General features: G+C 34.8%; 2 protein-coding genes across 2 annotated transcripts; one reads left to right on the top strand and one right to left on the bottom strand.

Moving 5' to 3' along the window:
- Nucleotides 1-584: 584 nt before the first annotated feature.
- kri (uracil phosphoribosyltransferase krishah) lies at nucleotides 585-11864 on the top strand. Its single transcript, XM_089236216.1, has 7 exons — nucleotides 585-815; nucleotides 3288-3330; nucleotides 4347-4416; nucleotides 7029-7091; nucleotides 8744-8905; nucleotides 9490-9588; nucleotides 11677-11864. Exons 1-7 carry the CDS (start codon nucleotides 667-669, stop codon nucleotides 11781-11783), a joined length of 693 nt encoding a protein of 230 aa, XP_089092342.1. The 5' UTR covers nucleotides 585-666; the 3' UTR covers nucleotides 11784-11864.
- A 3156-nt stretch (nucleotides 11865-15020) lies between these two features.
- LOC149083081 (RNA polymerase II subunit A C-terminal domain phosphatase-like) lies at nucleotides 15021-32636 on the bottom strand. Its single transcript, XM_089236217.1, has 6 exons — nucleotides 32386-32636; nucleotides 28995-29078; nucleotides 28223-28274; nucleotides 24345-24440; nucleotides 23347-23567; nucleotides 15021-21036 (listed from the first exon to the last, which is right to left on the bottom strand). Exons 1-6 carry the CDS (start codon nucleotides 32607-32609, stop codon nucleotides 19767-19769), a joined length of 1947 nt encoding a protein of 648 aa, XP_089092343.1. The 5' UTR covers nucleotides 32610-32636; the 3' UTR covers nucleotides 15021-19766.
- Between the last annotated feature and the right edge of the window lie 29976 nt (nucleotides 32637-62612).

Below are 62612 nucleotides of genomic sequence, written 5' to 3' on the forward strand. Positions count from 1 at the left end.
GAGATAAAGCACATGTAAATTTCCCTGAACAAAGGATATTTTTGAAGTCTGTGGTGAAGTGGCTAACACTTTTTTTTCTTTTTTCTGGAAAATAATAATCTCATTTATGATAATAAAATAATTTTCCTCAATAATAATCATTTGTATAATAAAATAATTTCATCAATAATAATCATTTGTATAATAAAATAATTTCATCAATAATAATCATTTGTATAATAAAATAATAATCACCAATTATAATCATTTGTATAATAAAATAATTTCATCAGTAATAATCATTTGTATAATAAAATAATTTCATCAGTAATAATCATTTGTATAATAAAATAATAATCACCAATTATAATCATTTTACATTGATTCCTATCGTCCTATGGGAAAACTTGTATCGGTTTACGAACAGTTCGGGCTGCGATTAACTTCGGAAATTGATTATTTCGTAATGCTCATTAATGAGCACTTTTAAAATCTTGACTCTCTTCCTCTCTCCCCGTCTCGGGCAGCGCCATCTATGAGTATAAAAATCGAAGTATGTTTTTAGATGAGATTTTGTTTTTACCATAATTTTCTTTTCAAGGTTTGGCAACAGCTGGATATTTTGCTTTGTTTGTTTTGGTTTGATGAGGGAGATTTTGTTTTCATCTGTTGTAGTTGCAGACGGAAATGTTGTCGGAAACTCCGGACGTGTTGAAGTCGACTCCGTACAAAACTGTTGTCGGACCAATCACAAAGATCGACGACTTCGGTCCAAACTTCAAGCTGGTTCTGATAAATGATCAAATCAAGGAACTGCAAACAGTCATCCGTGACAAGTAAGGGCCAACCCATAATACTATTTATTATACGATCTATTTCGTTCATTGCGATACAACCACAAATTAATGGAAGGGGGATTCACTATTCATCGAAATAAATATCGATCCGAGAGACTGCAGGACATTTTTCAATATATCCGTATTCATTGAGCTGGTATATATACGAGGTCAATGACCAAAGCAATAATGCAATAGGGCTTACATGCTTAACCCATAGCCCCACGAAGACATCGGATGTGGCCCGTGCCCTCAAACCCTAGTTTTGTAGAAAATGAACTAAGCGGCACACTTCCAGATCAATTGAGTGACCCGCGGAACAGTTGCAGATCGCTTAAGTGACCGGTAGCACTGTTCCAGATCACTTAAGTGACTCACGGCACATTCCCAAATCATTTAAATTACCTGCGCCACCTTCACAAATCACTCAAGTGGCTCACTCCACATTTCTAGATCATTCAAGTAACCTGCAGCACGGGAACGATTCTAGATCATTTGATTGAGCGTCCCACGGCACATTTTCATTCAAATCATTGAGGTGGCTGGCATTCTCTGAAGGTTGGAGGATGTTGCAGTAGGCGTGAATTTTCATTGGGCCTATGGGTTCTTCGCTTTACATATTTGCCAACATCTCCATGAGCCTATGTGTAGTTGTATCTTTGAGACCAGTAGTTTTGTTTAGCTGCTCTATTGTAACACATTGTTTTGTATATAATCATGTTTGTTGCCCCGCCCAAGGGTTTCAGGCCCCAGGAGGTCTGGGGGAACACACACACTTCTGGCACAACTCAATCAGTAGTAAATTGCCTATGGCGATAGACAGAAGTTGTGCTTAGTTGGAATGAATAAATGTTTAATACAGTGAAACCTTACCACAATAATACTTGATATAATGATAATTCCCTCTACATTGATATTTTTTCAAGTCTTGTTTGGAAGTGCCTACACTCTAATTTTAAAAACTGCCATCTCTTGATATAGTGATAACCCGTGCAGAGTATCATTATATCAAAATTTCACTGTATTAATTAATTTTTTTGTTAATATTTAAAGTTATATGTTTTGCTCCTCCCATGAAAATAATAGGTTCAGGCCCACTCTCCTTCACTCCAATGTTCTCAACACCTTTACGACCAAGGGCGTAGCGAGGGGGAAGGACTTGGGGGTCTGGCCCCCCCCCGAAATGTAAGTGGTCCCCCCCCCCCGAATGAAATTTCTGGCTACGCCCCTGTTTACGACTATAGAAAGTGCAAAAGAGTACTACTACTACTTAACTGTACATGCATCTCGTAAACAATCCTCTGCAGAATTTGCAAGATATCAGTGCATGCAGAAAGGTATTGTGTATGTGCATATGTGTCACCCCTAATGAATTTATGTTGTTAGAGATGTGCTTGTTTTGTTCTCTTTCTGGTACTACCATCTGTCTTCCATATATTTAAGTGAAGATAGTAAATGCTTGAATTTCAATCGAAGGAAATTTTGTCTCTACAGGGAGAACAGTCATCAAATGACTGTTTATTTGCAATCCGAGCGAACATCTTTTCTTAGAGCAGAGGTTCTCAACCTGTGCTTTATAAAAAGCACAGAATGAGATGAGTTACATGTGAATGTAAAGGGGAAATGTCTACAGTTTTTGGATTATGAACAATTAATAATTCTAGTGTGTCATTTATAAAGCGCTCTGTGGCAAGATGTTTTAATGGGGAGATTGGCTTTTGTATTTTTGCCACGACGTTGGGAACCACTGAAAATCAACTTCAGGTGACCACCACTGCAGCAACATTGGGATCATAACATGCTGCAAATCACGTGTAATTGTGTGGTTATTGTTTGTTATACCAGACTATTATACTGTAAGAAGTTTAATTGCTATTTACTTATTGATATTTTGGGTATTGTATCTTATTAGTGTATCAAAATGTAATTGCTGCTATATGGGATTGAGTAAATTAACATCAGTCGCTTACTATTGCCTGGTGCTTGTGTCGCCAATAAATACCAGAAAAAGGTGTATGCATGTTATTGTACACTAAAAGGGCATAAAATTATTGAAAATATTTTCTGGAAACGCGTGTGACCAAAGCTGCCAACATTTAGTTTTGGTCCATTTTACAGTTTATTAGTAGAGCTTGAGATGAATTTGAGGTCATCTTGGTGAATAGAAAATTGATACTTTGGCGCCTAAAATTTTCTATGCTTGATTGCAAACTTGAGTCTGAAGGCAAAAGAAAGTTTTTTGAATATGTGTCTATCACCATGGAAAAAAATTAAGCCTACCAAGGCCTAGAGAAGCATAAAAAAGTTATTTTGGCAGTTTAGCTCAGATAAATATGCTTTGCTTCTAGAAAATTTGGTTGTTTCCTAGTTTTTTTTATCTGATTCGTGAAGCACTGGTTATTAGGTAGAATGTCCTATTTACTCTGGTGTTAGATAACTGTTAATTTTATTTCTCTTTTCTTTTTTGTTTAGAAACACGTCGAGAAGTGATTTTGTTTTTTATGCTGACCGTTTGGTAAGTTTATTTGTGTTCAAAAACTCAATTAAAAAATAGAACGAAAATAAAAACATAGTATATATATTTTGATAAATTACTATTTACTGAAACTTTTTCCCAAAAATACTTATTCCAGAACTTATACAGTTGAGTGCTACCATTTATTTCACAGAATTCTGGTGCTGTAAAGATTTTGAAATTATATTTAATCACTTAAATTTGTGTATATAGAAGGTTTGTTCATTGAAGCCTTCTGGCGCTAGGCAGAATTGATGCTAAATCGTGAAAAGGGATACTATAATGAGGTTTCGCTGTGTGTACCTACAAATATTTTTTGCACTAAATAAAGCACTGTATTCTGCTCTCATCTTCTTGGCAGAAATAAAAAGTGCTTTATTCATATACACAGCTTTCCATGTTCATTATGATCATGGTACCAACATAAAATCAGGATATGTATGAAATTTTTTTGCCCCTCTTCGTTTCAAAGTTTTTTTAATTAAGACAAAAAATTCTGTTTTTTTAAACAAGTTTTCATTTGAAAGACTCAGAGAACAGCAGTGCTACCAAGAAGAACAGCCATTCTCACCAACGACCCCTAAATTGGTTTACTATTGGCAATAAAACAATTTCGCCAAGCATTATGTGAATGAGATGATTCATGAAAAAAAGAGCTTGAATCACAAGCACAAATAGGAACACCATGCAATCTTTTCGTTGCCATTTTTAATGCTCATAGATGTAAAGAAAATATTTCAGTTCAAATTATTTGATGCAATTGATGCTCATGCAACATAGAAACAGAAGCCTAGGGGCTCTGGATAGTTGAGAACCTCAGGCAACCTTATGGATTGTCCCGCCTAATATTCTCTTTATGTCAGTGCCTCTGCCATCCAGCAGTGAACCAGTGGCTGACTTGTATTTGTGATTTGACTTGGTAATGTGGTTCCAGTGATTAAAACTTCACACATTTTTTGCTTTTCCTACAAGATGGAATACCTCTGAGTGAATGCTGGGATTTTTTTTTGTTACAGATACGCTTGGTTGTTGAAGAGGGATTGAATCAGCTTCCATACTCTAGGAGTAGTGTTACCACTCCCACTGGTTAGTGTATATATTATAAGCTATCTAAAATACAGTTGAATCCTGTTATAATGAAGAGACTGGAAAAGTCACTTCGTTATAACAAAACTTTGTTATAAAGGAATTTCAGGTTTCTGCATTGTTCCTATGTAAACTTATCCAGGGGGAATTAGAAAGTGATTGCTAAAACACGATTTTCACTATAACTGTATTCATTAAAACAGGATTTGACCGTACTTTGAATTTAATCACTTCATTTTATTTGCACATGAAATGTAATTGTGAGTATTTTGAACCAAGTAGAGGCGTAGCTTAGGTATTGCAAACGTTTCATGGAGCATATAAGTAAAATTTATATTATATAGATGTTGTCACTCTCCACTTGTTAATGCAAGATTTTTACAGACAGCTGGATGTTATATGTAGAGATGCTGCTTTAAATCAGTATCTCTACATACTGGATCTTTATACTCTACATGAAATCAAATTTTCTGTAAAAATCTTGCAAAACTCTTATTACATCACTTCAGTGCAGCAAAATCCAACACTTGTGTCCAGATGTGTGGGAGTTGTCATCAAAGTGATTTCTGTTGAACACAACAATGGAACAACCTATTGGGGTCCATATGCTATTCCACCCAGCACAAAATGTGTTACTACTACTACTAAACCACACATGTAACTCGTCCATATTCCTTTGCAGAATTTCTAACAAATTGATACATGTTCGGATGTGCATGTCTGTGTTATCAACCTAACGTGAAGCTTGTTTCTGTGTAATGCTTGTTGCAGTGCTGCCATCTGCCACATATTTTTTGAACTACGAGTGAAGTGTAATGTTTGAAGATTTTATCGTTGTAGGCCTGTTGCTCTCCGCGGCGAGGCTTTTTAATGGGGATATCGGCTTGCATTCGCATCTCGAAGTTGGGAACCGCACAAAATGTGTTAGGGCATGGTAGCCCAGGTCCCTAAGATACTCGCCTGAAGTACCAAAGGATGTTTAGAGGTGTCACGAGTTCGATACCCGATTCATCCTTGTCAGAAAACTTTCTTGACACAGGGGTACAACAAAAATGGTGACATGACTGCAAAAAAATTGCTACTGCAGGGAGGTCCCCATTGAGGGGTTAGCGCACCAACCTCTCGATGAGTATAAAAAAACAAGCCTGCCATTCGAAATCGGCAATGAATTGTAGGCCTCAGTGTGATTAGCAGACATGTGTGCAGAGAATGACCGTGGTGTGAATGATCAAAATGTGCTAACCCATGACGCAACCATCTGTTAAGGTAGCACATCATTAGTATAAGCTTCACATATTTCTTCCGAAATTTCCTGAACACTTTTGCTACAGGTCAAAAATTTATTTAAATCTACAATATCTGTTAAACTATTCTTGATATGTTTTAAAGCTGTTAAGATGACTCACTCTCTGTTTAAAATCACACATAACAACTACATTTCTTGCCTACTGACTGTTTTATGCACTCCACACTAGCTCTATCTAACATTGCCATTTTCATTTTTCGTGTGATGGTATTTTGAAGCTTTCTGGACTTCTGCTACTACTATTCAATGTTACATGCATCTCATACACATCCTCTGCGGGAATTTATGAGGGATTCATGCGTGCAGAAATGTGTTATGAGTGTGTATGGCTCCTAATGTGTTTATGTAACCAGAGTTGTGATTGTATCCTGTTCATGACTATATTGCAACTAATGTATTTTATTTACAACCCTCATTATTGTCCCTGAATCACTATTCCTGTTTTTTTAATTGTGTGTGCTTGAAAAATATAGCGTAACCAAAATATCTTGAAATGGGAGAAAAATCTACTTGTGTTGATAATACAGGGTGGTTATAAATAAACTGACACTACTCAAGACATATGTAGTGCCCATTCTGATGGAGATATTTTGATGAACCATGTGGAAAAAATTCAATAAAAAAAAATTAGTTCAATTTTCGACCACCATGTTTTTTATTGCAGTTATATTTTCCCCGTGGTCCAAATAACATATGTACCAAGTTTCTGTGAAATACGTCCATCACAACGGGTGCTACATAGGTCGGAGTAGTGCCAGTATAATTAAGCTGAATAATGCCATTTTTAATTATACTGACACTACTACTATAAACACTACTTCGACCTATGTTGCGCCCATTGTGATGGAAGTATTTCATTCAAACTTGGTGTTTACTTTATTTGGACCATAGGAAAAATTTAGCTGTGATAAAAATGCCACTTTTTCACCTGGTGGTCAAAAATTGAACTAATTTTTTTTATTGAATCTTTTCTTTTTTTTCCCCCATGGCCCTTATATCCTATATACCAAGTTTCATTAAAATATCTCCATCAGAAAATATGTGCTACATACATCTGAGTAGTGTCAGTTTATTTATAACCACCCTGTACATGATTACATAAACATGAAGAACAGTTGAGGGATGCAATCAACCAATTCTTTTGTTTATATTTAATATGATTCATTTTAGTGTGTTATTTCATTCTGCAATAATCATCTCCAACTTATAAGCATTTGAAAAAAAAAATTAAGCATAGTTTTATGGAAGAAAAAATATTACCGAAGTGCTGAAAGTAATATAAATTCATTTTTTATTTCTGAACAAGGTGGCGTTTATGAAGGATTGAAGTACCTGAAAGGAAATTGCGGAGTCAGCATTGTTCGAAGTGGTGAGACTTGAATCAATTTATAGACATTTTGCTCATTCAATAGACATTTTCACTCATTCGCATAGGAATTTTGCTCATTCATTTTTATGCATTACATGTTTTATAGCAAATGAATAAAAGAGACAGAGAGAGAAATATATAAAAAGTAATGAGCCTATTGAAAATGTATGATGCTTTGTTTTTGATAATATATTAGCATTGTTTTTGGTTTTGTACAGGGCTGTAGCAAGAGGGGGGGGGGGGGTGACTTGGGGGGGGGGGGGGCTTTGGTCAACCCCCAAAATGTGAGAAATTGATTGAAAAAGGGAGAAAAGATGGCAAAATCTATTGTTCTATCACTTTGTTCTCCCCCTGAAATACAAGTGGTACCCTCTGAATGAAATCTCTGACTATAGGTCTGGTTTTGAACATAAACCTTTATCACTCAATATGTAATGATGTAAATTTTTTGTGAGATTAGTAGTTTCTTCCCACATTACATTGAACATAGAATTTCATGAAAATCAGATTTGAAATGACTAAATTTTTGTTATCATTCTGCTATTAACATCTAAAAAAAATATTTATTTGCGTATGAATTGAAAATCACAATATGATACAGTCCAACTTTTATTTGGAATTTTCAATATCTCAATGCAATATATTTTATTACATCTTGTTCCATTTTTAGTAGTGACATAAATACATATGTTAGAAACATGCAAAGCCCGTTTCAGGAATCCCCCAGAGAAAATGACTCATATATGTAGCAAGGTAGGGCTTAACAAAAGAAAAAAAATTAGGCGCTAGTTATAAAATTTTTTTTGAGCCAATCATTTTTGAGAAAAATGTTCCAAATATTTTTCAACTTTTACCTGTTAATAGACACATTGACATAAATTGAGAAAATTTTGTGCACCTATGCCAATTTTTTAGTCGCTGTGGTAACCTGACACCTATAAAGATAATAGGATTTGTCAATGCCTGAATCAACATGATTGAGTTTACTGTCCTGTCAGTTTATTTCATTAGCAAAAGAAATTCATGACTGTAGCTTTGCACATGACCATATTTAAACCAATTTTTGTCATATCTCTGGTTGACAATCATTTCCAATTGCGTCATTTTGCTCATGGAAGCGGCAGTGTTGTATTCGGTCACTGTGGGTAAAACAAACATACATAAAACAAAAACACTTGCTTTTTAGGCACTCGATAACAGGGTTAGTTTTATTTACTGATGAAAACAAATAATGGAATTACAGTGAAACCTCGCTACATCAACATAATGATAAATCCCTTCAAAATTATATTTTTCCATGTCTTGTTTGGAAATGTCTACACTCTTTTATTGTTGAACTGATATCAGTGGCGATATTTCAGTTAGACTGGAATATGGACTAGGTTGCCACTCAATTAGTATGTCTCTTGAAATAATGATACTCTCTCTGCAACAATATTTTTGCTTTATCTGGAGTATAGTTTTGTTGAGATCTCATTGTAGTTGCTTAAGATAAAAAAATGAATTAAATAGGAAATTATAAAGAATTACAGCAAACAATATTTTCTCATAAATTATTCTATTTTTTATATATATATATAAAAAATTATATAAAATTGATTTTATTTTTTGTGATTTCTTTTCGTTTTCCTGCTAAGAAAGTAATTTTTCAGGTGAGGCCATGGAGCAAGGTTTGCGAGATTGTTGCAGATCTATACGGATAGGCAAGATTTTGATCCAGAGTGATGAAGATACACATGAAGCCCATGTTGTTTATGCTAAGTTTCCAGAGGATATAGCATCTAGGAAAGTGTTGCTGATGTATCCAATAATGAGTAAGATAAAATAATATATATATTCATTAATAACCTTTAAGGCAAAGTTTTGAGCATGCACTGGCATAAAAAAAGAAAGCGGTTTGATGAGAAAATCATAATATTAGTTATGATGAGGTACCTGCAGTTGAGAGTGTCATCCATTCGTGAAAGTTACACGTAGTGTTAAAACTCTTGAAACTAATTTTTCTACCTGCAATGGAAATTTTTTAGAGATACGTGTCATTTGAGATACTTGTAACTTGAAGCACTGCTGTATTAATAAAATACTGATAATAATCAAAATTATAAGTGGTATGATCATCAAACAATCTAGTTGATTTTGTTGTGTTAACTAAAGCCAAATAACAGAATGAAAGATGTATGGAAGGTTGATTTTAAAACTCTCATTTCATCATCATGAGAACCATATCTCTAATATGCAATGTAATATGAGACACCATATTTTTCTATCATTATTTATTGCGCGTGCAGTCAAAGAGGTATGTAGTTCTGTCATTTTATTTCCACATGTTCGATAAAATTTCTATTGCTTTCCTCCCTCCTCAAACATAAACTGATTTATATGGCAATACATTTTACAGGTACAGGCAATACAGTTAACAAGTCTATGAAAGTCCTCAAGGACCATGGAGTAAAAGAAGAAAATGTCATATTGTTGAATCTGTTTTGCACTCCTCATGGCAAGTTTTAAGCAATTTTTTCTTAAAATTGTTTGTCAGACCAAAAAAAAGTTGACCTTCAGCTTATTTAACAGAATATTTTGTTGATGATGTAAAATGTGTATGTTTATTTTTAAATGTTAAGTATTTAAATGGCTAGACAGTGTTCCCTTGATTGGTCTGCCTGCTCTTTATGGCAAACCTCTTTTAAATGTGAGACCATCTCACTCGACCCTCAAAGTTAGGAAAAACGACTTTAACTGACCACCATTTGAAGTAGTTGAACAAGCTTTAACCAGTCATCTGGCTATACCGGAATAGCGTGTCATACTGATTTCAGCATAATTTAGAAAATTAATTATTAATTACTTCAATTATTAATTTTTTTTGCTGATGATTTTGAAAAACAGTTAAGAATGGTGAACTCAGTTTCAATAAATTCATAAAAAATTTATTTTATTAGCTTCAAACTTCCAAAAAGGAAAAAGATATCAATTAGCCAGATGACTGGTTAAGCTAATTGTGGACACACAGCATTTTTACTTACTGACGTGAATTTCACTGTGTTTCTAAAAGGTTTTTAATCACTCTGTGAAAAACAGAAAATTTAAAGCAAAAAAATAAAATAAAAATAAAATATAGAAGCATAGTTTTTAGTTCAAAATTATTAGAAGTATGTGAATGTGAGTGAAAATTTCACAATCTTACATTGACACATAGAAAATTTGAACTTTGAGAGTAGGATTTCAGGCTGACTGGCTGTTGTGAATGAACAATAAAACTCTATGTTTTGCTCTCACGAGTGAAGAACATTCTCAGGAGACAGTGATCTAGTAAGTGAGAGTTAACAGTATTTGACTCTATCACAACAAAGCAATACAAGCCCAGCCAGACCTCCAGCTACATAAATACAGGCTTTGTCCTTGACTTCACATCTCTTGATCACTGCCTCCTGAAGATCCTCATTATTCATGTGAGCAAAACATCGAGTTTTACTATTCATTCATGATGGCCAAATGGCCCAGAATCATTCCATCATAGTTTCGCATCTGTATTTTATTTATTTATTTATACAATATTGTTTGGCCGAGGCCTACACAAGAGGATGCAGAATTATATATGGCAAAAGTGTCGATTGATGGTACGAGAAAATTCAGAAATCGTAGTGCAATCTACAATATTTGATGGTAGGTTGTTCCAGTCGATAATAGTTCTTGGGAAAAAGCTAAATTTGTGACAATCTGAAGAGGCAAAGATGGGCTGTAATTTTTTGGAATGATTGAGTCTAACAGAGAAATGTGAAGGTTGGATTAGAATATTGGATGTGTCAATATTAAAAACCCCATGGAGGAGTTTGTAAAGAAAAGTTAAACGAGAGATAAGTCGAAGAGAGGAGAGCGGTTGGATATTGAGTTGTCACTTGAGTTCCGTTATAAAGACATGTGAAGACCAACAGTTGAAAATGAAACGAGTGGACTTATTTTGGATAGATTCTAATTTGTCCATGTTGGTTTGGGTGTGGGGGTCCCAGGCTTCACAGGCATAGGAGAGGGCAGGGAGAATATATGTTTGGTAGCACAAGTGACGAACATGACGAGTGGAGTATTTTAGGTTACGGCAAAGGAAAAACTGTTTTTGGAGACATTTATTAAAGATATAATCAACGTGAAGGTTCCAGCGGAGATCGGAAGAGATTATAATGCCCAGGTATTTATATTGGGAAACCTCAGAGATCAAAGAGTCGTTTATAGAATAGGGGAATTCGTGAGGGATTCTTTTACGGGTCACTTTCATAAAAAAGTGTATACTTATACAGTATTGTGTATGAATTATACAGTGTTGTATGAATTTGATTAGAATAGCAGGTGCCCTACTGGTCCTTCAAAGGCATATTATTGAAAAAATTTAATAATGCAAGAATGTTCTTTTGGTTCCGACTCCTTTAACTGAACTATTATTTTGAAATCATTTTATGTCTTAATGCAAAAAATATTTTTGAAATGATCAATCAGTAGTTATCTCTTGCTTGTTTTTTGATCCATTTTAATTTCAATAGGTACAATTATTGTTGTGTTGAAAATTTTTACTGATCATCCTCTTTCTATGTAGCTGCAGATTCAGTGATGCGAGCCTTTCCTGACATGACTATACTCACATCAGAGGTGCATCCAGTTGCTCCTAACCACTTTGGACAGAAATACTTTGGAACAGATTGAAAATTTATTTGTAGTTTGGTATTTGTATCTAGTCCTGTTTACAATTTGTTATTTAATGGATAAAAAAAAGATTTCCACTGATTGTTTGTCTTTTTCTGCATCTACATCAGCGGTTCTCAACCGGAGCCCTAGAAAAATTAAAAAAAACAGTAAAATTTAAAAAAATAATTATAAATAGTAAAAATAAATAAGTAACTTTGATGAATAATTAAAAAATTGGCCTACAGGGCTCCACCATAGAATTTTTTTACTTAAAAGGGCTCTGAGAGTCAAAAAAAGTTCTAGTGCTAATTAACAATAAATACGAATGCCAGCCAAGTAAATTGCATTGAGTTTCAACCCCTTAGTGTTGAGCGGTCAACCACATATCTTTTATTTTTTTAATCCATTATATTGTTTCATTATCTCAGCCTGTTTGGTATCATTCGAAAGAGGGATAATAACTATTGGATTATTTTCATTTATACCATATTTTATTGTGCGGGATGAAAGTTTGTTGCTTAAATGCCGGGGGGGGGGGGAGGATCTGAGATATTGCAAAGAGCATGTTTATGTCAATTGAACTGAAACACCCTGTATAATTATTGATGTAAAGAGAGTGTTTAAGCCACTTTGAGCTAAAATGCCGGATAATTGAGTTAGTAGTTCTTTGTTACAGACAAGAGGCTGTGTAATAAATCAGACTTTTAGTAGCTGTAGAAGTGAAAAAAAAAATTTAACAACCAAAATATATACATTTTTAAGCAATATAAGCGATACTATATAATATTATAGACAAGACCTTATTGTATGAAAATAAAAAATTAATTCAATGATTAGTTTAAAGTTATAATTTTTTTACTTATATAAAACATCTGAAAAAACCTGCAATTCCATTTGAATCTCCTCTGGACTTGAGGGGTTAAATACAAATATCCAAATTTATTAATTAAAAATATCAAAAACGTGCTATAAAGTTATGGAATCAGGAATTTCACGTGGGCACATTAGAAATTTGTATTGATAGTCAAGATGTGGGCCAATTTAAATCAGCTTGATCTAAATCATGATTTTGATCAAAAAATCACTAAATTTAACAATATTTAAAATTTTGAAGTAAAATTGAAGTAATTGTATCCTAGTATGGTATGTATGTTTTTGAAATTTAAACAAATTCTTGATTAAGAAATATAGAAAAAATCTGGTAAATATAGACTTGAACCTATATACAGGGTGAATCCGACCTATTCTGTCAAACCTAAGGGGTGAAAGATGAGCTCAGTGGATCATGAAATACGCCACCAACTCTGTCCTGTCTGAATTTATGAAGTTAGTTCAGGCTCAACGACCTTTCATGTTGCATAAACACAGATTTTTGGTGTTCATATTTCCTGCTTGTAATTCATTAAGTTAGTTTATTCATCTATGCTGAATTAAATTTGAGAGATTAGGTGAAAAAATATGCATTCTTAATGATTAGTAAGATTTGTTTTAATTAATAAGCAGTCAGTTAATTTATGATTAAGCAGTCATGATTTTTCCATACCCTGTTGACACAGTTGGGGCTTACAAAACTGGCCTTAGCACCTAAACTTTTGTATGTGTGATTATTAGATTGGAGTCTCAGGTCAATACTGGGGTAATAATTGAAATAATGTCAGATAATGAAGATTTGGGAATAATGTCAGCATGTCTACCAACACAGAAATGGATCACCAAAACCTAGAAAAGAAGTAAAAAACCTATTATTTACATCATTTTTCTTGAAAAAATGTTTGGCTGCTAAATTATTTTTTGACTTATCAAACCCCAGATAGAATAGAACTGATAAAAACTGGAAAATAAAAGTACATTCGTATCTAGATATGTTACACCATTTGTACTAGTTACATATATTATTTGTTAAAATGTAAATATCTTAGCTTATGTCCAGAACTCGCTATCCCAGAACTAACTGTCCCAGAGCTACTCTCAGCATCTGGGGCTGGCTCATGATCGTATAAGTGTAATACCAATTAGTACCAATTTCTGCCAATGTATGAATCAATCATTACGTCCTCAGGTCAGATTAAAAGATTATTTATTTACAGCTGTTCAAACAATGTATATATGAGGATATATTTAAATTCCGCACTTACAAATTAGTACACCACTAATTAGTTGCAACTCCTCCTTGAGCAAGAGAGGAGTAGAGAAAACAATAGGTCAAGACTTACCCTAAGCTTTTGGTCATCTTCCGCTCCTCCTGCTGATCCATGTCTTCCCAACCAAAAACGGGACCACCACCACTAATCAAAACCTAGTTCCTTCTGCCTTCTTCAAACCACCTTTTTCTCATCCTATCTCTTCCTGTTCCCTCTCATTGGTTCCGGTCTCCCTAAACGTCACACCTCCCCCCTTTGGGTCCCAGTCTAGAATTTCCTACTGGAATCTCGCTGCCACCCTGATGTCTATATAACAATGATAAAATCCGTCGGGCACTCCTTCTCAAGATACCACTGCCCGAAGGGCAAGGTCAATTCTGAGAATCTGCACAAGGCGTTGGAAGTAACATCTGTGCATATAGGTGCCTCACCTATTTCTATACAAAGATTTGCTTATTTGTGAATAAAAGATACGACCCAATGTCCAGACGTAGTAAAAATAAACATATTTTCTAAAAAGCTTCATTAAAATTAAGTGATTAGGGTGGATTTAATATTAATTAATAGTTCTACAGATTTTTGTAACAAGCTATTCGCTAGCTTGTTACAAAACAACCTGCCTCTGAGGGCTTCCCTACTTATAAACAATGTTTCAGCTTGCCTAGAACTATTATTAACTATTTTTAACCATATCATGCACCTTCTAACCCTTTCTCTGCAGAATTTCCAATGAATTGCTACATGCAGGAATGTGTTGCGAGTGTGTGGCCCCCCTAAAGTACCTATTTATGTTGTCAAAAGTTTTGCTTGTTTCTCATGTTCTGCTCATACTGGTAATTGGTCTTATCAACATATTCTGAAGTGAAGATAGTTAAATGCTTGAATTTCCATATTATGTGGGTATCCTATTAATGATCTGCCTGCTCTCTGTGGAGAGACTTTTTCAAATATAGGCTTGCCTGGACTATTTATTATATGAGTTTGATACTTTTCATTAGATCTGGAATAAATTACCAATAAAATCCAACAAAAAAAAACCAATATTTATTAACTTAAATCATTAAAAAAATACTTGCATGATAGAATAAAACAGAACGAGAGAGTTGACATAGTCTGAGTGCATATATTTTCATTATTTATTGCGGCATTGCATGCTTATCTCTTTATAAATAAGAACACAGGTCAATGTACATAAATTCATTGATTAATTCATGACTGAAAATTTTCATCTTCAACAATTAAACACGAACAGTCACTGAAATTCATGCTGAAAAACAGTGTTATCAACCGGCATGTTAAATAAAATATATTATACAGTTGACACTAACTTTTACCAACTCACACGGACTTGAACAATTAGTTCGTAAAATTGAAAGTATGTAAATAGAAAAGTCATTTAAAGAAAAGAAATATTACTTGGGACCAGAAGACTAGTTCTTAAATCAAAGGTTCATAAAATTGAGCGCCAACTGTATTCATAAATTTATGGATTATGAAGTTTTTATGATATAAGAATTATTTCTTTTGCATGCATCATACAAATAGTTAACAATTTTTGTGTCTCTTGGTCGAAGCTACGATGTGCTACCAATAGCATAGCTGCCAAGTCTCCCGAATTTTTCGGGAATCTCCCGAATTTTAGCTTCATCGCTCGACCTCCCGAAAAGTTCTTAAATCTCCCGAATTTTTACGAAAATCACAAAAATCCCTAATTGTCGCTAAAAATTCCCTACTTCATTAAAAAAAAATCCCAGCTTATGAAAACAATCCCTAAGGAATTTCTTGTGGGGCATGAAGCCTCTTTTTTTTCCCTTTCGAAATGACGTCACACGTCGTAAATGGGGAAATTCCCTTTTTAAGGAAGTTTTACAAACCCTCTGATGGTAACAAGAAAGTTGTTTGTCTTATCGTGCAGGGAAATGGCTTAGCAGCCAATAGTCCTGGATAATAATCGAAGATTCTAGTGACGCGTATATGGTCAAAATTTCTTTTGTTGAAGTTACGTACGTGCGATATAACAAAACTAAACATGAATACTGATAAGCAAAAACATATTTAATCAATTTTAAATATACTTATTCCGATGAATTTCCTTTCATCAAACGTTCCAGAAGAGGGCCTACTTTTCCTTTTTGTACAAGTTGTGTTACGGACATAAACATCGGGCATGGAAAAACTGCCATCATCACTCATGTGAAATGAAAAAAAAAGCATCGAGCAAGTGTCACAAAAAGTCAGTGTTCTTCAAAAATTGACGGTGTTTTCCTTCATCTTCCGATGATTTTGGGGTCATTCGCGCAGAATGTTTGTTCACAGCGTTTCTGATTGAACACAATATTTATATTTACATCATTGAAGTTTTGGCCTCCAATTTCACTTGTTTTTTGCGTAGGAATTTTATTCCCAAGGGTTTAACTTCCATGTGTGTAAAATCCCTATTTTAATTTGACTTCAGTAGGGATTTTATTCCCTACGCTTTAACTTTTATGTTTGGAAAATCCCTATTTTATTTGGAAAAATCCCTATTGTATTTATTAGGGAGTGGTTTTAGCAGAAAATACGGGTTTGCGCGAAAATCTCCCGAATTTTCATTTTCAAAAGTTGGCAGCTATGCAATAGGTTAGCTTTTTTTTATGAGAAATATAGTTACTTATAAATTCAAATTGTATGTTTGCATTTTAATATACAGTGAGATCTTATGTAACAATGTTCAGAGGCCCAGCAGAAAGCATTGTTACACAGGATTCATATTGAAAATGTGAGAAGTGTACATGGACCGGACAGTAATATTGTTATATAAGCAATTATCATTTTTTAAGACCTTCACTGTATTAACAAAATTTTCATTGTCAATAACAATGAACCATTGTTATATTATAGGTGTCAAGAGATCAAGTGACATGGTTTACCCCAGTTTTCTTAACTGTGCAATGAAAAGCGTCTCATCCTTAAGGATGACAAGATGTTACAATTGATATGAAACAGTTTCTTCTAATGCCCTTATATAAAGAAACAACACATCAGGCAAAAATCTAGCCTGTTACCTTGTCGAATTTTTTTTAAACCTAGTTTTATTGATAGCACTCATAGAGATTTTGTGTAGCCACCAGCAACCACACCAAAGGTATTTTGCAACTGTGTGGGTTCATGCCTCTATTACACTGGTCTCTCCCAAAAACGTGTGATCTTTTGGTCATTATAATAGTGTTTCCCAAACTTTTTCCACTCGTGGTTCCCTTGCCATTGTTTAACCATGGCTCCTCAGAATATTCTAGAAAGGAATCACTCTAAAGTACTGAAAGTGCATACTTCAACCCAACTCCTCGTAATGCCCCTGACACAGATTGGCAACACCCCTAGGACCCTGCTATTCAAACTTTGAGAACCAGTGTTATGATGAGGAAAAAAACTGTCACATCATTCTTTAAAAATATGTATTACAATTTCCTGCATATAATCTGTGCACGCAAACTTTGAGGAAAAATTTCACCATATGATACTCAGCAACATATCGCCTACACATGCAGACTTTTGGCTATAATCTTTATCACTAATAATGCAATTTTAAAGAACGGAAGGGGCTGTATAAGTCCGCTTGTTTTTCACAAAATTTCAGATTTTTGATTGAGGCATTTCTCTAAAGAATGGGTCGAAAGTTTAAATCCCCCATCCTGAGCTTTAATCATGACTGTGATCAGTCATGGCCTAGGATTTTTATGACCTACAAATACAATGTCGTTACAGATTAGTTAAAACTGAAATTCAGATTTTTTTAACCAATCCGTTAAGATGATGCATTTTTAAGTCATAAAAGTCCTAGTAATCAGTGTCCAGTTTTGATAATTTCAGGAATATATACATATTTTTTAGCATTTTCAGATTCAAAAATTCAAGTTCATCCAGATACGACACTTGGCCTAGTCTGTGTAAATAGCAAGGCTGCTTTAAAGTAGGAGTCTTCAACCTATTGTATCCAAGAGCTACATCAATAAATTCACAATTTTTTGCAGGCCACAATTATGTATAATGAGTAGGGTACAGACTCTTCGAATGGGAGGGGGTAAATCAAAGGGGTTGAGCACCCCCTTTTTCCCGATGACCAAGCAAGAAAAATAAATTTGGGTTTGTTACAGTTATATTTGAGAATTCATTTTGCCACAAAATGAAAACATAAAAATTAAAAGTATCAATAATTAATTATTAAGCAAGCAATTATTTATTAATTTGATAAATTTAGATCACTAAGAGTTCTGTCCAATAACACCCAAGACTAGTCCATCTGATGTTAAAAAACAAAATAAATATAATCTAAGGTCTGTTGCCTCAATCCAGAGCTATACAGTAAGGGCTGTTTCATCTCTTTGAAGTCACACTTGCCGCCTTAACCCAATGAGCATGGTCTCAGATCTATTGCGTGACTTCATTGCTCAAACACTTTTTTAGCAGACAACATCAGCCCAAGAAACATGCTGATTTTTTGCACTTTAGTTGCTCATTTTACTGTTTTTAAGTGAGTGATCTCTCCTTCATGGTGTCACAGGCATGCGCCTCTAGTATTTTTATCATCTATAAGCTAAGAAATGGAGTAAATCCAAGAAGTAGTTGGTAATTAATATCTTTTGATATTAAACATCAAAACAATAACTTCAAAATTTTATATTAGGATTCTTTTAAATATTTGCTTCCCATGTTTTTGTGTTGCGGTTGTATTTATAATGAAGTCCAAGGCTTCTCTAAAAGTTACACCTAATTCAAATGGAAACAAAAAGATAATCAAAAATTATTAGAAAGTTCAGAAGATAATTGAAATTATCTGTCTCGAGTTGACTTTCAATGAGACCAATAAAAATTAACTAACATACTTGATACGACTGAAATAGATCTGAGAAAAAGTTACCTCATGAGCAAATGCAAAATTTCTTATTTTAAATGTTTAAATGGTGGAACGAAGCAAGTCAGTAAATATACAGATACTAATGACAATAATCGAAAATATAATTTTGGCAAGATTTTAGTCAGTACAGCAATTGCAAACTATTGTAATTAACAGGGTAGCAAGCAGCATATTCAGTTCTGGTTTGAGCAATTGCGTCACACATGATGTCAGCTTGTACAGACTATGGCACCACCATGAAACAACCCTTATTATATAGCACTGGCCTCAAACTGATCAGTAAGAATTTTGGTCAGAATTTTTTTTATAGATACAGTATTTTGAATTACCAATCGTTTGCACTGATGGGAGAAATTTTCTGGACCATCAACTGTCTGCTTTAATTAATAAGAATTCCAATCGAGTTTCATATAGTGGAATACCGATGTTATTTTTAGCTAACCAAAGTGTCTCTTGGCAGGCCACTAAAATATCATTTATAAGCTACAGGTTGAAGATACCCTACCATAAAGCATTTGTTCCACTTAGGTATATTATTTCATAACAGCGTGGCAAATGTCCCACTGAGTAACAATAAAATCACAGCACCTTCTCTTTAGTCAATCATCTAAAATTATTGCATGGGAAATTTTACGCAATAAAAATTATTGCTAGGTAAAGGCATATAATGTGAATGGTATTTGCATAGATGGAAAGATACTCTTCAAATTGATTAGTATGAATCAGTTCATTTTGAACCTGAATTTTCAAACTTTTGCTAATACAAACTGATGATTATTTTTTTGTTTAGACAATTTCAAAATTGTGCTATCAATTGTCTATTTTACCAAATTTTCATGGCGACAAGACAACTTTTCAGTATGTATGTATCTCTAGTTTTTAAATACACGAAACACATTCAGATAGTCAAGTTAGGATTTTGATGATTTTTGAATAAGGGAAAAACTGAAAAACGATTTTATACAATCACAGCAAACAGTCTTCATCTTCTGAATATATGTAATCATATTCATTCTCACTTTCACTGGCATCTATAACATCAGACTCAAATGCACGCTCCCAGACAGGAACTCTCTTGCCACAGACTTTCCCATTTGCAACCCACACAGAGCTGCATGGAGTACTAGAGTCTGCCACATGTTTAATACGTTTTGATGGCATGTAATCACAAGTAAAATCTTGACCAGTATTGTCACTTTTCCGTTTCAATGTTGTTTCCTGGATGTTTTCATCATCATCAGAGTTGTCTGATGTACATTCCTCCTCAACTTCATTATTCATATCTATGAGGTCCTGAGATGAAATTTTTAGGGCTTCGGTTAGAGATATTTTGTCTATGAGGGAACTATGTATTTCATCAACTTCTCTTTTTTGTATAACAGATGAATGTGAAAGATCACTTCTGATGTTGGGAGGAGAAATGTTTGTTCTGGGATCCCCCATGGTTACGGATGCACTAGTGTGAAAGTCTTGCAGCTTTTCATCCTCATTTTCTTTTTTTAACAGAAACCAAGTCTCATCCACTTTCTCCCAACACTTTCCACAAAAAATGAGCCAATCTGGCGAAATAACATACAAATGCTTGATCTTTCTTGCCTGATTTGTTTTAGCAGTGCCCAGTTTATTAGCGATTATGTGTGTTGTACGGTTGCCTCCATTATGCAAGACTATTTTCTCTGTAACATTAGCACCTAGAGATTTTGCTAAAGCATAAATAGGAATTTGCTCCACATTGGCTCCATTTGGTGTGAGTCCACTGAAAACAATGTTTACACCTTTCAATACATTGCACCGGACATAAGGGATCACATTTTTCAAATCAGGTATTGCCTTTTGGTTGATTACATACATCCTTTGCTTGACCATCTGATCACACAGTTTGTAATAGGCCTTATGAACGTTAAGCAATATTCTTTGCAAACAAAACAAATCATTATTTAGTTCTTGCTTAGTGTAAGACAATGAAAAGTTTGTACCGTCAGACAATTCACCATCTGATTTATTTGTGCCTGATGTAGCTTCTTTCTTTTCAAGTTCTGACTTTGATTTTGTTGAATTGGTAATCATTATCACAGGTTCCAGTTTCTTCGAATCACAATCAGCCTTTTCAGCTTTGTTTTCTTCAGCTGCAATGCCATCGCAAAAATTCACATTTATCACATTCATAGCTGAACCAGGAACAGGCTCTTGTCTATCAATGATACAAACCATGGAGTCTCCATGAGGAAATATTTTCCTGTAAAACACAAAGAATGTACTTTTTCAAAGAATGTAAATGTACACAAAGAATGTACATTTATTTTGAAGCGGAAAAACAAATATGAAATTATTCAGTTGTAAAATATTTTGCACATTCACACTTTGGAGTACAGTTTATATTTTAGATTTTTTTTCCTAATAAACTTTTTACAAAATTTTCTAAAATTATTCGAATGACCCTGGTGTCTGTGATTCTACATCTTTTTCTTGAAAAGAATACTCAGGACTTATAGTCATGTATTAAAGTAGTATGTCTTTTGGAGTATAATAGTACTTTAGTTTTATTCATTCCAAAAAAAGTTACTTGTATCATGGAAAACTTGTACCTCCGAGCCAACTTCCCCATTTGTATATAATGATGGGGGAACTATTTGATTAGCCTGATATATCACAATGTATTATATTCAGAATGCAAGTCCTTTTGTCTATAAGAGAAACAAAGCACAATATGAAAATTGCTGAAATTCTAACTTGTTCAAAGAGCTGCCCGAGCTTTTGTGTATCAAATGAACCTTTTCTCACAATTATGAAGGTCATAGATCAAATATATATTTGGAAGTTGAAACATTTATAGAGCCAATTGCTTTTGCTTACAACTTGGATGAATCACAATTTGAGGCATTCCAGAAGGTACTATTGTAGACCCAGCTTTAACAAATTAAAAAATATATATATATATTTTTTAGGAGGATCTCAGAAATATAAAATTTCTGAGGAGCCAAGCATGGGTTTTTTGTTAAAGTAAAACGGTCCTAAATAATGTTTTTAAGGAGCAACTACATGCATCCTTTGCATCATCCTTGAGTGATTTGCTGAGCTTTCCCATCCATGCAGCTGCCGCAGAACATTTCATTATGAGAATTTAATCAACAATTTAACCAACAAGCAACTCGCACTAGATGAACATCATGGATTTCTTTGACAAATAGATTCATCAAAGGAGTTTGTACTGTGTATCTCTGATTTTGTATAGCCAAGACTGCAGTCAGAACCTGGTTTTGCATGGGGAGGGAGGAAGAGAAAGAAAAAAGAAGAAAGCAAAGGCATAGAGAACAAAAGTCAAGCAAGTAAACCTATGCAGACAGACATAACGACAGCTTCTTATGTTGAAAGACACTGCAATGAAACAGGAAATTTTTTGTCATCTTTAGATTCTAATCTGGCAAATCACGTGCAGAGAATGCTGGGTGCCAATGCCAACTTTCTAGTCGGCAGGGCAGCCTGGAGCCTGATCAAGCCCTGCTGTAAGCCCATACTTTCTACACGGAAGTAGGAAAGAAAATTATACAAATAAATGCATGTGACTTAAGTACTACTACTTTATAGCACACCAACTCTGGTCATATCGCCATACAGCAATTTACTACTGATGGAGTTGGGTGGGAAACGAAGGCACTTTCTATTAAAGTTGCCTCCGGCAAATTTCCACTAGAAAGTAATTGTTGGCTTGAGTACTGGATGAGATTGAACACTGCTTGGGCAAAAAAAAGGTTGCACGCTCTAACACTTTCCTTTCAACACAAATAATACAGTCAACACCCTCATGTTGCAGCGACCATTCCATTGCAATGACCACTGCGATAAGACCCAAATGTTTTCATCGAATGACTATCATATATTTTACTTTCGATATAATGTCCGTTTTCGACAGGATGAAGGGGGGGTCATTATGTCGAACGTCGACTGTAATAACACACACACATTCACTGCAACATTAATTTTATGAGATCATATGGCATCACATTTTCAGCTAGATTGCATCAATGTTTTGCCAAGTTTCTTTGTAGATAAAGGAAGAGTTGAATGACTTCTCAGACTCTGCTCTAACGAGTGACATTTACATTATCGTCCGATTGGATTTAGGTGGGAAATTGTACACAATCCGTTCCCCATTGCCACTCTTTTTTTTCAATCACAAAGAGTTAAAGCATGTATATATGCTCATGGCAGTTAAGGGGTTAATATGTGATAATCTAAGTGCTTGAATGATACACTTAGTCTTTAAATCAAATTTTTACAGTTTGAGACAAGTGTATTTTGTTGTTATCATTTTGGAACATGCCACTGCCTTCAGAGAAGAAAATGTCCACTGATTGGTAAATATTGTCATTAAGTAATGAAAAAATACTCAGCAGAGTTCATTTCATTACGGATCTTAGTCTAGATTAACAACACCCCCCCCCCTTCCCCTCAGTTTTCACAATGATAGGTGCAGTAAAATATTTTGACTTTCTTTTTGTAGCCAGGCAGTGCAGAACAGAGTATTAATATCACCTGAATAACTTACTTAACACTCGTTTCCATATCTTTGTGGCAATTATCGAGTGACCAAAGCCTGCAAGACGAATAATGTCCAGGGTTGAGAATCTTGAGAACCATATTGGCATATTTGAGGCCACAGCGAGTGAATAGATGCAAGTCAAAATGCTGAGACATAGCAGTGATAAAATCTTCTGCCCCTTGTCTGGGATTTGGTTTGTTCACAAATGCATTAATTTCTTTGGTTTCCTACAATAGAAAATACATTATAAAATAAACCCAGATTACTCTGAATCAAACTGCCCAACACAGAAATAGCATGATTTTGAGATTTTGAGAAATGTTGCTAACATTCAATTCTTTAGGTCAGTGAATTAGCAAAATTTGTTCAAAATTACTTATGCGATCCTATGTTTCTGTTATGGTTTCACAATTATGGCAGAAACTGCATTTTACATTTCTCTGTACAAGACATTCAGAGTAAAATATGTTTAAATGTGCAAAGTCACTAAATACAGCCAAATCTAAAATATCTACTCTAATATATAGCAGCTGACAAAAACTTTGATGAATGAATCAGATTTTCTTGGGCTGAGAACTTGGTTCAACTGAGAACTGAGTTATTGTTAGTTTGACTCTTCAACCTGACCTCAATGAACTACTCTATAATACAAAAGGTTCTTAGGTGATGTGAAAGCTTTGACTTTAACAGATATATAATTCATCGCAATTTGCCTTAGTGCATATTGACAGCATGCTAATGATAAAATAAATAATAAATATATTGATTTAATTATAAATATATCAATTTTATACATTCACAATTACATAAATATATTTGTTTATGTACTAGAAACTAAAATGAAATTGCATGTGCAAATAATTTTGATCGTCCAATAATGATCTGCATAACATTATGAATGAAAACACACACACTACTCGTATATAAACATATTATTACATGTATCATATTTATTGGCACATTAATAGAAAATGTGTGAAAACAAAAAATTATCTTATACATACCTCACTAGTGAGTATGTTATCCATGTACATCAACAATGATAATTTCCTTTCTTTCAGCAGTTCACGCCACCCAGCAACCTCAATCTTTGCTGCTTGCTAAAATAAGTAGAAGTCATTTGAATGTTAATGTCAGGGTAAATTATTCAAAACCTTACAATATTACAATAAAAATGTCACATTCAGGTATCAGAAACTTATTTTATTATGATTTTCCTTATACAAAGAAGAAATATTTAACGAAGGGATTTATGCACCAGATTTGTTATAAATTATTAGCAGAATGCAAAACCTTGTATATTATTATTCATTAATTGAAATATTTCGATTGCATAATATACAAAACTACTACCACACCGTACATGCACCACATAAACATTCCTCTGGGGAATTTTATAATGAATTGGTGTATGTTGAGAAGTGTATTTTGCGTGTGTGTATCATGCATGGCCGGAACAAATTTATGCTATCAAGGTTTCTAAAATTGGTGCTGTCCAACAGCAGCTAGCTTTAGCGATTAGATCATTAAATAAATTAACCAACGTTGTGTAGAATGTCTGTGGTAAATCAAGCATCCAATGATATTTGCTTAGGCCAATTGTAATCATTGATATAAGATTGGAATCTTGAATTTGTATACATGAACTGTCCATCTCTGTTAGTTGCAGCCTTCTCTTCTCAACATCTCTTAAATTATGCATGTAGGAACTGTCTAATTCAGGGAGGAGTCTTTGATCGCAGCACATATGTTAAACTCTCGATCTAGACTGAGTAACAGGGTGATTGCCTGGATGGAATCTTTTCACCTTGTTTCATCTTGGTATGAAGAAAAGAATGATCTAGATCTGTCTCATTCTGTTGCCTCTGCTGTCTTCTGGCCCATTTATCATGCAGAGTACATAAATTCATTTAGGAATTTCACTCTAGGAGCTATAATCGCTTGAATATTTTTTGGCTATCAATGTTTCTTCCAATGGGCTTTAGTTCTCTCCACCATACCTATCCTTTTTGTGCAAGATATTAATTATGCCAAGGTGAATTTCTAGGATAAGTAAAACATGAAACTGAAAATAGAATTCTAATCTAATAAGGTGGAAGTGAGCATGAATTAAACTAGTTCATTAATTGAAGGATGTACCTAGACAAGAAACATATTGAGCTACTGAAAGGGGCAAAGAACATCTAGAGAGTAAAAATAAATGGTAAATTTTATGATGCTTTAATAGTTGAGAGTAAATAATGGAATGATGATAATAATGGTTGACATTTTCTTAATTAGATATTACATTGTAGCAAGTGTTGGAAAAAATTTGATTCTGTAAGTACAGTGATACCTCAGCTTACGTATTTTTTGGCTAATGAAGATTTTTTAGTGATTTTTTCGATGGTGCATGCACTAACATAAAATAGCTGAGTCGTGAGCTGAACTTTCGCACCAATCAATCAGAATTACTGTCACTAGGGCCCGATTTACTCATGTTCACCTTGGATTCTTTTTTCAGGTGTACCTACACGTCTTTTTCTGAAATTCTTATTCTTTGAATTGTTTCATATAAAAATGTAAGACACAGCCAAAATAGAAAATTCATTGGGAAAAAAAGGTGGCCTATGTTTTCAAAGCGCACTTTCTTTCAGTGCAAGACTATTAGCATCAAGCTGAACAGTCTGGGAGATTACCTTGTCTATCTGCATGTATCAGACAGACATGAGCTGAACAAATCACAAATACATGGGGAAAACCATACAAACTTGATTATGGAATGAATTATCTTCGTTAGCTGAGGTATCACTGTAATATTAAAACACAATCAGTGCCGTCTTAAGGCATGGGCCCACCCGGGCACCTCAAGAGAAAAGGGCCTCACAAAAATGAGATCCGGTTGAAATTTACGAGAATTTGCCTGGTAGGGCCTCAGAAAAATGACTTGGCCCGGGGGCCCATGATGCTCTTAAGACGGCCCTGAACACAATATGTCATTGTTAAATTTTATTATATAAATACAACGTCACAACAGGCAAAATGTCCAACGAGGTGGCCGAGGAAAAGATGCCCATAACAAACATGGATGAGTGTCAGTATCATGGCAATAAGAATCTTTAAGTTACCAGTTTTCTAATACTTATTTAAATAATAAATTGCATAACTAAAATTCAATATCAATCATTTGAAATTACCAATAATTTATTTTCAATTAAAAACAGCAATTTTATTCATAATTATGATGAATTTTAAGAAATTGATACTCGGCCGCTGAATATTCGGTATTCAGCCAAAACATTAGCTGAATATTCAGTATTTGGTCAAATCACTATTCATCCCATCCCTAATTAAAATTTTACCTTGGCTCCACTTTTTCACAGACTGATACATATCAATTATTTTTCTGGTCTTCAGTTAGTAGATACAATGCATAAAAAATTCGTTTCTTTTGCAAATTTTAGTCCATTCAATTATGAGTGCTATAGTTTGAATTTCACAGACAAAACACTTTTTTAAAATATTTTTCTGCAGTTATTTTTATTCCTTACTCCCGATTCGGCAACTGGTGTGGTCGCATGGGTCGAATAGACACTCAATAAATTGATTCACCCACCAGTAGACTTCTTGGTACCAAGATAAAATGGATTAGTTTCACAGGGACTAATCAGATTACCTGTAGATGTGAAAAAATGTGCACACACACCATTACCCGGTGTTCTTGTAATGTCCATGAGATTACACCCAACCAGATTTGCGATACACATATTTTTATTACTGTACTTGAGTTACCTTCTTGGAACAGAATATCAGTATTTTGGTTTAAGAAAGTGTTCGACCACTTCAACGTGGAATGTCACCAGGGTAGTAAGCAGCATCGACCTTTGGAAGGTGGGGGGAACAAAAATTTTCTTTCTGAGAAATTTTGCATTACTACCCTTCAAAAAGAATTAAAATTAATAGAAAATTGTTAATATAGCATATAAAGGGCATTTTCTTTCGATATTTTAAATTTTTCACTCTGAAATATTATTTTTAATATTTGATCAGCTTAAGGGAGGAGGGGGGGGGGGGGACAGGTCCCCGTGCGTATGCTTCTGAATGCTACCAACTAATTGAGAGATTTTAGAGAGATGACTGCTTTTCTGTTTTTGATTCATAATATTGTGCCTGGGTGTGGAATTCTATTGTTCAACTGCACAATAATAACCCTACCATCCCATATGACACATTTTTGCTTTTTCGAACTATTAGGGTCTGCATAATGCCATAACCTAATCAGTGCAATTTTGAAGTGTCACTGAGTTGACATTCACTTTGAAAAAGTTCCATCACTGTGAGCAGAACACCAAATTTGCATTCAGCTACAAATATAGAGACCACAAAAAGGCAACTTGCTCAATGAAGCGATGAAAAAAATGGGATAAAATTGTCCATAACGAACTTTAAGAGCAATATGTGTGTACAAAAAGGCAGGGTGATGATAGCATAGCTAATTACTATCGTCACTAGAAATACTGAATGTAAATAGTCTGTTAATCAGGTTCCACTGTGGTAAATCATGGCTAAATAATAAGAAAATCAGTTTAATACACAGTCATTTTACCTAGTTGCAGACAACACAAAATCACCTCACGGGCTGCATATGGCCTAGCTGTTGTGTGGTTACCTCTTATTAAACAATACAGCAGACAATACTGCAGATAAAACAATTTCCATAAAATCTCACGAGCATAGCCTATATTTGTGATTGTCCCGATCCAAAATTTTTTAAAATTTAACAAATAAAATTGTCAGTCCCACCTCACCTGTTGCATCAGGGTTCAACTATGCATGCATGAATACAAAGGGAATTTAACTATGCACATGTAACACATACACATTTAACTAAGTGCTACTATACCTTATGTGTCACCTCCAAATTAGTCTCGGGTAACTTCCGGTACATTCCAGCTCTAGAAAAATTTGAAAAAGAGAAGGTTGTTACAAAACAGATATATGAGAGAAGCATAAAAGCAGACTAAATAAATAGTATTTTTTTTATTTACAGTTGGTAATAGATGCGTTTTTTCTGGAAGAAACAAAAGCCATACTGTTGTAACATTCGGCAACTGATTCACATACAAGAGAAACAATGGTTTGAATAGGAAAGACATTTTGAAGCAGTGAAAAGTTCTTTTTTAATGTAATAGGCAGTAATAAATTTTTTTCTGTTGCCTAAATATACATGGTCATAGAATTGTAGTACAGCTTAACGAATAAGATGGAATGGACACAAATACAGTTTGACCCAGGGTAATCAATTTTTTTTACAAATTCTTGTGAGTAAACACAGGAACTCATAAATTGTATTGAAATTTGTAGTCAGGAGAATCATTATATTTGAGTTCAAATTAATCTGAACTATAATGATTTTCCTTGATTCAACAAGTAAAAATCTTGGTTTTATCTTTTTTTAAAATCAGAGTTTGACTGTGATACAGTAAAATCTCTCTTTTGCAGTCACCAGCAGGACAATATCTGCCAGTAAAAGAGGAGCAGCCATTTATCAGGGGTTCAAATGCATACTTTTATTATACAAGGGGAAAATATTATTTGGCCGCAAAAGAGGTACTATCTTATCTGAGGAGAATCCGTTAAAAGGGGTTTTACTGTAATAATAATGAATCACCTACCTCCACAGATCAACTCCACAATCCGCACATATTTCCTTTATTATCAAGTCATGATTACAATATTGAAGCATTAGCAATGGAGCTCTAAAATAGATGAAAAATAGGGGGGGGGGGATATTGGTTAGTAACTACAAGAGCAAAACTACAACATCTCATGTATTTTATGCAACAAACATCATAAAGTAATATTAGGTTGGGGAATAAAGTTCTTGCCAGTAATGATAGGTAGCACAAGACAAACTGCAGTAGTCGTATTTACATTCTAGTTTGCATAATCATAATCGTTTATCCCTCATCCTTTTTTCATAAACAATAAATTTCTGGCAAGAACTGTGTTCCCCCCACATAATATTAACAAGACCGAAACTACAACATCTCACACATTCCATGCAATAAACATCATGAAGTAATATTATAATTTCTGAAAACAATGGTATCTCCTATAACGGAGACTCTCTTGTTAGTGGATTCTTTCAGGTAATAACAAAATGGACCAATTTTTTTTTAAAATTTCATTAACAGGCTTCAAAGCACAGCAAACTTTCAATATAACGATACTCTGCAGACTATGAAAAATATCACTGTAGAACGACTGTTGTTATATTGAGAGGCAGCAGTTTAATATTAGGCTACTGCATTATAGCATACTTGACAACCAAATTACGGTGGAACATGAAAACTATGGACAGTCACAAATAAGGAAACTGATGCCAATATAAATACTATTGAAGGATTATGGCACATAATCAATAGCCTGTTATGCAGTATACATCACTGTACCAAATAATTCAATTCATACCTGGCTGAGTTTATGTGTCGTCACCTTCATAAAAAGACAAAAACCAATTACGTTTTGATAGTTTTGCAAAAACAATCGCTGTCATTTACTCTCCCGTAATAAGGATGTTCCTCATGGGGTCTCTAAAAAATGACTAAATGACTAACGATAATGAGAAAGAGAACGATGTGTTTTTAATCGTTTTTGGGTGTTCTGCTAGTAACCTCAGCATATAGTGCTACAGCCGATATGGTGATAAGAAAAGTCACAAAATCATGGAATATCATTTATTGGGAATTAACCGCTTTTGTATACAGTCCAGTGTTTTAATCAACTGAACATCCATTAGCATTTTGGAGGTTTTTTTCTCGCTTATAAGTTTTACCATTTTTGCAGTACGTTACATTCTGCTGGAATATCTCATTTGTTTTGGCTCAGGTTGTACATGCACGTTTCCATTTTTTAAATATTTTTCCATGCTAGCCGTTATAGTTTTAATCCCACAATCACGCTTTTATTGAACCCAGAGACTGTTTTTGAGGACTTATATCCCTAACGGGACAGAGCCTGTGCCTTGGAAAGATTGCTTTTGACCAAACTCAGAGATTTATTTGCCCTGACCATTGCATTATTTAAAATAGAGTCCTGGTTTTTATTACTTCCAATCTCATATCTGATCTGGGATGTTATATTTTAAATCTCGATCCCTTATTTAGTTATTGAGTATAATTGTCTTTGTCGTATGTTTTTTAATTAAAATTTTCTTGTTTTTAACAGCCATAGTATTTTCCTTTCTTGGTGATGTGTTGATGGTTTTTCCTTTGGCAAGGAAGACGTCCGAAAGCATGACTCCATCTCATGGAGAACAGCTATAGTATACATATAGAAACATCCTCTCCACTTGTCAATACAAGATTCATCGAAAGACCGGTTATTTGTGGAGATGAAGATTACAAGGAAGAAAATTCATCACTGCCCCCACGGGGACACGAACCCCGGTCTCTCTCTCCCCGTGGGGGCAGTGACGAATTTTCTTCCTTGTAATCTTCATCTCCACAAATAACCAATCTTTTGATGAATCTTGTATAGCTATAGTATACCTTATTTCTTTGGCAATTTTTTTTCTGGTAGGCCATTAACTTCTCTCTGTGTGTGTTTTTCTGTCCGCTATTGCTATTATAATTTCCTTTGGCTTTTGGGGGGTTGCTATTCCTTTTTTTTACTATCGGTCCACATCTGGAGGTGACATCATCCCCTAGAGGTTGCCACATTTGAATAGAAGCCATTAACATTTTAGAGCTTTTCTTTTTGTTTGTATGTAACTGTCTCATTGGTGGCATGGACTTTAGATACCCTGCAGAAAGTCTCAAAATGTGGCACCTTGTAAACATTTATTTTCTCTGTGCTTGCGTGCTCCAACAGTCTTCTTTGTCTACTAGGGCTTCAAACCTGCTAAATGAAATAATATTAATTGGGGGAAAGTTACGAAAAAAATTAAATTTTCTTTCTGATTTAATCAAATGCGGTTCAGGTGCATCAAGCTGACAATAATAACGGCTCGTGGAGCGAGCTCCCAGCAAACCTGCTATCACTCATTGATTGACAAATATTCCAATACTTTTGCCTTGCAGTGAGCTGCTACATTTCTTTATTATTTATATTCAGGCGGTAAGGAATCATGACAGAGTAAAAGCGAAATCACTTCTATGGTTATAGCTGTAGCAATGTCACTTCCTTTCCTCTTATGTCTCATTTACATATTCACATGCGGGTATGTTAGCGATAGGATGAAACATTTTCTGCACTATTGCATTGGTGAACTTCAGTCTTATTTTGCCTTGATAGCACAATGGTACTGTTGCTGCATATTCTGCTCACAGTCGTATTTCAGCACGGACTTTTTCTCTATGCTGATGGACTGATTCTGATTGGCCGTGGTTTAGCAACTTCAAATTCTGCAGATTTTTTTTTTTTTTTGTTCTGATTTCTGACTTGGACTATTGCTGTGCCATGGACGAAGAATGGGGGGAAAAACCCGGTGAGCGATATAAATAAAGCTTTTTTTTAAAAATTTCCTTCCATTATGCCTTGGGACACAACCCATGGTCTTGCACTCATAAGGGCAGTTATACTTCATTTCACCCAAAGAAAAAAAATCGCCAACACACCGCCAAAAGGGATTATACTATAGCTGTTCCTGTTTCACCCTTGGCGACTTCTCACCATGCTTTTTGTCATCGAAGAAAAAAAAATCACCAACACATCGCCAAAATGCAGGGGATTCTCAAACTGTGCACCGTAAATCTTTGCCAGGAGCGCCGCAGAGCGGTGACGCTAACAAAGGTTTTTCGAAAAGATTCCTTGTTAAATTGATCGGGCGAGCCGCGGATAAGTGTTTATTAAACAAAAGGAGGAGCCCTGGGGTGCAAATTTGAGAACCCCCAGTAAAGAAGGGATTATAATTGGGGGAAAGGAGTTCCGGTTTTCTTAATTTAGAAGAAACAGTCCCATGGGTCACGAAGCTGATCTTATTGTTGATTTTGGGTCAAAGACAGGGAAAGGTTGAGAAGCGCTGGTTCAAATGATTTGAAAACATTCGCAATCCGAACTCACCCAGGTTCAACCACGTCACCTTCTTTGACAAGCAACGTTTGAACGACCCCTTCCGTCATCGACTTGAGCTTAAATTTCTGATCACCGACGTCGCCGTTGCCGTCTTTGCAAGAGTACGTGAGCACCGTGGTGCTCGAAAACAGCTGGTGGCCAGCCTCGACTTTCCATTTCAGGAGCAGGAAAGGCGTTTTTAAATAATTTGAAAACTGTCGGACGGCCGCCATTTTTTTTTCGTTGTTGTTGTTTACATTTTTGATGTTGCCAATCGCCGAGAACAACAGCAGAAAAATTCTATCAATTAAACTGATTGACCATACTTATTGGGACAAGGACGGGACATCCAATCACCTGAATTCGAGACAGAGCTCCTGCTGTCACCTACCAAATAAAAATAGAACTATTTATGATTCATTAATTAATATCGTGCGTTGGTTTTCAACCGGTTTTTTGCTTCAAAATAAACAATATGCGGCGTGATGTCTATGAAAAGTTTTTTTGCTCTGTAAAAGCAGGTTATATTTTCAAGTTTGCTGAATTATTTCAACAATTATTTACGCTGCGGAAGATATATTAAATAGTGGGAACTTTCACAGGCAATTGGACATTTTACGGCAGACAATCCACAACGATGTGCATTCCGAAAATATTTTGTAGATGGCAGCAGAGGTTCTAGTTTTCGTGCAATATAGGCATTTATGTTCTCTATTATACAGGGTGGGCGAAAAGTCCGTAGAAACTTTAAAAACGAATAAAAACCGGAAAAATAATCGAAATAAAAAACGGTTTGCAGGGTTAGCATCGCTAGGTCACGGGATTTTTTTTTAGGACAGGAAAAATAATAACTCAAAAAACAGCCGATAGGTGACGCTGAAGTACACATGTCAAAGAAAACACACGCAAATAACAAACAGAATGCCTCCAAACCTTTTATTACAGCAGTATGTGTTCCACATGACTAGTGCCGCAACTAGATGCTTGGACACCCGGGGCGAGCGTGCATTTTGACGCCCCCTTGTAATGTTGAAAGAGAGGTTTCAGAATGAAATTTGCACCCCCTCGGGTCTAGCGCCCGGTGCATGAGACCCAACGGCTCCCAGGGCCACAACTAGATGCTTGGACACCCGGGGCGAGCGTGCATTTTGACGCCCCCTTGTAATGTTGAAAGAGAGGTTTCAGAATGAAATTTGCACCCCCTCGGGTCTAGCGCCCGGTGCGTGAGACCCAACGGCTCCCAGGGCCACAACAAGATGCTTGGTCACCCGGGGCGAGCGTGCATTTTGGTCCACTCTGTACATTCGAGAAACAGCTTTGTATCAGGACCCCTAATGCTATGGGATCCCGAAATTTCGTCCCCGACCACAGGTGTCGGAACCTAGGGGCTGAGGCCATTTGAGCCCCCAGTAAATACTATAAGGGGGCCGAGCACGCACGCACGCACGCACACGCACACACACGCACACACACACACGTAATCAAGTAATCACAATATCCCTAGTAATTTCTGAAAAAAGCATTGCAATGCTCACCTGCCCTCTCCTGCGTATCCGCTTGAGTCCCGTACTTACGGGTCGACCAGCAACTTTCGCCCTCCCAATGTTTTCTTTATGTCAGCGCCTCTGCTCCCGACATTTCACTAGCGCTGCCCATATGAGTGACCGAGTGGGTGACCAAGTGAGTGAGTGATTGTGTGCGTGACGTGACCAAATGATTAGATGAGTGACCATATGAGTGACCATATAAGTGGGTGAGGGATCGTATGAGTGACCACTTATGTGACTGCATGCGTAAGTGAGTGTGAGTGACTGTGTGGTTGAGCAGATTTGTGCAGATGGAGGGGGGGGGGGCTCAAAAGAATCTATTTGCCCGGGGGAGGCATGATACTCTTAAGATGGCACTCGTGTGGCATTAACATATGCTATTATACAGCGAGCGATATCGCTGTACTGGGATTCCTATTGGTATTAAATAAAATCAAAACTATTTGTTATAGATCGCCAAGTAAAATCGGTTCTTGGTTTTTAACTGGTTTTCCGCATGAAAATGAACTACAGTGAAATCTCGATATAATGATACTCCGCAGACGCACAAAAAAAAGTTTTAGAGGGATTATTGTTTTATCGCGAGGCAGCAGTTTAACATATAGACTTTTCCAAAGAAGACTTGAAAAAAAATATTGTAGTAGAGTTATATCGTTATATCGAGTATCGTTGTAGCAAGGTTTCATTGTATATGCTGAGTGGTATTTTCAAAATTTCATGTGGCACATAACCAGCAGGGCCGCAACTAGATGCTTGGTCAGCCGGGCAAGCACGCATTTTGGCGCATCCTTATAATGTTGAAGCAGAGGTTGAAGGGGGAAATTTGCGCCTCCTAAAGTCCGGCGCTTTAGCACCAGATCCACCTGCCTTCCCCCCCCCCTCCCCTTAATTATTTTTGGTGTACCGAATATGAAATAGTTGAAACCAGCAGATGCTAGGGCTGAGAATAGATTAAAATTTTTTACTGGTTAATAAGAATAGTTTAATCGATTAATCGACTGATTAATCGAATTTTAATTACATTTTTTCAAATGCTATTAATTTAGGACAAACTTATTAGGTAATTTTTTTTTTTTTTGATGCTACAAAAGTATATTTTATCCACTTTACTCATGTATTCTTTATAATGTAAACAAATAACGAAATAAATTAAGAAATTAAGGCCGTAAGCTTGAAATAATGCTGAACATTTTTTTTTGACAAGAGAGAGAGAAAGAAGAGAGATCCTGGAATTTCTTTTTCTCTTCACTAAGATATTATTTTTTTAGAAAATCAGTTATTTTAGGCTAGTCACTGATTTCGGAAGTACTTTTTTTTTCGATTTTCATACCGATTATTTTTACGTAGCAACCGCTCCCAAATAGTACTGGTCGGGAGGGGAGGGGAGAGTGTCGTTTTAACGCATGGGCCTACACGGGCACGGTCTAGGGTCTTCAAGAGAATGGGGGTGGGGACACGAAAATAAGAACAAATTGGAATTTCTGAGAGTAAGCATGTAAATTCGCCTTTCTTCGCCTCAGAAAAATCACGTGACTTGGGGGCCCATGATGCTCTTAAGACGGCCCTGCTGAGAGGGGGGTTACTCCGAGTATGAAATTTGCTACAGAAGAGGCTACAAATTTTTGTCTTGCTTTCTATCAAACCAAATTTGAAACTGAAACCATTACCAGCTATCGTTGAATCGACTTGTATTCCAACATCCCCCCCCCCCCCCGTCGAAAAATTTGATCAAAATATTGATTCAAATATTTTTAAATATGGTCACTTATCTGAAATGTTATATCTAGGAAGATAATTTAAGGTATTTAATTGATAGATAATCAAGCAAATCAAAACAAATTACCAACTTTTAATAAAAATTGTAATCAGATTGATCGAGTCAATTAACTCAACTGAAATTTTTAACTGCGATAAAAAATTGATCGATTAACTGATCCGATTAATCGGACCAGTACTAATTTACACACGTTTTGACCCACTTGAACGAGATCACACTGCTGTTCCTTTCCCCTGTTCACCATCCTTAAGAGGGGAAAAAGTTTGACTAATGGGCAGAATCATTAAATAAGCTGCAGTGCTGTAGAAGTCGAAATTTTACTCCTGACAATCGCACATAACTACCTACTATTTCACAAAAATTCACTACATAGTTAGTGTGTACTTTTCCCTCAGCTGACTATGCTTATCAGGAAATTTCAAATAAAATTTTACATAATCCTTCAAACAAGCAACGTAGAAGGTATTTAGGTTAACAAAACATGTCTTATCTTGCTGTTTTGATTAAGACAAATTCCCATCATGGTGAAAAGGAAATGCACATTAATAGAAAACTGAAAAAAAAGTGTTTTATATACAGAAAAGGCTACAAACTACTGTATATTAAAAGCGGTTATATTTTGGTTAATAAATTGTTGTTTTTCTTCGTCAGCATAGTGGCTTCATCTATTGCAAACACATGAAAGTAATGTTGCCAAGTTTGCTCGCACATGCTTCCTCATTTTTAAGTTTCGGAATCCTGTAACTTATCCTATAGAGTAGGTATAGGAGGGGGCACAAGGAATCTGTTGCAGTGAAATTTTGAATTTTTAACATTCAAAAAGCATATTTAATTGAAAGAAATTGATAAAGATATATAATGGTATTTTCTTTCGCTATACCTTAGTTTTATTACAGAAATATTCAAAAAATATTTTTAATTTTTAATTGCCTTGAGAAGGGCCTGTGTTCCCCTCTGCGTACCTTTGGTATGGCGGAATATGTTTTCAATTATTTTGTAAGCATGGAAAAAACATCAAAATGTCTAGAAAAGTCAACATCAAATGGGTAAACACAAATATTCATTTCCATATTTATTACATTATTTCCTTTTAATGACAGTATAGAATAAAACAATAAAAAAGCACAATGCTCAAAATCATATTCTAGTTGTTTTTCAACAGAAACTTTTTTGAACACTTATCTGTCGAGAAAAATACGAAAACAATACCTTAAAAATAATAATAAAAACGAACACAATATATCACACAATACAAAGTAAGAAAAACCATCATTCATTGAAAAATGCTCCATTGGCTTTTAGAGGACGAAAATTTTATATTTATTTTTGTTTCTATTTTTCTCCTTACGGAGAAATCACGACATTTTTTCTCACTTCTGTAAATGCCAGACATAAATAAAGCATTAAGGATCCATTTATTTATTTGCTTATTATTGTTTCTTTTTCTTTAGAGTTTTTTCTCCTTTGTCTGTCTCTGCTCTTAGCATTATTTCAATTTCTCGGATTTAAGATCCGTATATCATAAAAACGCGAAATATCTCGTGTGGCTTACAGATAAGAAAAGAGAAAAACACACACATTCGTGGGCGATATAAAAATGAAAAACAAATACATCAACTGAAAAAAAAATATCTTTGTATTGGACTGTAAAATAAAGGAATGAGAGTTGGAGAGAGCAAAAAAAAAAAAAAAGTAATATATAAAATTTTTTGTCAAAACCCTGGATAGTTTGAGGGTGGAATCTATTACGCGGTCCCAGTTCGCTATAAATAATAAAAAAAAATGAAAAAATTCTTATTTTGTGAGAAAAATGGAAAGGGGGGGGGTGGAAATCACAGTGATATAAGTTGGCTTTAGTTATTATTTTTAAAAAGTTTTCTTTTAACGGATTGTTATGTTGAAAATACGTTCAGGAGTTCGATTTATGTTAGCTTTAGGGGGTTGGGAATGAACCAGTGTTCACTGAAATATGTATTGAATAAAAGAAATTGATTTACGCAAATCAAAGAAAAAAAATATTTCGGGAAAATGATTTATTCAAAATATTTTTCATACTTTTATTTGCTTCAAAATCTATGGAAAAATAGCAGAGATCCGTAAAAGATGCAGGTATTGCCGAAGAAAAAATTGAATTCAAAACGACTTATACTTTCGTTTATTCATTTCGAGTTAGAAGAAAGAAAGTGATTTTCTACTTTCGAGCGAATATATGCTTCACATCCCTCCATGGAGTATATCATTTTCTAAATCGAATCTTCGTTCGATTACATAACATCGAATAATAGTGTGAATTCAGTAGACGCTTTTGTTTTCCGCAATGTAGGCTACCTGTTTACCTATACAGCGCACGCCACAAAGTGCGATAGCATCGGGATTTGGGGTTTCTGATACTAATAACCGATCGCTAATTATATCCAAAAATCCCAGTTGTGAGTACCATGACTATGTCTTGTTTGGTTGAACGGAACGCATGGAAATATGGGACAACGTTTTTTTTCTTCAACATAACAGGTTCCGAAATGCTGAATCGTGCATTTTTATATTACCTTCAATTGTTATGAAACTGGATTTTTTTCCTTTGAGTTAAAATCCTTCTTTTTCTATTCCGAAATTGTGAGTAGTAACAGTGAAACTGTCTAAGGTGTATCTCGAATTACGATACTTTTTTAATGTACGGTAAATTCCATATGTCCTTTGTAATAAAAAAAAGTGTTCCAGCCGAGGAACTTTGAATGCGGTCATTTGAAAGATACTGACCATGAATTGAATTTTTTTACTTTACACATGTAGAGATCCTTATGTAGATACATTTTACACAATGAGAAAGAAATTGCAAAAGCAGCGCTACACGTACATTGATCATAGCGGCTATTGCGACCCGTATTGTGGACTGTATGGAAATTTTTGTCAATAAAAGAAAGCCTTCTGACCTCCTACATATCCTTGCAGATAGGTAGCAACTTATAGGGAAACTTACTAAGTTTAAACTTTACTTTAGTTAAACTTAGTTTCACATGAAGGAAAACTTTCGATGAAAAAAAAAATCGATAACGTAAACTGAAGCCCTGATGTATATGCAAAGCTATTTTTCCCATTTTATGATATTGATCCGTTTCGTACTTGGCGAAAGTGATAACTAAGACCCTGATGTTGTTGTTGCCCTAAAAAAAATCTTGAAAAATAACTTTAAAAAATGCCCTAAAAATTGGGAGAAAATGCCATCAAAATAATAAAACGAATTTCTCTTGAAAAATTGGTTATGTTCAAATGTCGAAAGAAAAAGTTTTAACAGCATCAATCATACGTAATTTTTTTTTCTCAAGGTTTTTCCCCTCCACTCCGTTTAGATTTCATCAAGAATAACAATTTTTCTAATAAACAAGTTTTAATTCATGAATCGGTTAGGAACACTGGCATTATGGGCCCCCACTAGAGTGGGGCTGACAGGGCTTAGGGGCCTGAGACGATTCTTATACTTCTTCGTTTTTTCACAAGAAATTCACTATTGAGAGGCCCGTGAAGAATCTGAGTGGAGGGCCCTGCTGGGGGGGGGGGGGGCATGATTTACGTACTGGGGGAGAGGGTTTTTTGCAGTAAAAAACGAAAAATGAACCCCTTCCTGAGAAAATCCTGTGTATGCCTCTGGTTAGGAGCCCAAAAAAGGCATCTTTTATTTTATTTTCCAAGAAATTCCAAAAAAGCATATTTTCTTATAAGTGTTCGAAGTATAATCAGTATTCATATAATTTTTTCAATGTTTTAAATTGTCAAAAAATTTAAAAAAACGAGAAAATATCGAGAAAATGCCCTGACAGTGAAAAAAAAAAGCAGAAAAATGCAAAAGATGCAAATACTGCAAATGCCATTAATATCCAGGCCCTGGTGATAAACAGTACCCGAATGATAGCACTATCCGTGATTCTAATAAGCGGTGCTTACTGTATATCACATTTAATCGATTTATTGTAATATCCATCATTTTTAAATTCGTAAAATCGAATTTACAAGGATTCAAATTCTCTAGATCTAAATTTCTTTCAATTAATTACCATGTACATGTCATTAAAAAGATCTGAATTCCTAAAATAAACTTTAAAACCGTTAAAGCTATCGGTCCTTATTACGCATATACGTTATACGCTTGCGAATCCCTTTCAACCAAAGAAAAAAAGATCAGTTTAGGATGTAATTTGCTGAAGGCAAAAAAGCCCCGTGCTAATCTATTTGTAGGTAAGCGTAGCTTAAGAAAAAAGATTGGATGCCATTTCTACCAAGTCAGGAAATTTCTTGTGGAATCCCCAGGTAGTATTAGTGAGCGATGTTTAAATCCCGATCTTTTGGCAGAGCTCCGGAATCTCTCACACACGAATGTAGTATTTCCCCCCGTTTATATTGTACAAACGTTCTCGTTTCGGTTAGATAAGAGAAATGCCACCGTCCGTGATAAACCATACCGAAACAATCTATTCCTCACTCTTCTCAGACAATTTACACCGCAGTAATTTTATTCGACGCCAAATTTGTTTCCCGTCCAGTGGTGATTTGAATTAGTGCGACGGAATGTTATTTGCAATTGAGTGGCGTCTCCGAGGTGCTTTCTCTTGGAGAGCGACGATAAACAGAACTACGTCAAGCTGATTAAGACGAAATCGCCAACCAGTCCATTCTTATTAATACGACTGACAAGTTGAGATTAAGCTGGAATAAAGAAAGATTGGCCTCAGAGAGGTAAACCTGATAAATTGATCTCAATTAACAGGAAGGGTGGAATCCATACGTCTAGACCTTTAGTTTTTACGACGTGCATTATTTCTCACGCTTTTCAGAGGCAATAGAGAACAACGAATACGTAAAATTTTGCCTTTATCCAGTGAGGAATAAAACTCAAAGCATTTTCATCGCCGTCGAAACCACGAACTCAGGAAGACAAATGTGAATGGTTCACAAATAAGTTTTGTAAATTGCAGAAGTGCTGCATTCAACTTTACCCATTTTGAGCTGGAGAAAAGATACACTGCTTACCTTATGTACGTTATAGGAGGAGGAGTCACCGGTAGAAGAGGTTGGGTTCCTCATGTCTTTGGATTCAGCGAGCAATGGAAATTTTTGTTCCCGTTCATTCCACTTCATTTGAGTGGAACAGATCGTGTTAATTAAGCAAGTGCATCATATCAGCCGCTGTGCGGTAGCGTGGGCATAGTGATGGAATCACACTGTGGAGGATTTGAGCTCGATTCCCGCAGGCAGCGCAGTGGCGGTCAGCTGAAGTTGGTTGTCTGTGGTTCCCAACTTCGAGGCGCGAAAGAGAGCTGAATAATCGGTAAAGGGGTGTCACGATCTATGAAGTCAAATTTTCAAAAAATATTTCATTCAATTGAAAGTAAAATACTAAAAATTTCATGGTTAATTTTATTCTTTCAAAATAAAAGAAAGAAATAATGAATTATAGCGTCAATGTATACAAGAAAAAACACTTTAAACGGGATTTTCTCAGATTGCAGTTTTTGAGCTCATCCGTGAGATATTAAAAAAAATACTGCCCTAAAAATTCTGAAATTTTGCGGAAATGTTCATTTGACATGTGTTTGCAAAACGGACGTCGAACTTGGATATCTGACCATTCGTTAGAATTTTATGAATTTTTCAAGTTTGAAAAAAAACAAATTTCTAAAATTAAAAAAAATTCAACATAAAAAAAAAATACTTCCCTTAGTCAGTTGCTAAATCCGAGATCCATTTGTTAACACAAGTCGAATATACATTTCGTCAAAATTTCAGAATGTGTTTGGAGTAGTAGTTTTTTTTTAATCTTACAGACATATATACCGCCATACGGCAATTTCCAACTAGTGGAGATGTGTGAGAAATGAAGGGGCCATCTACACTCATGTCCATAAATTGAGGATAATGCCAGCTCCGGCAAATAAAGGTTCAGAAAAAAAACAAACGTTACTTATTCATAAAGCCCATTTATTAAACAAAAGATAAAGAACAAAAACGATGGTGTATGTATGATACCATTCATAAAAACTACGATTTCTGCTCCCTGGAGCAATTGTAAAAAATATCTCCTTTACAAAAACTTACTATTACATGGTTGGTATGATGGTTAATACATTGTATGTCTCCCATGCGATGAAATACAGTCCGTACAACGCCTAGGCATGCTGAGTATCAAATTATCGATCTGATCTTGGGGAAGATCACTCCACTCAGCAAGCAATGCTCTCCGAAGTTCCGGTACACATGTAGGAGGTGGTTGACGGGTTGCAACTCGTCGGCCAAGCATGTCCCACACATGCTCTATCGGATTCAATTCAGATGAGAATGCTGGCCATTCCATACGGGTTATATCCTCAGATTCAAGGCATTCGTTTACGATGTTTGCTCGGTGAGGACGGGCGTTGTCATCCATAAACTCGGGGGCGACCTGTACTGTAACGTCTACTGACATTTCCGTTATCTTGGAATCGTTGCCAAAGCCTAGAGATGACACTTTGGGCAATTCCAAGTTCCTCGGATGCTTCCATCTGAGTACGCCCACATTCCAGGTGGCCGATAATTCTACCACGTAAAAAATCATCCACATGCGTCCTCTGTGTCATAACTATTCGCTTATGGCACTGAGCGCCTTACAGAACTCTTGTGAACAATGTTACTTCTTTGCCACCATTCCTTATATACCACTCTCTTACACTCTCGTCATTGTGACGTACTATCGGCATCATCTGGTGGCTTCCTAAAATTTGCATATCATTCTGGCAGATGTGTGTGATAATTCTACAGGTGAAATTTTTACTTTAGATTTCGATTTCCGTGTGATTCTGAATTATCCTTAATTTATGGACATGAGTGTATATCGGTGGTCGCCCCAGGTTCGGTAGGTAAAGAACTTGTTCCCGATATTCTTTGGCTAGATTCCAACCCGTGGACCTTGACGGTAACCTCCATAGTAGAAGATAAGCATCTTACCACTGCCCCACTCGGACGCACATTTAGACATGACTGACGTAATCATGTTTATTGGTCGTGTTTATTTTATTTTCGTGATTCCAACTAATTACTTTTAATATACTTATTATTACTAATTATTTTTAATATAGGTATATTACTACTAACACTCATTGAGATTTCTCCTTTACAGTTTTCCCGCTTACACCAGTTTTTCATGACAGTTTTTGAAAATCGTTATAAGCAGGATTCACTGTATTGCTGCTTATAATAAATATACCATCCAATTTTCAAAATGAGTAACGTTGAATATCGCACCATTTGTTATACAGTCTGATTGTACGCAATGAATATCAGGTGCAACCCATATCGATCCCGGGGGATGAATAACCCGTATTAATCACAGATGTCCGATAGAGGGCGTAGCGTCATCTCAATCATGGAAACCACGTTCCTTAATTACCTCATGGCACCGCTAATGTGCTGATCTAAGTGATTCTCTGGTTTCGTTCGCAATGAAACCTCATCACGTGTTTATGGAGATCATGAATTACGGAGTAAGGTATATTATAGAATTACTCGGAGAAGGAAAAGAAGTCTTTGAAAATTCTCATTTCAACTAATCATCGAGTAGATGATAATGACTTCCAGGAGCTCAATATGTATTAAGAACACTTTTAATGTCGGAATATCTTTCTTGGAAAGATTTCCAGGATAATGGGATACGCGCAATGACGATAAACGCCCGTTATCCAATGACCCGTGCGTATTTTAAAACTCAAGCTGGAGAGCGTGAAAAATAGTATATTAGCTTCTATGGAACATTTCGTTTCGTACTCAGTTGAGAATTAATTTGTTTCCTCTCGGAGAATCGTTCGGAGCGATCCAAAGTAATCGGGAAGCCAGTGATCCAGAAAATTTCCCAGTTTCGGTGTGACACCGTCACAAATCTCACGGCTTTTATGAGCGTCAAATATTGCGCGTGTCTTTTGGGATTGTACTTGGATATGCAATAATCACCCTTATTGAAAACCGTTATCTCCCGTGTGTTTTAATGTATGTGATTAAGCATTTCCAAGCTTCTTTCAGGGCCTCTCACATGCTTACATTTTGCATTACGCATCGAGTGTTAGGCAATGACCATTTTAAAATTTCTAAAGTTTTAATAAAGCTGCAGAAAAATATATTAGTTAATCTTTCTCTATTAAGGAAGATCCTTTTCTATTCTTGCTAACATCGATCAGTTTGGTTAATTTTGACTAAACTTCCATGATTACTATCTATGGTCTTGGATGAAGAATAACATTTTCTCGTTAAAAAATTAATCTGATGCTATAGATGAAAATGTCTAAGAGAAATGGTCGGATAACCTTTGGTTGTTTTTATGAGCATCTATATAGGGTGTCTCAGCACCAGGTTTAACAACTTCTAGAAGGGGTAGGGTAAACCTAGAACATAGTTTCCCAAACTTTTTGTTCCATCGTCCCCTTCTTCAGAATTTTTTTTCTCTCATCGCCTCCCCCCTCCTCCAACTAAAGCGAACGCATAGGATGCTATGCTATACCCGTAGCTTCTATCGCCCCCCCCCCCCGGACCATTCCATCTCCCATCGGGGGTGATATTGCCCACTTTGGTAAACACTGGCCTAGACGATTTGGAATCGCATACCAATGCACGGTTGGAAATGCTTCCCTGTTACGGTAGGGTGCACAGAAAACCCCAGAAGTGAAAGGATACCACGTAAGTGAACACGCGTTTTAATAATAAATGTGCATTAAAGAAGTAACAGAGGTCAAAGGTGTTCAAATGTCATCCATGAGCTGTAATGCAGGTCTCACATTTCAGGCGCATTGAATTTCGAACATTTTGGAAGATTCTGGGCATGTGTTACAAATAAATGTGACAAAAGAAGTAAATTTATTAATTTTTCCTTTCAATCCATTCCTCAAATTAACCATGATACAACTTTCCATGTCTGTTCGCACTTCACCTTATGCACCCAATGTCTTGAATAAGTAACATCCATTAAATACCTTGGCGTTCATAATGACCAAAATTTGAAATGGAGAATTCGCTTATTCAATACCTTCAAACTCGGCCCCGTTTCATTTTATATAAGCTCTATCATCTGAAACCGTACATTAATAACCACTTTCTCATAACATTGTATTATTCAATGTTTCATTCATATTTAATGTATGGTCTCTTAGTTTGGGGAGGAGATTATCTAGCTAATATTAAGCCTATTATTCCTCTCCAAAAAAAGCAGCTACCAGATGTCTCACTAATGATTATGTTATCCCTCTATTTGATCAATTCCATCGATTAAAAATTCTCCCAGCGCGTTACCTCTATCTTTATAAATCCTTATTAATAATAAAAAACACCAATATTCCATACCACTTAACGTATCACGTACTTCTGCTCGTCTTAATGCCATCTACTCACAGCCATTAGATCATAAAAACATTTTTAAAAAGCACTTCAGCTTTCTGATTCCGAAATTCTATAATAATCTACCCAGAGAAATCACTACTTCACCAAACACCAACTCTGGCCATATCGCTATATTGCAATTTACTGCCATTAGTGAGATGGGTTGGAAGTGAAGGTGTTGTCTATCGGTGGTCGCCTCGAGTTGGGAAAATATCTTGTCTATATCCTCCCTTGGGTTCGAACCCGGGACCCTGATAACAACCTTCACGATGGTAGACGAGCATCTTACCATCATGCCACTCGGGCCCAGACAAGTCACTGGCACTACTGCATTTACTCCCTTTAAAAAACGCCTCAAACTTTATATGCTCGAACTCACTAACAATGAGTCCCATTTCTGATTTCCTCCTATAACATTATACTTTATTAAATCGTACCTTTAAATCACCTTCCATAATGCCGTACAAATTTATGTGCTGGCTCCAAATATTTATTCTGTATATCATTAACATGTTTTTATTATAATTTTCTTTTCTTTTGTATATTTGGGGCCAATATTAAGTCTATATTAAGAATTCATGTTGATGTTATTTATGTGTAATTTTTATAGCACCTCCGCCGTTGCATGAGAATATTCTTTACTATTTATATTATAATTTTTTTAACATATTTTATTTATTTTTTGTCAATTACACTATTTTCATTTGTAACTGCAATCTTTCTTCTTTGTATTTTTTTCCCTACCATATATTTGAAAGTAATATCACTGTAGTATAACATGTATTCACACAAATTATAAAATAAACTTAACTGAGAAATTGAAAATTGAAATTCTTCATGTATTTCATGTTCACAACACACTTGCGTACTCATATTATCGAAATGACACGGGTGCCTCCTATAATTGTATATATCCCCCTCCACGATATTTTTATTTTGTATATTTTCATCAGATACACCAGAGCGAGTGAACTAAACACAATTAAACCGATGCTGCTTCTAGCCCACAAGTTAACAACGCCAATCGAATCCATTTACTTACCAACAAGATGTGTTAAGCCAGATGACTCGCTCCGATGGACATTTTATATTGTACAATAAGATTTTTTTCTTTGTTTGTTTATTGTATCCTATTTATATAATATGACGAGTGTAAGATAACAGATGAAATGGCATGGGGCTCCCCACCTCCAATTGCTTCTAAAATATACCTTGATTCTAATATGCACATTCAGTCTACTTATTGAAACTCCGGAACTTTTCTCCAACTCCCAACACATCTCGTCTATTATCATCACAAAATCTGTTAATCGCGACAAATTTTCAGGGGAAAATATATTGTAACAATATTGCATGTTTGTTAAATTTTTTTTCTAGCAACGGGTAAGTCCCGTGCCAAAGTTGTGGCCTTCATTCATTTAGCATTGGAAAAAAGAAAAAAAAGCAAGAGAATTTCGTCAATTCTTTTATACACAAATTATTTACAGGTACTAATTAATGCACATGATTTTGTGTGCCAGTTGGTGCTGATATCATCATCTTAAGTCAACAGCTTTCCCCCGAGTATGTATTCAGTATTTTGATTTTTGAAATCCTGCAACTCAACTCACGTTTATTACACATTCCTGAACTGACAAGTTGGAATCACCTAGAAACACACACATACCGAACACCCACACACTCACAAAAGTATACCGAAACGCTTTAACAAAATATTGAACGCAACCAGCACCTCCTAGAGATAGAATGCCTTTGCACTGTTTGCCATAAACGTCATTCAGACTACCTAGGAAGTTTGCCACATTTTGAAATACAGCATCATATTTCGTTTCTTCTTATTTTGGCGCAAAATCTTCCTGATTGGCTCACAAATACCGCATGTTGATTGGATGTGGGGCATAAAAAAATAAAATCGTCAATTCTGAGCCCGAGATCATTTCTTTTCCTCACAACGATGACGAGCACGGAATTTTTTCCCTGAATATTCTGAGGGAAAATGGACTACTTACTGACGCAGACTGCGGAGGCCTTCTATCTCCAGGAGGTGCTGACGCAACTCAACACTTTGCGAATAGAGTATAAGTATAAAATCACCTGAATATGAAATCGAGTTGTGGGTGACCAGAAAGGGGTCAAGAAAACTTTTCATATCATTTAGCATTGGAATAGATTTTACTCTTTCCGTTCTTTTCTATATTCGGCTTTTATTGATCGAAAACTTTTCTCATTTTCTGTCCTGTGATATGATATCCATCATGGCATGATAAAAATTAGAAAAACGTCAACTAATTGAATAACTAAAACATACATCTAAAGAAATATACTGTTTCGAAAGCACGTAAAGCGTAAATAAAGTTGTATGTTACAGTAAAAGGCATTACCAGAAAATGAGGTACCGTGATGCGGGACTACTTTGCACCTACAGGGGTGACTTTGCAGCAATGCGGAAAAATGGGTTCAACGTTACGTAGCGGCTATTCTAATGAATATTTCCAAACAGTTTTGATTCTGACCGACAGGAGACGTTATCGGTCAATTCATATATTCGAGTTGATGATCCATTTTGGATATCGTTTGCTAAACATCTTTTGCTCAATTTTAGCTGGAACTTTTGTCAAAAAAAGTTAAATTTTCAGTCACAAAATGACGAATGCACCAGTAACTAAAATTTATAAGTTCACCGATACACAGAATCGAAACTTTTTTGAAATACAGTATTCATTAGAATAGCCGATATATAGGTGACGTTGAATCATTTTTTACCCCTGTAGATGCAATGAAGTTCCGGATTATGGTAACTCATTTTCTAGTGGTGCTTTTTACTGAAATATATGTCTTTTACTTACGATACGTGCTTATCAAACAGTATATTTCTTTAAAGGTATTCTATAGTTGTTCAGTTAACGTTTTTCTAACTTTTATCATATCATGATTCGTTGGGCAGAAAATGAGGAAAGTTTTCGATTATTAAAAACTGAGTATAGAAAAGAACGAAAAAGAAAATTTTTACAAATGTTCATTAGCTTATATTAAGTTTAATTTTTCATTAAATATTAGTGTACTACTTTTATAATGAAAAATATATTTAAGAAATGAGATATAAGTCAAGAAAATGAAGCAAGGCATATTAAGATTAATTTTAGAAAGCAACAAATACGAAGAATATGAAAGAGTTTCTAGAGATAATATATATTGTGCAATTAGCAAGAAAAGAAAATGGAAAAACGAAGATAGAAGTTCTTTCAACTTCATTAAAAGAACAAGGAGAACCGATATAAAAAGATGACAAAAACCATAAAAAATAAAGATCAAGCAAACAGAGGAAATAAAAATGTGCTGAAAATAGTTCAAAATCGTTTGATAATTTTTCTGTACAGAAATTTCTATTTAAGACAAAGAAATTACACATAGGAAAAAAACGCCGAGTTTCTTCTTAAATTTTGTTCTCGTATCATTAAAATGTCTGTTCGTTCGTGTATTTTTTTTAAGAAAAACATATAGTGTACAGTATTTTATATACGAGATGGAAAGATAGGAGGCGCTAGTGAAGCATATATGTGATTTTAATGGCTAGTTCTCGTGACCCTAATCTTGAACCCAAAGCTTGCGTCGTTCAATTCGACGCTGCCAACTTTTGCGTTTTTTTACCGTCTCACCAAATTTTTTCCGAACGGAAGAGAAATTGGGCAATGCCACTTTTTTTTTCCGCCAGATATTTCTTATTCCGTGTATTACTTGCTATTTATTTATACTTCTGTTTTGAAGGGTTATTTATATGAAATGGGTTTTTGTTCAAAGTTTTCTCGGTCACGTGTTTACTTTCTAAGTGCAGCATATACGTATATATATAAAGGACAATCGAGTTCAAGAAACATTAAGTGATGTATGTAATCGGAAAGTTATTCTTTGCTTATATGGGCATCCATATAAACGACGGTTAACGTTGAAAAAATTAAAGTTTTTTCTATTTCTTTCATAGATTCAGCATTTTCTGTATCATGTATTATTTTGCAATTTTTTTTATCATGTAATCAATTCATAGGAAAAAGTATGAAATGGTTTCTAAAATTATTTATGACCTTATTTTTGACCTTTATTTTTGTCATTGCGTGTTTATATGTTTATGTCTTGAGAGAATGGAAAATATCCCAATAATAATTTTTAGATGAAAGTTATGACAGATAACCAGCTCATAAAATTATTTCACCAATTGATTTCTTGGGAGATATACTGTTTTTATTTATTGATTTATTTTTTTGAAAAATTATAGAATTTTACAATTTTTCTGGAAAAAAGATTATTATACCTCGAGAAATCATCGAAGAAATAACTTTATGAACTGATTATACTGAGCAATAATGAAATTGCGTCCGACATGAAACTGTATCATTCTGAATGATTTTTACTTGCTGAACACGAATATCACCATGAAATAGTTTTTTTTGTTTTTGTGATATCACTATATCACTCCTTACAATAGTGGTATAACACAGCGTTCTTCAATTTTTTTTTACTTCGCGGATCGTCATACACGGGGGAATAATTTGCGAACTGGCCAAAAAAAAAAAAAAATATTAAGAGGGACAATTTCCTAATCTTCTAATTTATTATATTACGCGAGAAATATATAGGTGAGCTGGGACCCAAGCTGCCACTGCAAAATAAAAACAAATTACTTGTAGTTCTGTTAGTGAAGTTGATTGTTGGTTTTAAACCAACGTGCAGTACCCTACATTTTTATTTTCATGTTACACATTGGTGTAAGTTTTGTGAGCCATGATACCAGTTGCTACGTTTTCATGCTTATCACATAATAATTTTGCGGCAAATAAAAATTTCCATGGTGCGTGAGATTTAAATCGGTATGCGGTATGGAAATAAAAAAATATATATAATATCGTGCCTCATATTGTTAATTTTCAAGCTTTACCGCGGTTTAAAAAAATTTAATTTAATTTAAAAAATTTATAAGAAATAGTTCTGTTCCTATTTGATAGGTGGCAGCAGGAGTCGTAACCTAAAACTTTAAAGTAATATTAATGAACATTTCAATTCTATAGAGAACTGGTGTTGTGTTAAAATACAAGAATTAAATGTGCAATTGCAGAGAAAACTGTAGCCAATTCAGCTTTTTCATGATCAAAAATTCGTGTTCCCCATACGAATTGTATGAGAAATACACAGAATTTTTCGAACACAGAAACTTAGTCAACATTTGTTTCGTTACTATTCATAATTATCTACTTATTTAGTTTACTCAAAATTTTATTATTTCAATACATAAAATAACACATACTTCATCAATAGAAATTAATTTTTCTAATTAGTACAATGAACATAAAAAATAAATAAAAACACGCACAACATGAATATTGAAATGATCGACATCTCATAAACAAAACACACTTCACGTATAGAAATGATTATACAATGAATATCAAAACAACAACACACAACATGTACTTAAAACATTGTGATCTCCCGAGAGACAAATAATAGTCTAAATAAAAGTTGTAACAAGCACATCCACTTCAAAACCTTTTTCAACGCATAAAATGAAATTATGAAGTCGAAAAAGAACTATTTATTATCTTCTCTTAAAAAAGATGAATCTATCGAAATACCTCTTAATGGAATTATCCCATTGGAACTCCCGTACGTATAAATGTGAAAATGAGCGTTTACTCATTTTTTTTTTTACTGTTTGCTTAATATATTTTATCTTTTAAAACGCCAATTTTTATAATGAGAAATGCCAATTTTCAAGAGAAACAAAAATCGTCTTTCAATATGTATATACACATAATTTAATTTTATACGAAGTACATTCGAATTACATAAAATTTTTTATTATCTACCCATTAACTATATTATTATTTTTTAAACTTCAATTAGTAGTATTTCAGAGTTGTTATTTACTATAATTACTTGAAATTCGAAGTGATTTTTTTCCCCTTTATTACATTTGTTTGATATTGTGATGCAATTTTTGTTACTCATTTAATATTGTTGCAATACACATAGAGTGAGAGAGAGAGAGAGAGAATGCTTCCATATGCAGTTGCTTCCATACGTTACTGAAAAAGTGCCAACTTTTATTTATTTATTAATTTCATTACTGTTGCCACTCATTTTTTGGATTATCTATGCATGGACTAATTAATTACTTATCATAAAAAGTATTTGTTTATTTTCTTCTCTTCTCTCCCTTTTATGTACTTGCACTTGCATATGACATTTGATAATAACAGTTTTTTTGTCTCACAAGCAGCTTAGCCACAGAAAATTTTGTATTTGTATGATTCAGGTATCCGACTACACGTTGAAAACCTCATTTAGGAAGGAAATGGGGGATTTTATTTTATTTAATTTTCTATGAAAGCCATGTTTAGTGTAATTAAAAACAGAACTTGTTTTGTTTATATGACGCTTAGAAATGAAGTTACGTTCATTTTAGTGTTGCGTTTTTACATACAAGTAATCCGCGAATAAAAGTTTTATACATATTTTACGAAGAATGTTATTTTTGACATTTTACTTGAGTTTGAAACATGATTTCAAAAAATCTATTCATTGTATCATTACGAAATTTCAATATGATACATTGCTATATATACTGTTGAGGTTATGAATGAAAACATAAGATCTATCACATATATTCGTCTAATTATAGTGTTTTACAGACGATATGTAGAATGAAATTTCAAAAAAATTCACACGTACATTAACGGATTTGAGTGTCACTTATGAGCATAACATACAATCGTTTAAATTTTGGTTCGTAACCTGCACCAGTACCAATGCACCAACTGAATGTACTTATACTTTGCAAATAACAAAACATTTCGTTCACAGAATTTTTTTTCAATCGTGTTCTCCTAAAGTCATTCTTCCGCTTTTTCGAGGCTTAGTTCGTCCTGGACTGGAGTATGCTGTAAGGTTTTGGAGACCATACCTACAGAGGGACATAGACTTGGTTGAAGGGGTGCAGAGAAGAGCTACGCGTGTCCTTATTGGCACACGGGGCTTGAGGTATGAAGAGAGACTTCATTTTTTGAATATGTTTACATTGGATGAACGCAGGTGTCGAGGAGATATGATCGAAGTGTTCAAAATTTTCAATGGGATGGATAGGATGGACCATGAACTTTTAGTACACCGCCAATCGACTGCTTTTACAAGGGGACACCAGTATCGATTGGTGAGGGACAATGCAAGGTTATGGTGTCGCAGGGAATTTTTCTCCAATAGGGTTGTTAATAAATGGAATAGCTTACCCCCGGAGGTAGTAAATTGTAACACAATTGACACGTTTAAAAAGAAATACGATAAACATGTTGGGGTAAATCGAGAAGCTATCCATTCTTAGAATAAGACAACCATAAGTATTCTTTATGGGCATTGTATAATATTTTATCATGTGTATATATTGTTTGTAATTTGTGTTAATTGCATTTTTAATTGGGTTGCTGTATTTTTGAAACACATGACAACCATATTTTTATGGGCATCTTTTTATCAGCCACCTCGTTGGGCATTTTGCCTGTTGTGGCGTTGTATTTGTATTTGTATTTGTATTTGTGTTTTGAATATTACATGAATTCTGCTTAAAATTTAACGTAAAAATGAGTTTTTCATAGAAAATAACATGGGCAGTTCAAAATTCATTGTAATTTTCACTATTTTGGGACACTTTCTATCGAAAAATTTTATTAAAGTTCGATCCAGTACCATTTTATAGAAAAGTACTCTCAAACGTAGTCGAATACCTAAAATGAATGAGATGAAATTACCGTATCTAATCTTGAAATTGAAGCTTCCATTGTGTTATATATTCGTAGTATAATCATTTATTAAAATTAACTATTAAGTTCAAGAGAAACTGCTGATACATCGCATGTTTGACTTCAAAAATTTTAAGATTCTACTATTTGCTAAGGACGCAAAGGTTTGAAAAGTAGTATAAAAACGGGTTGTGTTTAACAAAATAGGAATTTTTTTAAAATATACATTTTTGTTTGCATTAGACAAGTGCAGCAGAACGAGGTGAAATAAAAAAAAAAACTCTTTCTCGAAAACAATTTTTATACAGAAAATGTTTCTTTGAATATTTTTTTTATTGCTATTATTTGAACTGAAGCCATCATATAAGGCTCGCTACGTGCTCGTCATGTAATGAATGACGTTTTCCCGAAACGACGTGATCTTAACATTCGAACGGATGATCCAAAGAAAAAAAAAACAAAGTTTCAGTTAAAAGATCTCACGAAATTGAAAAGAAATACTTCATATTATATTTAACCCTAAACGACAAAATGTTCTAAAGAAAGGTATCTTTGGTAATTTCCTAAATGATTTGATAGGATGCGTATTTCTTCGAGTGAAATACCAGATGATGTCTTTTGTTACTATTACATTAAGTTTCTGGTTAGATTTTATTCGATCGGGGATAACTTGAAACAAAATATTCAGGTCATTATTCGTGAAACGTCTTCTATAGATACATATACGAGTTTGAATGGCGTTTTAGCGATGGAGTATCAGCGATAATGCTTTATCGATTCGTGAGATGCATTCATCGACAGAATTCCAAGGTGAGACTTGAATCCGTTCGAAGAATCGATAGTCCCGATATTGTCTCCCATCGACGTCTACGGTTTCTCGTTATAATGCCATATCGATTTCAATGGCTTGAGGTTTATATACCTCTTGTAGGAACTCTTCACTTTACTCTACAGTTTTCTTGAATTCTGGATAGTTAGAGCTGGAAAGTTATCGAAAAGATTGTCAACTCTTATCTTATGAAACTGGCCATTCAGATTTAATTACTATTTTGTTCCCGCTTTTAAATGCGATCGTTGAGCACCTGGGAGCACTCTGTTTGTTGACACGTTATTGATCTTATTGTCTCTGTTTTCTTAGGTACGAAATCGTACTAAAGTTTTCAGTATAATATCCATGTATTTCCATGTTTCGAATTTTACATACACTGCTTTTAATTCACCTTTTGACATTTATTAACAGTACATTATACTTACCCCCCACCCCTTTAAAAATGTCTCTGTATAGCAATCAGGCATACACCATTTTAAACTCACGTATAATACGAACAGGCAAACTACCGAGTTGTTTGAATTCAAATTCGGAAAACAGATGGCGGCGTTTCTTGAACCCATAGCAGGCATTTCTCAGAAACAAAGTTCACGTTTGGTATAATACATATGCACGGCTCATTTCCACATGCTCCAATTCCTTAGAAGTTCCCCAGAGGAATATTTACTATGTGTGTGTGCGCGGTCTAGTAGTAGTACTCATAGTACTCGTTTTATAGGGGTGCACATCTTCATTTTCACTATGGTTTGGGATCAAAGTTATTCAAGTTGCTAGAAAGTGTCTTGAGCTTGCAGGCAGTGATGACCATATCTTTCTCTAATCCATACTATTACTAACTACCTTAAAAGTACACGCACTCTTAAATATGAACTTAATGCATATCATACAAAGCACGATAAATCTTTATACAAGATAAGAAAAAAAAGGGATGAAAATGAATTTTAAAAACGGAATAAACATGGAAGTATATTTCTTTAAGTATGGACGTGCTATACAGTATGATGCTAAATTCATTTTACAAACTTTAAGAAAATTGTCTTAAAGTTTGACAATTTTCTTAAGACACCTAAACAAGCAGTTTTGATCACAGAATGTGCGGTCGAATCGCGATAGCAAAAGCGGTGGAGAGTGTTTTTAAATAATGTACTACAGCACTTAACCAAAAACAAATATCATATTCTTCCGACGAATTTGCTGCGATATGTGCTATCAATCATTAGAGGGTGCATATGCACCTTCGGATTGGATTGAGTTTGCTTTTCATTGGTGCAAGGACGATCAAGGTTATGCTGCGCCAAACAATGATCAAGAGGTATAATGACTTGTTTTGGAATTTGCGTTACCACAGGTTACACCATGAGGAAGCCTACCACATCACAACCCTCTGCGCCCTCGAATGATTAACAGCATATATCGTAGAAAATATGTCGGAAAAATATATTTTCTTTTGGTGAAGTGCTGTTATGCATACACTCTCTAAAAACACCCCCTAACGCCTTTGCTACTGCGATTCGACCACAGATTCTATGACAAATAATGCTTGTTTCGGAGTCTTATATTTCTCCTCTTAAAGTTTGTCCCGTGAATTTAGAATCACCCTGTATATGTTTGACTGGCTGTCTTAATCAGAGAAATTCTTCTATTACCCGTTAACAAATCTTTGCGTCATTAAAATGCCGGGTAGTTGTAATTAAACTCACACCATTCAGAATCCTAATCAGAGTTCTTCAAACTTCTGAACCATGCCTTATAAAGCATTAATTAATATAGAGCATTTACGTAGGTTGTGCCGGTTTGTATAAACTAAACTTTTCATGATATAGCAATTTCACAAGTCACGCGCTATGGTGACGTAAGACGCATGTTGTGCTGAGCTGGTCCCACGGAATGTCTTTCTGACCTTTGCCCATGTCTTAGAGTCCGCATTACTGGCGATATTGCCGCCTAAGTAGGCGTGAGTTTGCACTTTGAATTCATACTTGCGTTTTATGAAAACTCTTGGATATGCAGACTTGAACGCAGCCGAATTTCTTCCTTTCGGTGACGTTGGGAACTACAATTATTTTCGCGGAATCCTTCTCTCCATGTGGTCATCAGTAGTTCCCCTACAAAGTTTGGTGTCATTCCGGTTGTTAGATCGAGCTACACATGTATAGTACTGTCAGTTTAATTACTAGAGCAAGGAGGTTTAGTCACTAAAAATGGTGGAAATAGGCAGGCAAAAAGCGTAGGCGGGGATAGACGTGAGAGTCTGGGGGGTTTGATTTTTGGAGGGGTCATGATGATGATGGTGATGTGAATTCATATATACGCGTATACATTAGATCAGTAGGCTCCACCTTTGACGCTGAGGGGGGGGGGGAAGCGTATCTCCACCCATAGCAAAAAGGCACTAAAAATGTCTGAAATAGGCACTAAAAATGTCTGAAATAGGCACTGAAAATGTCTGAAATAGGCACTAAAAATGTCTGAAATAGGCACTAAAAATGTCTGAAATAGGCACTGAAAAAACGCATTCATATGAATGGAAAAAAGGGGAAAGTATATACGATATTTAGGTTAAAAAATTGCCTACACTCACTGAATTTGCAGTTCCAATAACTGATTATAATAACTGCATTATTAGCTAAGTTGATATTATCATTATAAATGAAATGTTTGTGGTTCTTCAAAGGTTAGGTCAGAGTCTGATTTAATCGAATACTTAATATGTAATTTTCTGACATGCAAAATAGTGCCAACTGAAATTAAAAAGTAATTATATAAAAACTATGCATAACCTTTTCATATGGATTTAGTTTAAAACCATTTTTATAATAACCATATTTTTATAATACTAAGGATTGAAGACTAAAAAAAATCTTTTGAAGATCTCAATGCTAAAAAAATATCCAAGTTTTACAAACTCTACGCTACGGCCTCTAAAATTCACGAATAAACATACAACATTGTTGAAATAGGCATTTGAGGCTGAAAAAGTTCAAAAAGGCAGTTTTACAAAAAAGTTTAAAAATAGGCAAACAGCATTTATGGCATTTTGCCTAAACTTTTGGACTTCATTAATTACATACACCTTGTAATTTGTGTGCTTAAGAGGTGCCACAACCCCTGAAGTCGATTTTTCAAAAATGACTCCAAAAAAATGTTTCATTTAATTGAAAATCAAGTGAAAAACTTCGTGTGAATAGGTTAGTTTGTTGTTTCAAAATTAATGAAAGAAATTACGAATTATAGTTTAAACGTATACAAGAGAAAAAACACTTTGAACGTGATTTTGTCAGATTGAATTTTTTGACATCATTCATAAGTATACAAGAAAAATAGAAAAACTGGCTAAATTTGTAGATACTGATTTTTTTGGAAACATTTCACCTCTGCCCCTACCGAGACTCGAACCCAGATCTCTCAAATGCCGATCTGCCAACTGGACTATAGTGACAGATAGAATATTTAACCAATGGAACGCATATATATATGCTGAATGGTACCGTGCACAATCAGCTATGGCTCCTAAATGGCATCAGGCTACCAGATGACGCCGTATATTTCGAGAAAGATGTACTCTCGACTTGTTAACACAAGATATACAGAAAAACTGGCTAATTTTGTAAAGATACTGATTTTTTTAAAAAGTGGATGCATATCTTTATACAAGATATACATACACCTTTTAAAAAAATCAGTATACACCTACATATAAGTTTATCTTGTATTGACAAGTGGAGAGTACACATGTCTCTAAATGAAATTTTGTAGAAATGCTTATCCAACAAGCGTTATTAAAATGTACTTTGAACTTCAACATCCGGCCATTCATTAGAAATTTATGAATGTTTAAAGTTTGGAAAAGGTGTAAATTTTTTTCAAAAATCTGAGTATTCAACCAGTTTTTAAAAATGCTTGCTATTTGCAAATTTCTAAATGGGAGGTTCTAATTTTTTACTAACACATCTAAAATAAACATTTCAACTAATCTTCAAAACTTTTGAAGATAAGATTAAATTGATGAGTCGTTTTTTTTAAATATTACGGATGAGGTCAAAAATTTCAATTTGAGACAGTCGTGTTTTTAGTGTTTTTCCCAGAATACATTGCAATTCATTAATTATTTTTAATATTTCGAAAGCACAAACTAACCGATTGACTCGACATTTTTTTTACATTTGATTTGCAATTAAATGAAATATATTTTAAAGTCATTTTCAAAAATCTACTTCGAGGGTCGTGACATCCCTTAATTTTACGAATTCAATTCGTTATTGAAAGCTACTCCTATGATAATCCTTAATAACACACCGTATCTCGAAGCAAAACCCTTCCATTTATAACAATGGGTAGCTCTTTAATTCGTCCAACTTAAAAATCAATTAGAATGATAAAATCGGTATGTATTCTAAGTAGAACGAAACCAGTTTTCGCTTACCGAGAGGAGAAAACAGTATAACAATACAGTCCAATAACCGTTGTTGGCTTTGACTTATTTAAAGCACTCCAGCTTACGTGTGTCAATCTCTGTCAGTGTAATATAATTAAGTTCAATAATAACGTGTACCAAGAATAAAAACTCCCTTAGATTGGTTGAAATGTTTGATCCACAAACACTTTATATTTAACTCAGTTAAATCTAAATAAACATTTTCTGAAAATAACAAATACGTTTTTCTATGCCTTGAAGAAGAGACTTGAAATAAGACATTAGTAAGTTTTCTATGATAGCGCTCGGGTTAGTGATATTCTAGTTTCTTAGAAACTTTTGATTCACGTATCATCAAAATATTGATTACAACTGAAAAAAATGAAATAAAATTACTCAACGCATACATGACAAACTTTATTTTCAGCAAGTCATTCGTCATATCCAGCCGAAGAATCCCTCCCCCCCACACCCCCGATTGGCGGTAGTCATTTCTTTGAGCAAGCAATAGCTTGTTCGCTGAAACCCATGATCAATAACCAGGAAGCGAGGAATGCTAGACACGATGTAACTTCTATATATACTCTTCACATGAACTTAAAAACTTTCTCTCATCTTTTCCTCCAGATTACGGGCTAGGTAGAGTATATATTCGTATGGATGTATGTGTGTGTGTGTGAGTATAAAAATAGCGAGAAACTTTCTTAAACTTTTAATGCACGAACGTGAAGCAGTACATCATAATCTGTTTAGGAAGTGCGTATCTCACTAGTTCCAGGGGGAAGTGCACGCGTCTAAAGGGACGACACGTATTTCTTTTATCTAGAAGATATATTTTTTTGACTTAGATGGATCGAGCTATGATGGATGAAAATTTTTATTTTCTTATCAGAGAGATTATCTTTATTATTATTTTTTTATGTGTTAAAAGGCAGAGGGGGAAAAATACGAGGAATTATGAGCGTGAAATTTTGTGTGTTATGCTCGTTAATTCACGAAATTCGGCTCAAGATGAAAGAAAGTGAAAACCATTTTTATTCCAATAATAATATTAATAATAATAATAATAAAACACCTCATATAACACGACTTATGGCAGCTGGTTATCAAAAATTAATTTATCAAAAGATGTTACACTTCAAAAAGTAGATACAAATTGTTCATAGCGATGATTTTGAGGCTTTTTTTTTTGGCACCGAGTATCTCTAATGGTCGAGGTAAAATGTACTTTGATTATACACCAGTGAGGTAGATTTATAATGATTGAAAATTGTGAAAAGTGATTTCTACTTAATTATGAATAATAAATTAAAAATGATAAATGAACAATAACAATATACCTATAGAGAAAGATGTCCTCTCCAGTGCCGTTGTGATGCATAGGGGCCCACCCGAGCATGACCCAGGGGACTCATGTGGATTTGGAGGCCCCTTGTGATGATAATTGGTACTATATTTTTCTAGAGTAAGTTCGCCAATAAGTAGGAATAATTTCTAATCTGGCAAGAGCTACCACGTACCACTGCGTCCGGGGTCCCTATGTTGATGTTAAGACGGCCCTGCTTCTCTATACTTGTTAGTACAAGATATACAGGAAACTGACTGTTATGTAGGGATGCTGATTTTTGGAAAGAAAAATTTGCATATGCCTATGTACGGGGACTCGAAAACATACGTGCGCTCTAATTTCGGACGAATGCGCTATCACTACGCTATAGAAACAGAGAGAAGGGGTGGGTTCGTGCTATAACGAACGATCATGTCATTTACGAACGATTAGCTGATTGCTGTCGCACTCAATCGCACGGTATCACTCAGCACATACTATATACGCTTAAAGAAAGAAATATTCTTCCTGCTTCTCTAGCATAGTAGTAGCATACTCATCCGAAATGCGAGAGGTCGTGGGTTCGTATTCCCGCAGAGGTAGAGGTGAAAATATAATAATCTTATTGCGAATAATAAATTTTCCAACTCCGACATGAGAAAATGTACAAATATTTTTATATATGATTTGCTTATACAATTATTATACCCCCCTCCCCATTACAAGTATTTCTTGTTACACACTTATAGTGTCTCTGGCATGTTCTACCCTAGGTTGGGAATCACTTCAGAATGGAGTCGGTATTTGAGTTGAAGATCCGAAGTTGAATCTCCGGTGAAAAAGCACATTAGAAGCTTTTATTTTTTTTAATAACCTGTGCCATCCGAATTTTTTTGGTGATATATGTTAAATTAAGACACGATTAGACATTTTATTCGGGTTTTATTTATGAAGACATGTCGAAGAAAGGAAATTCGAAAATCGCGTATGTGTAAAAATTGTAAAGCGTTGAATGTGTATTTCATCGAGAGAAATACAAAATTTTTTTTTTCCAACGTCTCACTTCTGATTTGGAATATAGATGTAGCACCTGATCACACAACATACAAGACACTTATATACACGGACTGCGAATGTTTTGAAATGGAAAACGTTATTCATGTCTACTTCACCAAACACCAACTCTGGCCATATCGCTATATTGCAATTTACTGCCATTAGTGAGATGGGTTGGAAGTGAAACCGCTGTCTATCGGTGGTCGCCTCGAGTTCGTTAGGGAAAATATCTTATCTATATCCTCCCTTGGATTCGAACTCGGGACCCTGACAACAACCTTCACGATGTTAGACGAGCATCTTACCACCAGAATTTTTTCTCCCGATGTTTTCAGCGTTATCCCCAGAGGGTAAGGAAGTTCATGCACGCACGCACACACTGTAAGCATTTGGAGGGTACAGGTCTGCCCCGATAAGAGACATACATAGTAAGCTCATCCGATCATTTCCTGAATTTTCATTTCGTAGAATTTTTTTTCGTTGTGGTGCTTTGCTTGCTGGCTGCGTCCAATCTGCCGTTCGTAATGTTGAAAAAACGAAAAGAACATTCTCTAATAACAAAAAAACTCCGGGAAATTTTGGACGAATTCAACAAGAATTTTATATTAATGACGAAAGTTGATCTTGCAAAAGAGCTGAATATCTCTGTCTCAACTTTGCAAACGATTATAAATAAAGAAACAAAATGAAAGACCAAAAGCTGTTCGTTGCAAATCATCTATTGCCAAAAAAAATGAGAGTCCAATATAGAAAAATTTTGTCCAGTTAGTGGAAAAGATTTTGTTGCAAATTTATTTGCCCAATGTCGTGTCCCAAAAATGTAATGTTCCACTAAATTTTAATTCTTCAAGTGATTTGGAAAATGATTTAATTTTTTTCCCTGAAGTATGATTCAAATGATATTTTTTTACAACAGAATTGGGGATGCAATTAAACACATTGAACATTGAATTTTATAATAGTTTGTATGTCTGGGGGGGGGGGTGACTAGAAGTCATTTTTTTAAAACAATGTTTCACTTATTTGATTTACACATTTATACGAAGTTTTGACTTTGCCTTTTGAACGTAGTGTAAATGAGGACCCACTGAAGTAAATTGCTCAATGTTGATAGACCGAGGCCGTGAATGGTTCATGAATAAGCATATATGTTGTATAACACGGTTTATTATTTTTTTTAGGTAATGGAATGTAAATTTTTACACGCAACATTTAAATAGCATATATTTGAAACAAAAATTAGCAAATTAGTTTTATTTTCTTTTTGGTTTAACGGACAAAAGCTCTTTTTGGAGGAAAAGAAACAAAGAAAACACGTTATTTTCAAAGAGTTTTATTTTAAACACACTGATATAATTCACGCGAGTCTTCACTTTATAGCCTCATGTATGTCCAAATAAAAACGTTTAGATAATAGATGTTCTGGGAATTCGTTTACGTATTTATGAAGCGACTTGGCAAATTTCCTTCGAAGAACGAAGTGTTTATTGAAATTGGACTTTTGAGAGATCTTTCGCGAGTTTTTCTCCCACAAAAGGGACTTTTCTGAAAAAAACGTGATGCTCGTAGTGTTCCAAAAACGGAAAATTCAGATCGATGAAAACCGGAAAGGGTTGATGAGACGTAAATGTGTTCATGTATTTGCGTGATGTAACAGGAATTTTATTGAATAACATAATATAGGTAAACGACTCAAAATACCGTGACATGCAGTAATAAAAATGTATCATTCTTGTTCTTGTATTTCCAGCATTAAACATCGGTACACGAACAATTTACAACTAATGAAAGTACTAACCTAAAGTAGGTGCTCAAATTATCAAAAATAACCATTACAATTTTCAAGTGGTAATTTTTCTTCTCCTTTTTCAATGAAGCAAAATTGAAGAAGAAAATAATTTTCCTCCATCGCCACAAATATCTACTCACAGCTATGATAAAAGTTATTGATATAGTAGTAGGCGTACTGTCAATGCTCGTTATAATGACCATGCATTATTGCGACTGTTCCATTATAACGACCGCACAATTAAGTCAAAAAATTTCTATTCATTCCAAATTTATTTTTCATCCAATATAATGAGTCACAAAAGATATTCCGTTCAATACAACGTC

This window comes from Pholcus phalangioides, unplaced genomic scaffold (genome assembly GCF_987345545.1).
Source record: "Pholcus phalangioides strain wild (caught in Gottingen) unplaced genomic scaffold, Ppha-v1.0 ptg000009l_1, whole genome shotgun sequence".
In the NCBI taxonomy this organism is placed as follows: domain Eukaryota; kingdom Metazoa; phylum Arthropoda; class Arachnida; order Araneae; family Pholcidae; genus Pholcus; species Pholcus phalangioides.

Excerpts from the sequence above, each read along its gene's own strand:
- kri (XM_089236216.1), top strand. The coding sequence starts at position 667 with ATGTTGTCGGAAACTCCGGACGTGTTGAAGTCGACTCCGTACAAAACT. Across the intron at positions 3,331-4,346 it reads TTTTTTATGCTGACCGTTTG|ATACGCTTGGTTGTTGAAGA; the intron begins GTAAGTTTATTT and ends TTTTTGTTACAG. Across the intron at positions 8,906-9,489 it reads GCTGATGTATCCAATAATGA|GTACAGGCAATACAGTTAAC; the intron begins GTAAGATAAAAT and ends TACATTTTACAG.
- LOC149083081 (XM_089236217.1), bottom strand. The coding sequence starts at position 32,609 with ATGGCGGCCGTCCGACAGTTTTCAAATTATTTAAAAACGCCTTTCCTG. Across the intron at positions 28,275-28,994 it reads TGTGGAGTTGATCTGTGGAG|AGCTGGAATGTACCGGAAGT; the intron begins GTAGGTGATTCA and ends AAATTTTTCTAG. Across the intron at positions 23,568-24,344 it reads ATAACATACTCACTAGTGAG|GAAACCAAAGAAATTAATGC; the intron begins GTATGTATAAGA and ends TTTCTATTGTAG.